The 60,948-nt window shown below is 47.0% G+C and overlaps 2 protein-coding genes across 2 annotated transcripts; both read right to left on the bottom strand.

The window, feature by feature from the left end:
* Nucleotides 1-788: 788 nt before the first annotated feature.
* Pigr (polymeric immunoglobulin receptor) lies at nt 789-29,937 on the bottom strand. Its single transcript, XM_041648459.1, has 11 exons — nt 29,782-29,937; nt 20,800-20,894; nt 11,529-11,873; nt 8,177-8,833; nt 6,461-6,793; nt 5,633-5,944; nt 4,254-4,446; nt 3,740-3,864; nt 3,247-3,378; nt 3,081-3,139; nt 789-2,078 (listed from the first exon to the last, which is right to left on the bottom strand). Exons 2-11 carry the CDS (start codon nt 20,870-20,872, stop codon nt 1,983-1,985), a joined length of 2,325 nt encoding a protein of 774 aa, XP_041504393.1. The 5' UTR covers nt 20,873-20,894; nt 29,782-29,937; the 3' UTR covers nt 789-1,982.
* A 12,015-nt stretch (nt 29,938-41,952) lies between these two features.
* On the bottom strand, nt 41,953-54,978 carry Fcamr (Fc fragment of IgA and IgM receptor). Its single transcript, XM_041649178.1, has 9 exons — nt 54,850-54,978; nt 54,643-54,754; nt 52,418-52,475; nt 50,985-51,125; nt 45,462-45,800; nt 44,560-44,688; nt 43,545-44,169; nt 42,897-43,009; nt 41,953-42,297 (listed from the first exon to the last, which is right to left on the bottom strand). Exons 2-9 carry the CDS (start codon nt 54,679-54,681, stop codon nt 42,143-42,145), a joined length of 1,599 nt encoding a protein of 532 aa, XP_041505112.1. The 5' UTR covers nt 54,682-54,754; nt 54,850-54,978; the 3' UTR covers nt 41,953-42,142.
* Between the last annotated feature and the right edge of the window lie 5,970 nt (nt 54,979-60,948).

The following is a 60,948-nucleotide window of genomic DNA, read 5'->3' as shown; positions in this document are numbered from 1 at the left end:
TGAGTGGTTGATGGTCATTGCTGATCTGTTTATCATCATCAAGCTCACAATTGATTTTATTCTTTTGTACGGGTTGAATGCCATCCTAACAAAGTTCAGGTCCGCCTGTGACACAGCTTCCTTCCTGTAAGAATCTTCCTCAGGACAGAGTGTGTGGTGCACTTGCTGTCACCTATTGATAACACAATTCATTGCCTGTGGTTTTAGTGTCTTCTCTTGGCCTTTGAGAGCAGGGAATGGGGTAGGCTATGTAATAAGCCCAGGCTTGAACGTTTGGTTATTGACATTAATGCAGACAGTGAATCTCAGTCTCCTGGTGCGGCAGAGCCCTTCAGTGATACCACAAGCAGAGTGGAGAAGCATATGGGATGAAGATATGTAATGTCTACTAACAAGGGGCACAGTATACAGTGAGTTATTCCTCTGCTGGGGTGACTTCCTATCATTACCAGGGAAGTAGGACTGCACCCACATTACAAAGAAAAGGACCTACCATTCCTTGTCTTTTCCTCTGCCTCCTTTTGCCTGGGAAGGAGTCAAAGACTCTGATCTAAGCCAGGGCCATGGAATTAAGACCAAGTCCTGCAGTTGGTAGCCCAAGAGGAGGGCAGAGGAGGATTGTGCTCAAGGAAGAAGCAGGTTGCTTAATATCTGTTCCTGTCCCCAAGACATCATGCTCAAGACCTCTTCAGCTCAGCCTCCGTAGGGACTGAGTTTGTAAGGACACATATTCTGGGGCACCTGAAGTAGGAGCTGAGGTGTGGGGGACAAACACAGTCTGAGCCTCCTTGGTAGCAATCATAGACTTTAATTATTAATTGACATTTCTGATTTGTTGGTTTCAGCCTGTAGGTGCTGGTTGAAGTGCAGAGAAAAATAGTCTTTTAATTTGACTCTTAGAAGAACAGCTGCTCCCAGGCTCAATCTTCTTCCTGTCTGCTCAAAACTCTCCAAATACAAGACGGCGAGAGCATTTGTTCCTTTATCTGAGGTCCACGTGAGTGACAGGAAGGGGAAAGGTGACACCGGGGAAAGATCCATTTGCATTTCTTCTCCTCCTCCTCCTCCTTCTGCTTCGAAACAAGGTCTTCATTGTATCCCAGGCTGGCCTCAAACTCCCTACTTAGCTAAGGATGACCTTGAACTTCTGATCCTATTTCTATATCTCTTGAGTGCTGGGATTGTGCGTCTACACCGCCATGCCCATTTTACTCATTTCGTCTTACTTCCTCATGCCAAAGTTCACCCTCTAATAAGGGAAGAGGTCTTGAAGGCAGATCCAAGGTCAACAGCCAGGAGTTGCCAGATCTGGTCGGACACTGGTTTACCCCCACGGATGCCATAGAGCAAGTCTCTTCCATCTGAAAACCATGGTGCCCTTATGACTTACGTACGCCTCAGACTACAGGGATTTCTTATGTTGCCCTAACAGGTGCCGGGGCAGGAGGTGTGCCTGGTACTGATGCCATGTCTTAGTGAAAAGTCAGACTCTGGAGGAGATGGGGCCTCTTCCAGTGGTGTGCGTAGAAAGGCTGTGGTCTGAAGCTCAGCATTTAGTAGGCGCCTGAATTCTAATAAGCTCTCAGATGTGTCTTATCAAATGGAGAAGAGGTAAAGGGAGGGGTGGAGAGAGAAGAGTTACACTGACCCCCATCATATGGTATAAGAAACTTCAAATGGCTCTCCCACCTAAGGTGCGCCCTACCTAACTCTGAACCCTCTTCTCTCAGAAATGTCTCTCAGGTTTGACTCCTCCTTATTTCCACCTTAATTACTCCCTTAGCCGAGAAAAGCTGCAGGTCGGAACTCCTCACACCTCCCAGACAGGCACAGCGAGGCCGGGCTTTGATAACCAAGGAAGGGACCACCACACCTCTGAGGACAGGAGGGAAAGGTCAGGAGACGAGTGAGTTCAGGCTGTGAGTGGATCAGGGTGATTCTCGGGTTGATTGTCACAGGCAGGGGTAGGTGGTCAGCACTGCCTAGACGTCCCTGGGACCATCGTGGACCTGTGCAGCTATGTTGCTGGTCTGGAGCAGAAAGGCTGAGTAGGCCAGGTCAGCTTCCTCCTTGGATGACTGGGGAGCAATAAGGGAGGCATTAGTAGATGGCAAGAAGAGGGACGTCCTTGTGAAGTTTGTCCTCTCTGCTGGAGCAATACCCACTTCTGAGACCCTGCTTTCATTTCAGTCCAGCCCCCACGCTCAGCAGGAAGAGCGACATTTTGAGAAATGGAAAGTTGCAGCCTCTAAAAATATCTCCCACTGTCTCACTAGCCCCTTATGCAAAGTGGAGTGGAACACCCTCTGTCGGTGGGGACTGTCCCCAAAAGCTATGCCCTTGTAGTCCACAGGTGATGTGGCTTAGGTTGTTGTCAGTCGAGGTGTCCTGTGTTTTCTCCCCCTACCACCCTAGAGAGGTAGGTTTTTTTTTTTTTTTTTTAGCAGCACTGGCCAGGGCATGGCAGGGACTCATGTCTAGGACTAACTCCACACCCTGACCCTGCTAAATGCAGGGGTCTCCTACGGTATGAGGGGGAGCAGATACAGTAAAAAGTGTCAGTACCCCATGATTAGAAAAACAAATGGCATCATAAGGAACCTTAGGAAGACAAGAAAGGATAACTTGCAACCCAACGGCAGGAGTTGCTTCTTCTGGGGTTTCTTAATACTGATTGAGGTGGACAAGGGCTTCTAGTGATGATCAAGGTGCCCACCATGAAGAAATGTCTTCCACTCTCAGGCCAAAGGATAGTCCCAAGGAAGCTTTCAAAGGGGGCTGTGTGGCCCATGGAAAGGCACTGAGGCCCCCATAACTCAGGAAGACCGCCCACTCAATTGTTACTGTTAACATGTGACCCTCCTCCTGTGACCACATTTTCTGCAGGTTTACAGCCTACAACTGAGTTCCTGAAGTGTCAGAACCCAAAGGTCTGTCTCCTTCTCAGAAAGTCCTCTCAAATACGGTATTTATATGGTCTTCCCTGTTTGGGGGTTAGTCTCCATATGGGAGTGATTTGTCCTGATGTCCAACTGCAGTCTGAACTCCCTGACATGCAGTGAGAGATCCTTCTCCCTTACCCGTTTTGCCTTCTTGGATTCTTCTGGCTCTATGGCAACCTCAGTGGTAGTCACGACTTCTGCATGGAGAGAGAATGTCCTTAGCCCTAGCCATCACCTTTCCTTCCCAGATGGAGACAGGCCCAGTTCTGCTCTCCAAAGGGCTGGGTATTCTCAAAACACATACCATCTTTTCCTTCGAGGACTGTCTCGTGAGTATCTGGAGAGATCCCCATGTTGTCATTGCCTCCCAAATCCCTGGAGTTCTTGAAGTCTCCCATGCTAATGTCTGTCCTGTAGCTGTTGAGTGACATCCGGTCTGTTGGGCAGAGGAGTCGGTGAGGGGGTAAGGCCATGGGTAGGGAGAGCAGTGTGTGCTGCTCTTCCTGAGACCTGCCACATGCCATAGCCCAAGGGACCCCAAGGAGTGGTACTTTTTGATGCTTACCTCCAAATCAAAATGAAAATAGTCTGACTCCCTTTCTTGGGTAGTCAAGACTCTAGGACCCTTGCCAATCTGTGGCTCAGTTCACAGCACTCCATTCTAGCTTAAAGCAGCCCTGTGAAAGGTGGTTGCCCTGCCTCCATGAGGAAATGGAGGGATAGAATGGGCTATACCAGAGTCGCATTGACCAATTCGCTGAACTGGAGGTGGTGTGGGGAGCATCCTGGGTACTCACCTACATTCTTCCGGTGTCGGACTCTTGCCACCCACACAGCCACAGCACCCACTGCCAGCACGAGACCCAGGGGCACCAGGGTGGAAAACAGCACTTTGGAGCTCCCGCTGCTTTGTCCATCAGTACTGCAAGAGGGATGAAGTCAGCCCACCACCGAGAGGGAGGTCCTCAGAGTGTGCTGGAAGGCTGCCCCAGCTAGAGGTTCCCCTACCCCCAATCTATCTGCTCTGTCTTTTTGATGCAGTTCTCAACTCTCTTTTGCTTAGGACCACTCTGAGCCCCGAATCAGTAATACAAGGACCTGGCCTTCTCTATATTCCAGGCTTGAGATATTGAAGTGGCCTGCGCTGGCTGTGGGGAAGGGATCTGCAGCCTCCCCTCCCCTAGCAAGCAGAAGCCCAGGCTGTGAGAACCGACTGTCTACTAGTCTCCTTCACACTCTACTGCTTGGTTCTAGTGGCTCAGACTTGGGGTTTGGCCTCTGCGTTGTTCTCCGAGTAGGGAATCTACTCACCTGCCAGTGTCCACCGACGCTCTGCTGTCCTGAACTTGGTCTCCCACACTCTCTCTCCCTGTCTCCTCTGCCAGAAGTCTGGAGTCTGGAACGGCTTTGTTCTCTATCTCGCTGGCGCTGAATTCACCTACCTCCTCTTCTGGAGCAGCGTTCGCCCGTGCGTTGGCATCTGCTGCGCTGACTTGGCGTGACCCTGAAGCAGAGCAAAACAAAGCTGGTTATGGCTTTTCCTCTGTGTTCTTAGGCCTGTGGGTTAGGGAGAAATCACAAAGCGAGACTTCAAAGCTACTGGGGTGGGCTCTGGACTGGCTCTGGACTTGGCAGTGAAGACCTGTTCTAGATCGCAGACACTATTTCTGCTCTTGCTGCCCCCCCCCCCCCACACACAGTTACCTCTGTCCAACTCTATACCCCGTTCTTACCAAGCCTGTTTCCATCACCAAGGATCTAGGTAGCAGATCCACCTGTGACAGCAGGCTGACAGGGGAGTTTCCATAGCATCAAAGCCTGCCCTGGGGCTGCCTCCAGGCAGTAGCACAGCGATGGCTTCCAGTGAGTCATTCTATGCTGAACTCAGCCTTCCTGAGATATCCAGGAACTGAAAGGCCCTCACCATACAAGACATCTTATATGACTTCTTCCTTCCTTCCTTCCTTCCTTCCTTCCTTCCTTCCTTCCTCCCTCCCTCCTTCCCTCCCTCCCTCCCTCCCTCCCTCCCTCCCTTCCTTCCTTTTTTCTTTGGGGGTTCATGACAGGATTTCTCTGTGCAACAGCTCTGACTATCCTGGAATTCTGTAGACCAGGCTGGCCTCAAACTGACAGAGATCCACCTGCCTCTGCCTCCAGAGTGCTGGGATTAAAGGCATGCACCACTACCACCTGGCTTCATGACATTTTAAACAGAGGCTGGGAATAAGAACTTACTAGATGAGCTTGCATTAATTGTTCCCCACCCCCTTTTGTTCTTTTGGTGTCAGGAATTGAACCCAGGGCATTGAGCATGCTGAGCATCTGCCCTAACCCAAGCTCTCAACTCTCAGTGTTGTGCCTTAGTGTTCTCGATCAAGACGTAGGTCCCTGACCATCTTTGGAGAACAGACTTACATGGATGGGACTCTGAAATTGTCGTGTAGGATTCTGGATGGGGAGGGGGCTTCCCTCTGCTGTGAGAGGCTCCTGTGAGGATTGTCTTGCTACTGAGATTAAACAGAAAAGCTCTTACTGTCTGCTTCGCTAATCCTTCCCTCTTATGGCAAAACCCGGGGGTTATTCCTGATGGAGAAGCTTCTAGTCAGGGACGTTTGGTAAGTCCTGGCATGGGGGGGGGGGGCTGTGGGTGCAGGCACTGGCTGCCCTTGGAGACTCACCCCCTGTCTTACCTTCAACTGCTATGTAGATGGCTGTAGTCTCTCCATAGGTCTGGCCTTGCTTCACCCCACACCAGTACCAGCCTTCATCTTCCTTCTCAACTGGATTCAGGGTCAGGGCGACGAGCTGGTTGTTCGGGTCACAGCTCACAGAGGACTGGCGAGCTTGGCTAGACAGGGTGTGGCAGCCCCCATTGCTCCACTTGCACCAATATTTATCGTGGGAGTAGAGTTTGCAGGGATAGTGGCAGTCCAGCGTGAGGGTCTCTCCTAGCACGGCTTCCACTTTCTGTGGCGTCACCTCGAGGTTTGGCTTCCCCGTAGCTGGCAAACAGACAGGGACATTGAGACTTGGAGATGCTACAGGGGAGTGAAAGCGGCAGTTTCGGTGTGTCACGTGCATTGCCCCTGAAGACAGCACTGTGACGCACTTTTCTGAATACATAGGAAGCAGATGAAATGCGAATAGAATGACTATTGATGTCACCGTATCAGCCCAGAGTTTGATATAGAAATACAGCTTTGTTCGCTCACTTCTCTTGGCTTCCCTTACTTTCCTTTACTTCTTTTTTTTCTAGGCTTAGCACCAAGAGCATGCGCAATAGCTCACTTCAGGGGACATCTGTCTCCAGCAAAGGAGGTCAATATTTGTTATCAGGAAGTGTTGCAAGTGCTGATTGAAAGAATATGGGTTGCTGGTCGTGGGTATGGAAATGGGACCTCTGGACAAGTAGGTCCTTTCTACACCAGCGTGGAAGGAGGTGGCATAGCGGGAAAGATATCTAGGGGATGCTGCTGCTGGAATGGTCTTTGGCCTCCCACCTCCACGTCATCTCTCACCTTCAGAAACCTGGAGTTCTACCGTGGTTCTCCAACGAGAGTCGCCATCCGTGAGACACCAATAGAAGCCGGCATCCTGGGTGGTGAGCTGGTTGAGGATGATAGTGTAGGTGCCATCTCCTGGCTGATCAAACAGCGCCAGTCGGCCCTCGTACCCTTCATTCACCGTCCCGTGGCTCTCCACGAGCACCGGGCAACGCCCGTTTCCATCTGCTTCCCAGCGACACCAGGCCTTGAGGCTGCCACTGTCCTTGGGGTTGTAGGGACAGGTAATGGCCACGGAGCCTCCTGTGACACCCTTCACCACAGTGCGAGTAGTGGGCATTGTAGACTCTGGAAGGACAGGTGGAACAGTGTGAATGGACAGAAGCACCCAAATAACCTTGGATGTTCCAGGCAACTTTTTTTCCCATGACATCCACCATGGAGAGAGGAAAGTTTAGATAAATCACTTCCTTCTCCTCAGAGAATGAAAAAACATTGTGTTTATGCCTGAGTCTGTAGCCAGAGTCTGGGGGCCAGACTCCAGTGACTTCAGTGTGGGTATCTCATCCCTCTCTTTCCACCTCATTCTCAGGAGGGAATGAATGGCATTTAAGAGAGAATATTGGCCTCTTTCCTTTGGCTTCTTCTAAAATCTCCCTCTAGATAATCTTTAAATTGTTTCTTAGCATACTCTATAAAATAGCTAGATATATTGTACCTAAATTAAGAAAATTCATTTGGAGCCGGGCGGTGGTGGCGCACGCCTTTAATTCCAGCACTCGGGAGGCAGAGGCAGGCGGATTTCTGTGAGTTCGAGGCCAGCCTGGTCTACAAGAGTTAGTGCCAGAAGAGGCTCCAAAGCTACAGAGAAACCCTGTCTCGAAAAACTAAAAAAAAAAAAAAAAAAATTCATTTGGAATAGGTATACTTTAAAATAGAAATCAAAACAATATGGTATGATTTAATAAAGACCCCAAGAGTCCTCTTCAAGAACTAATGCAGAGGTCTAGGGGAACCCTTGGTGACTGACTATGTCAGGGATGTTGATGAAGACCCAGAGTTGGGAACAGGAAAATGGTACATAGTCCCCTTAAAGAAAGGCCATAAGGACAGGTACTTTGAATGCCCAGTACTGGCTTGTTGTTTCTCATGAGGGTCAGTCTGTGCACTGTGATCCAGGGTGAGAGGAAGCATGGGTTGAATCATTCTGCCTTGTTGACAGCTCATGGAGGTATAGCTGCTGAGGCAGATTGTGCCAAATAACAAACATCTCCTTGAGCTGTGGGAGTAGAACATTTAGATGCTGGGGTATTGCCTTTCCTTGAAGCGTTAAGGTCATGGTACGCCAGTGTTCTCTTATCTGAGTATGAGGGTTTTGGTGCCCAACTTGTTCTGGGGTTGGGTGGGCTGGGAAGGGGACATGGGGGTATTATGGTACTGAATCCCATCTACCAGTCAAGCCTCCAGCAGGGCCTCTACTTTCCTTATTCTTGTTACCCAGGGATAACCATCACCAGGCCCTTGATAATGCAGAATAATATTTGGGAACTTGCTTAAGGCAGAGGTTGCATATTCTAACTCTCCTGAACTGTCTCCCACTTAGTTCAAGACTCTCCAGTGAGGAGATACCATGACTTATGTGAACATCAGTGAGTATATCAGATAATTAAGCTACTCTCTAATCTACCATCCCATGCCACCCCATCTTGCTTGCCTTTTGGAGGCTCTTACCTTTATTGACAAAGACTTGCCAGGCCTGGATGGGCCAGCCTTCTTGAGGCAGGCCAGAGTCACTGGCTCCACACAGGTAGTGGCCTTCATCTTCCTTCCTCAGGCCTGTGATCAACACACTGAAATGGCCATTGTCGTCCTTGGGGGTTAGCAGGATCCTGCCCTCAAAGGCTGAATCCCTCTGCCCCTTGGTGTTGATGATGACATCACAAGTTTCCTTGTTCATCCGGCACAGATATTTGGGCAAGTCTGCCACCTCCCTGCCCAACGCACAGTCAAAAGTCGCAGAGGCTCTCAGATCTCTATAAACCAGCTCTGGCTCAGGCTCTAGCACCTGGAGGTCAGCGTTCTTTATGTCAGCATTAGAACCTTCCCCAGCTTGGCAGACATACAGCCCAGTATCACTGCGTCTTAGGTTAGTAATGGTGACAATGAATTTTGACGCGCCAGTCCCGCCGGCCATCTTAAGGTCTACTCTGCCCTTATAGTTGAGGTTCACATTCTTATTAGAGTCAATGACAAGTTCACAGGTCTGCCCTGTCTTCTTACACAAGGATTTCTTCTTAGGAGAGTTCACCATTTTGAAAGGACACTCGATCTTCACAGTTCTGCCCAGGTCCTCTGTGTAGACATGAGTGTCCTCTGGGAACTCAGGAACTGAGGAATGAAGGACAGGGGTAAATTATAACTTTTGCTTTGTAACATAGGGCCATTTTTTATTCCTAGCGAGGTTTCTGGGTGGGCCAATGACCTAGAATGGCCTCCTCCCTAGAGGAACACTGTCAGAATTTTTTCTGTTGGAGTTTCTACAATGATGCCAAAACAAAGGCCTCTGAAGCAAAGGTTTTACTTTGATTTTTCTCCTGCCCATTTGTTTTGCATGCCATGATTCCCAAAAGTAAACCATAGAAACTAGAACCTCTTTTCCAGGGCAGACCATAGAAACCATAACCCCTTTATCCTAGCCACCCACAAATCCTAAACATATTACTTTAACCTCCCATTTTTCTTTGTAACAACTGAGCACCAAGGAAGCACCATAGTTGAGGGGCCAAGGAGAATTTTAACAGATGAGCCTTGCTGGGGTTGTCACTCAGTCTACTACCAGTAGTTCATACCTGTCTTGTCCTGTCTCATCTTTGTATGGCCACCCCTGCTTCATGGCACTCGACATAAAGGTTGCATAGGAACAAGATCTTTGCATGGTCTTTGTAAAGACCATGGTGATTGTAAAACTTCAATAAATGGGGACTGGAGAGATGGATCAGCAATTAAGAACACTGGCTGCTCTTCCAGAGGACCAGAGTTCAACTCCTAGCATCCACATTCCTAGTGACTCATAACCATCTGCAACTCCAGTCCCACAGGATCAGACACCTCTTCTGGCCTCTGAGGCACCAGGAACACATGTGGTGCACAGAAAATGTATGCAGACAAAACACTCATACACATAACATAAATAGATAAAACTTAAAAACCAACTTGGTTAAATGAAATTATGTGTTCTCTCATTACCCTATCTTTTGTAGTAGAAGTGTTGGCTATGACTCATAAGCAAAGTCAGCAATCACCCATCCAGGTTCCCTCTTCCAGGGCCCTGCTTGATTTCCATCTCCTCGGGAAGGGTTTCTCTAAGCTTGAACTAATTTCTCCCTTCTCTATGTCCTCCCGGACATCTTTATCAGTCATCATATCCAGTCTAGGCTCTACCTCTATAGATTGGAGGGTGGTGGTGTGGAAGGTCATTCTGTCTATGGTTGCTTTTATTGGTTAATGAATAAAGAAACTGGCTTGGCCTATAGCATAGGAGGAGGAAGGCAGAGTTAGAGAGAAGCCATGGAGCCTCCAGAGAAAGATGCTGGGAACTTTACCCAGTAAGCCACAGCCATGTGGTGATATACAGATTAATAGAAATGGGTTAAATTAATAAAAGAGTTAGCCAGTAAGAAGCTAGAGCTAATGGGCCAAGCAGTGATTTAATTAATACAGTATCTGTGTGATTATTTCTGGTCTAAGATAGCTAAGCAGCCAGGAACCAACAAGTGGCCTTCTCCAACAGGGTAGAGACATTTTTTTTTTTTTTACATTTTCCCTCTTTGCTGTGATTGACCATAACATCTGTTTCTGGTAGGTGCTAAATTAACATGTGTAGAAACAATCAGACTTGAACATGAATTGCCCAAAAATAATAGCCCAAATATTCTGAGTTGCCTTAAGGAGCAGTGTCTGCTATTGGTCATATTTATGGGAGCCTGCTGTGCATGCTCCTCATCTCTTAGGGATGTGGTATTGTGACTCTCCAGGAACAACCTTCTTGTTTAGGATAGAGTTAATGGCACATACATTCCAAAGAGTAAGGCATACCCTCAGAGCCCCTGTGAATTTCCTCCCTTGAGTTTTCTCTTTTGACTCTCCTTGGACAATCAGAGGTGCCTTCACTGATGGACCAACTCTTATCAGAAAACCTTTTTTCTTCCTCTCTTTCAGTTACAGTGAGTTTGTTTAGTGGCCAGTCTCTTCAGGGGCCAAGACTTCAGTTAAAAAAATAATCTAATTCATCATGATAATTCTACTGGAACTATCTACAGTTAAGCAGAAGGTTTTAATTGTGAACAGGAGGGAGAGTACAGCCAGAGGCATCAGAGAGAGTCCAGAGGATGGAGAGAAAGTGGTAGTCTAAACATGGCCATCAGACTAGGAGAGAAGGGGGAGTATGGTAAGGGGTGGGGGTGGGAGCAAAGAAAGTGTGGGCCAAAGGTGGGAGCATAGTCCAGACAGCAGGGTATAAGGAGAAATGAGGAGCTGTGGTAGGGAGGCCCCCGAGCTGTAGAAGTTTAGGGTAGGGGAACATCAGGAAGAATAAATGAATAGCAGGTACTCCTGATGCTGAGGGAGCCTGGAGGCCAGCATGGGTTTTAGTATGCTAATAGGCACCTCAGATAGCCAGTTGTCCCTTCTGTCAGCTGTAAGGGAAATAGCTCCTTTAGCAGAAGGGAACTGGCTTCACAAGTTCCTGAGGAAAGAGGGCTTTTGTCTATCCTCCAGAATTTGGGGAAAGGGAGTTTCCTTTGAACCTGGCATCATGTCTCAACTCTATCAAATACAACAAAAGCTGTTCTCCTGGCACCCATCTAAGCCTAAGATGTTTGTTAGAGATCCGGAAGAAAGTTTCACCCATCTCCCCAGATATGCCCCACGTGTCTTGATGTTGTACTATGAAAAAAGAGGCCTTTGCCTCAGGAGGGAGGAGACTTTTGACTTCGTGTCAGGAGGTATCTTCCTTGGGTAAACTCCGTCATTGTACCTGAATTGATTTAAACTATTTTCCTCCCAGGGAGCCTGGGATTCTTACCTTGGCTGACCTCCAGGCTGACATCGAAGAACAGGGGTTGGTTACTTGTGCCCAGGCCACATTTGTAGCTCCCAGTGTCATCCTGGGTGAGCTGCGCAATGTTGATCACAAATGTATTATTCTCTGGGAAGTTGATGAGCTGGGCTCTGCCTGCATACTCCGCGGAGATGAAGCCGTTTGAAGAAATGAGGGTTGTGCAGAGCCCGCTGGCTCCTTTCCGGCACCAGTACTTCCGGGTGTGTCGGTTGACAGAGGTGGCTGGGTAGTAGCATGTGATGGACACCGAGTTACCTACCACGCTGCTCACATCCTGGGGACCAAATATGGGGCTTTTTGTGATGACCGCTGTGGGAACAGAAGACAAGAGTTTTAAGAATGGAGAGAGGTCAAGCGGGCTGAAACGATTCTCATCTGGAGGAATGCAATTTTCTAATTAATGTGTACTCCCTGGCTATTTACATGATACGACAGCCACACAACATTGTATGAAATAAAATGGTTGCTTAATCATAATTTGGCTCCATTTTAATTGTAATGTGGTGGGTAAGTAAATTTCATTTTGTACCAGTCATCCACTTTAGGGTTGTTAGCCTCTGACCTAAATTCCTAATAGCTCTGACCCCTTATCTCCTCCCTTAAATTGTGTAATTGTTATGAAATGATTAACAGTTTGCTCTGGCTTCTTTAAACATGCTTATTGCTATGGGATGGGGAATGGCAGTTTCTCGTGTAGCTATAAATTCTGCAGAAGTGGATAATTGTGGTGTTCACCCTTAAAATCCTTCCCCCATATGTTCATGTATGGCACACTTCTGATTTGGCTTAGAGATACCTGCCCTGCTAGCAGAAATAATAATTTTGGCTAATTATTTCTGCAATTGAGTCTGTGGTATTTCCCAGGGGCCTCAAACTCCATGACATTCTTGGAGGCCCCAGCGAGATTCTGAAATACCCCAGACTCAGGGCCAGGGATCCAGGATAGGCTCCAAGTGGGGGCAAGTCTGAGGTAGACTTGGAGACTCAGGCACATCAAGAGCCCATGGCTGCCACAAATTAAGTAGTCATTAGTCAGGGTCAGGCCCTAGTTGGGGGCAAGTACCACAACTGGGAGGCCTGGCGACATATAGCCTTAGATGGGGCAAGGACTTCTGTGGACTCGGAGGTCCAGGGGTGTCCCAGACTGTGATCACTGCAAATTTGCACATTGAAACAAAAGTAAGGGTTACTGGGTAGTGTATACTCAAGACAGTATTGATGAGTGAACTGTTCTGGGAGGTCCTGACATCTTGGGAGACATAGAGGAGAAGATTTAATGTGATTGTAGATTCAGTCTCCAGGGACAGAGGAGATGTCCTCCTGTACCCTTGGGGCTTTGGCGTATGAATTAAGGTGACCAGCGTACTTCTGTGTCTGACTCCTGGGACTATGTGGATGTTTTGTCTTTTTACATTGTTTGCATTGTTTTCTGGTGTGCTTATGAGTTTTGTTACAGAAAGGAGAAGCTGAGAGCACAGCCAAGTCTCCCCTGAGCTGCATGCGCAGTACTTCTCGGATGTCCATGAGGCGGATATGGAGTTAAGATGTCATCTCGAGAGCTCTGCATTCTGTGTGAACTTGAATGCCCATCTTTGCATGTGGGGTGGCCAAAGGTAGGGTCTGTCAACCCCCTAATTTCCTAGAGAGAACCCTAGCCACCCAGACCAGTTTTCTTATATTGATTGCTGGTTCTTCCTCTTCCTTCTCAAACCCCTTCTATGGCTGGAATGTTGTGCCCTTAAACAAAGTTCTTCTGTTTTAGTTTCCAGGTCAATAAATCAAAGGCTGTGAAGAAACCTAAGTAAAATGCCTGGACTCTCTGGACTGGCCTGTGTGAAGGAGGAGAATCTTCCCCATACATCCAGCCAGTTCAGGATCCGACTGTATCTGAGAGGGCCAGGCCACACTGTCTCAATGATCTACTTGGACCTGCCATTCCCTTCACACACTTTGGGTGGGCTGAGTTAGTCTCCACCTCAGCTAAACAAGACCCCAGCTGCGTTCCCTCTTAGGAAGGCACCCCCTAGTCGGTTCCAGCCTCCACTGGCACAAAGAGTTTTTGGGGAGGAGAGACCCAGACCTCCTTCTCTAGTTTTTGTTCCTCTCTTGACCAGTCACCTGTATAACAGGAGGACTTAGAACTCTCCCTTCTCCGAGGTGCCTCAGCCCCTCATTGGTCTGTTGGAAACTCTTTTCTTTACCCATCAGCTCATCTGGGATGATTGCAGGCAACTTCAAGGTCTCTTTTTTACTATTAAGGAGAGGGATATAATCATGACTGTGCCTAGCAAGGCTGTGATTGGTCCATAGTAACCAGGGCAAATGCTGAAGAAAGGGTTGAGTGAATAATGCCCTCAACTTTGCCAAACTGGGATCCCAACATTGACCAATGTCAAGGCAGCACTAGACACCTATTACCAGGCCCTAGTGAATGTAACGAGAGTAGGAGCCCCAACTTATCTCTCAAAGGTATCTGGGGTAATTGGGGGAAATTATGAATCTCCTGGTTCTTGGAACACCTCTGAGAGGCTTACTGGGAATTTACCTTCATAGATCTAGATGTCCTAGAAAACCAGCAGGTTAGTAATGTTGCTTTTTGTCACCAACCATCCCCTAATATTCACAGGAAGTTACAGAAATTAGAAGGGTTTGAAAGAATGACTAGGTCACAGTGGTTAGGAATAGCTCAGAAAACTTAACAATAGAGATCCAGATGAGAAGAAAAAGAGAAGACTGGCCAGATAATAAAATGGCCATGGTAGAGCAGAGACTGATAAAACCAAAAGCACCCCAGGGGGCCAAATCAGCTTCGATCCACGGTAGAGAAGGACCAATGTGCAATTGTAAAGAAAAGAGACATTGGGGAAAGATGAATGCCCTCATTGCAGACAGAGAGGAGGGGGCAAATCCTCAATATAACAGGATGAGATTGATGGGGTTAGGACTCCATACCATTGAGCCCCCAGGAACCCATGAGCACAGGAAAAGCATGGGGCAGAGCTCTCTGGTTCCTAGTGGATACCAACCGCTACCCACCCCCACTGAGAAGGAATCACCATCCGAGGGACCACAGGACTAGCACCTACATTTGAGCCACCACCCGAGAAGTGGACCTTGGGCAAGGTACTGTGACTCATTCTCTCCTTGGTAAACCAGATTTTCTGCACCTCCTGATTGGTAGAGACTTGTCGAGCAAAGTTGGTACCATCATGGTCAATGAGAATAAAGCCACTTTAGACCTCAGGAGTCCATACACAGTAATTCTGGTGACTTGCTCATTATCAGAAGGATATAAAATGACAGAAAAGAGTAATGAGAATCTGGGAAGAAGTGAGATACTCCTAATGGGATTGATGGATGCTAATATTTCCCCAGAGTGTGGGTGGAAACCTGCTGCCCTGGACTGGCCTCACACTGGCCATGAGCTGCTGCTCAGCTCTTGAGCTCAGCCTTGTCTATAAGTAAAAGCAGTACCCTATTTTGAGAGACGCTAAGGCAGGCACCAGAAATCACATCAGTTGCCTTAGAGATGCAGGGATTTCCCTGAAACACGCTTCAGAACACTACTCTGTCATTAAGGCAGGCATCAAAGACTGCCATTCTGTTTAGATCTTAAAGGGAGACCGGAAATCATCCCCAGAGGACACCCATTCTGTATACTTTGCTTTGTCTGTTGTCTCAAGGATGAACTGTGCACACTGTCTTAGACCTGAAGGGTGTCTTTTTTCTCTGCTTTCAGCACCTGTGAGCCACCTACATTTGCCTTTGAGTGGAGAGACCCTGAGTCAGGGTTCAGCAGCCAGTTGCCCTGGACTAGACTATCCACAGGGGTTTAAGAACTCCCCTGATCTCTGATGAAGCTCTTAGCATGGACTTGCTTGGGCACCTGCAAGGACACCTGAATGTCCTAGCCTCTTGCAGTATGCAGATAAGGTCACTGAAGCACATACCGTGGAGGAGTACCAAAAAGCCGCAGAGGGACATCTCAAAACGCTTCAGCTGCTGGGCTACTACGTGTCTGCAAAAAGGCCCAATTGTGCTCCCATAAAGTAATTTATCTGGGTAATGTATTGCTTTGGGGGCGGCAACAGGAGAACCTTGTCATCAACTAGGATCCAAGCTATCCTGAATATCTCAAAGCCACAGAACAAGAGGTAGGTGAGAGAATTCCTGGGTACAGTTGGATACTGCAGACTGGGTGTTAGGTTGGGAGCTTAGGTCCCAGTCCCTCGCATCTATCCCAGCCCCCAGGCCTGGTCTGGACTTCAAATCCCAGCAGGCCAGGTCCCGACCCCTCCCTGGTGATGGGGTACTTAAGTGATCCCCCAAAATAAAAACAGGTGGTCTCCTTTTCTTCCTCCCGGGGTTCGCATTCCTGCGGCTTCCTGGTTTCCTCCTCGGGGCCACCCGAGAGCACAGATCTCCCATTAAACCTGGATATTTCTTAATTTGGCTTGTTTTGATTTGGCTTGATTGGGAATTTTTGCATTGTCAGGGAGCTCGTATTAGGAAATATTGCTAACACTGGGGACACCCAACTTTGCTGAAATAGCACAATGGTTATGTCAGAGCCTAGGAGGAAGCAGCCCTGTGAGCTGGGAGAGCAAAGAAAAGGAGAAATTCCAAACACTCAAGGAAGACTGGTGTCAGTCCCTACACTCAGACTATCTGACACTGACAACCCCTTCCACTTGTGGGTGGGTGACATGGGGTGGCAAAAGGAGTATGACTCAACCCTTGGGGCCCTAGGGACGGCGTGTTGGTCTGAATGCCTAGACCCTGTGACCGCCGGATAGCCAGCTGGCATCTGGGCCACTGCTGCCCCAGTGCTATTGTTAAAGGAAACTGATGAACTAACCATGGGACAGGAAGGGGTTGGTTGTCCCCACTCCATCGAGATGCTCCTTCTAGGCGCCTCTGACACAGGATGTCAAACATACACCTCCCTTCTTAGCAGGCACTCCAAAAATGCACCCAGCCTCAAAATCTCACGTCTGCTGTGCTAAACCCAGAATCCCTCCTGCTGGACCCTGAAGAACAGCTGGTCCTTGCCTGTGCCCAGGTCACTGACCACCTGCAGTGTGGACAACTAGATCCCCGAGACCAGCCCCTTGGGAAGGCAGATGCGACCTTATTCACCAATGGGAGCAGCTATCTACAAGACAGGTTCAGGTGAGCAGGAGGGGCTTTAGTGACACTCCCAAAAGCGTCACTATCTGGGCACAATCTCTGCCCCAAAGGTCATCAGCCCAAAAAGCAGAACGGATAGCCTTGACTCAGGCACTAAGATGGGGAAATAGCCGAGCTGTCGATATCTGTGCCGAAAGCTGATACGCCTTTGCCACTGCACACGTCGGTGGTGCCTTGTCCAGGAACACGGCCTGCTGACCTGTACAGAGAAGATCAAAAACCAGGGGGAGATTTCTGCTCTCCTAGCAGCTTCTTGGCTGTCAGAGAAGCTTGCTGTTATCCATTGCCCGGAACACCAAACGGGATTTGGTAGAAACCAGAGGCAACAGATTTGCCAATGCCACAGCAAGAACGGGAGCCACAAAGTCAGCGGGGCCACCGCAGCCATTCGTCCCCCCCCCATATGCATACACCTGCGAGGAAGAAAACTGGGCCAGACAGTAGGGGCCAACTGAGACAGAGGCCTGGTGGATGCTTCCAGACAGATGTCCCCTCCTACCAGAAGCCTTGGAATTCATCCCTTCTCTCACAAAACCTCCTTTCCTCTTTGGGGTCTACCAATGAGCAGGCCTTCATGGCCAAAGTCTTTCAGCAAGCAGTTAAAACACTAGGAATACATTGGAGATTATGTTTCCACTACAGGTCCCAGAGCTCAGGACAGGGAGAAAGAGCTAATGGGACTATTACTAAATAGTTCTGGGCAGAAACTGGCAAGAAGCTGGTGACTAGCGCTGCCTCCAGCCCTTCTCTTTAGGATCAGGTGCGCCCCTTACCGGGACAAGCTACAGCATTTGAAATAATGTTTAACGGCAGCCTCAGCTTATTCCTGCAAAGGGAAGCTTACAGACCATTGAAATATCTAAAGATTCCTTCCTCAGTCCTAACAGGGATGGCTGCCAAGCACCTGAGGACCCAGAGTCGTCTATCACCCTCACCGCCGACACTGCTTTTGACTGAACAGAAGCACAGGTGCCACCGCTTGCCCAGCAGAACCCTGGAACTTTCCTGGAAAGGGCTGTACCCAGAGATCTTGACAACAGCCATGGTCATCAAGGTAGCAGGGACTGAGGTTTGGAGCCATCACTCCTACTTTAAGGTGAACATGACTAGCCAACGGAAGGTGACAAGCGGAGAGTTAAGGGGAGATCACTAGGTCCCCCTTAAGGTGCGGTTCATCGGCATCTCGGAATCAGACTGACACTAATGCCGGGAATCATGACAAGTATCTTCTATGCTTGGACTACTGAAAATGTTAAGGTTTGGGACTGGGAGTTGTCCTGAGAACCATGCAAATTAAATCCATGGTCAGATTGAAGAAAAATAATGTATGTTCTACAAAATGCTGCCTCCCAGCCTGTGTTTAGAGTTGATCTCTGTGACCTGTTTGCCGACTATCTATCCAGTCTGATAAAAAGTATCGGGACTACTCACTCCTAAGATGCCGTATGTTGAAGGCAACATCATGGTCATTCCAGGACGTGATAAAAATATAATATATGAAATCCTTTTCCATATATGTCCAGCTGATGGGTCAACAGACTGACGTCAGCAAAAAGGAGATTATCATTGTACTGATCCAAAGTGTGAGGCTGAGTTTGCCCGAGAAAGGGTATTAAGCACCTAGACCTGTAATCCTTTTTGAGTGAGAAATCCCTCCCCAAGGGTTCACCCATAGGAAGTAAAGATCCTCTGGTGGGAAAGCCGTGACCTGGAAAGAACTGAGCACACAGCCCTGGCTTAAGAGTCCATCCGGGGGTTTCCAGCTTGACATCAAGAGTTTCAGTGGGCTGTGGAGTTCTTTCTATGAGAAAGAGTTAGGGTTAACACCCCTCCAAGTTAGCCCTCCAAGTCTTCCCGTCTTCCTCTCCCCTTGAACCACTCCACCCATGGAAATAAACCAGCCTTCAGTCTCAACCGGGAGGGGTATATGGTAATAGACTCAACCTAAGCCTGGATACAAAAATACACAAAACAACTTCATCTCCCAAAGGTAACCCTGAGCTTGAGACCGTAAGGTTACTACACAGCTTGATTAAACCAAACCCTCTCTAACCTGGGAAATGAATATTGGCCTTGCCTTGACTCTAGGCCTCCTTTTTATGTGGGGACAGGGGTCAATCTCTCTATTGTCTCCACTACTACCCGATCTGAGAATTTAAACTGTGACCCAGAGGAAGTAAGCGCTCCCTAGGAGACCTCCAAGGAGCCTCCAAATTGTTTAATCTCTTCAACTTATAGCGACTCAGCTTCCCTTTATGGCCAATCCTGTAGTTAGTATTCACGTGTACACCAAGAAGTCTGAATATATGAGAATGCACTTTCTGGCTCCTTTCGGGACATGGTGGGCCTGCACATTTGGCCTCGCTAGAGGTGTAACAGTGGAACATCCAGAATTCGGAACATGGGAAGGGAATCTCTGTATTCTAACCTATAACCTTCCCGAGAAAGGTGTGTTGACTAGAGAGGAGAGTAGAAAACAATTGCTTGTGGATGAAGGACACTCCCGCCATGAGGGCCAGGGTCTTGTTAGAAGAAAAAGAATAGTAACTCGGCTATAGTTATACCCCTCCTAGTGACAGAAGGGATCGGCAGCTTTAATTCCTCAAGATCAGGCTTTCAAAGCCCTAAATAATAGAAGTGACCAGGGCGTACAACATCTCGATGATACTGTAGGACAACTTGAAAAACAAGTAGATTCCCTAACAGAAATGGTTTTGACAAAACTGTCGGGGATGAGATTCGTGCCGTCGGATGTGAAACATGCTGATTTGATGCCAACAGCTAGGGAGTTATCTCAGAAACATTAAACATGATCCAGGAAAACTTAGATGCAAGATCAGAACATGATGAGGCCTCTAATCGGTATCCATCCATTTTCTCTTCCCATGGCTTACCACCCTTGACCGCCTTAGCTGAACCTTTTTACTGCTCCTTGGAGTTATGATCAGCCTTTGAACTTTAAATTGGTTGCTAACATACATTAAATAAAGAACTAACTCTATTTAAAAAAATTGATTCAGCAAGGGTCAATGGTTTGATTCTATGATCTAAAGCCAGTGGGGAATATGGTGGCTAAGAAAATTTCATTTTGTACCAGGAACCCACTTTTGTAGCTCTTGGCCTCTGACCTAAATTCCTAAAAGCTCTGACCCCTTGTCCCCTCCCCTAAGCTGTGTAACTGTTGTGCAATGATTAACAACTTGTTCTTGCTTCTGTAAACATACTTATCACTGTGGGCATGGGGAAGGGCAGTTTCTCATGTAGCTGTGGGGGAGGGGAGGGCAACAGTTCCTCATGTGAGGGGGTGGGGAGTGGGGGGGAGGGGCAATCTTTACGCAGTTGTAAATTCTGCAGAAATGGAGTAATTGTGGCCTGGCCTTTAAAACTTGTTCCCCCATCTGCTCAGGTGTATCCCATTTCTGATTTGCTTAGAGAGAGCTGCCCTGCCAGCAGAAACAATAAATTTGGCTAATTATAGTCTGAATTGAGTCTTTAGTCTTTCCTGGTGGTCTTGAATTCCACTACGGTAACTCATTAACAAAAATCTTTTTTTAAGGACTGTGAATGACAAACTAATAGCGTCTTACACTACTTTTCAGGATATTGTGGTTTTGCATTTACTATATAATTTCCCTTGGTAGACTATTTCCTTCTTTTTTTATACTAAAAACATTAAGGGCCGGGAAAATTAGTTAATTTAGTTGATTTTTCCCAAATCATACAATTCAGAAAAGATGTTTGGTTTGGAGTTCAAAGTCTTTCTTATTTTTATTTTTTAGTCTCCAGAGAGGACTCTCTATCAGATTCCTTGTCTTAAAATCAGAAATTCTCATTCCTGTCTTTGATTTCCAATGCTATCAAAACCCATTTTTAGACATGTCTTTTCTGCATTGCTGTGTGTGACTGTGTCTCATAGGGATACACACCCTGTGAGGGACATCGCTGGGGATGACTCTGATGTCAGGGTCTCCATGGAGCTGGATCATAGGAACAAGGAGTCTAGGGGAAAAGAGTGTGATCTGGGGAGCTGGGACAGCAGACCCACCTGGGAGGACAGCGAGCAGGATGGCGAACACGAAGAGTTTCATTGCTGGTGGCTTCCAGGGGGGCTGTGCCATTCAGGTTGACTTCTATGAGATGCTGAAAGAGAAGAACCAAGTGAGATGAAGTTCTTCTGTAGCACCTGGCTGCTTCCCGTCTGCAGAAACCATTGCAAATTCTGTTGAATTAATGAATAAATGCATGAATGGTGCTTCCTCGTTGCTAAGAACTCCCGGGTTCCCATCCCCATCTGTGTACCTTCTCTGTCTCTGTCTCTGTCTCTCTCGTATCTACAATAAAAAAACTTCCTCTTAACCAACCCATGGAGCAGCCACATTGTCAGTTTATACAAAAAAAAAAAATCAAAAGACAGTCTTGGACAAACAATTGGCTCTTAATTCCTCTTCAACAATCATGAGTACCTTTGTCTTCCTACCTAAACTTCGCGTTTCTTTGGGATAGCAATATTGATGACATTTCTTAGTCATCTTCCAAGACACAGTATTGGGCACACAACATGGCCCTGTCTCTCTGATATTGATGACATTTCTTTGTCATCATTTAGAACACAGCATTGGGCACACCATAACATGGCCCTTTCTGTCCGTGACAGTTACCTTCCCTATATCCCAGAGAGTGGAGGAGGCTGACATGCTGTGGGTGGGTGGTCAGTAAACTGACAGGAAGAGGCAGACTAGCGATTCTTGTGTTTGGAAAGGCAGACAAAGGCTCCCGCATGCCCCACAAGGGTTAACTGTGGGATGGACAGAGTGAGCTTGGGAAATCTGAACCCTGACTTGTCTATGCTCTCAACCTCCCCAATGATAGTATGCTTACACTGGATGCTAGAATGCCTATTGTTTGTCAACGACTGTCTTTGCTATCATTTGTATAAACTGACAACATGACCACTCCGTGGTATGGCTAAGAAGAAGGTGTTTTTATTAGTTTGTTTGATTTTTGTTTTTATTGTTTGTTTGTTTGTTTGAGTCACAGGGTTTCTCTGTGTAACCCTGGCTATCCTGGAACTCACTCTGTAGACCAGGCTGGCCTCAAACTCACAGAGATCTGTCAGCTTCTGTCTCCCAAGTGCTGGGATTAAAGGCATGCACCACCATTGCCTGACTAATAAGAAGATTTTTTATTGTAGATATGAAGTGATAATTGGGGAGGGGGGTTGCAGAGAGAGGCATCTGGAAAAGTCTAGATCAGAAAAAGAAAAGAATAGACCAGACACGGCCAGCGGTCTGGACATGGTCAGGCCTATCTATGAGAGAGGAGAGAGTAGCAGAGGAGGGAGAACAAAAAATCATGAGGAGAGAAGCAGGAGCAGAGAGCTGCAGAAAGATAGAAAATTAAAAACATAGTAAGAATAGCAGGGTTATAAGGAGAAAGAGTCGCTGGGGAAAGGACGCCTGTGAGCTGGAGGGATTTTAGGGTAGGGGAGGAAATGAGAAGGGCGAGGGCTAGCTAGCATGGACTTTGGAATGTGTAACAGGTACTTGTGATACTGAGGGAGCCTGGAGGCCAGCATATGCTATGACATGCTAATAGCCACCACAAACCGTATATCCCTTCTGCCAGAGAGGTAGAGGGGAACCAGCTTCACAAACTCCTAAGGAACGCTGGCTTTTATTTAACCACCAGAAATCCTTCTATAGTCCAGTTTGAGTTCATTCCTAGACATTTGGACTGCTTCTTGCAGTTTAAGGAACTGGAGGCCAGCATATGCTATGACATGCTAATAGGCACCACAAACCGTATATCCCTTCTGCCAGAGAGGTAGAGGGGAACCAGCTTCACAAACTCCTAAGGAACGCTGGCTTTTATTTAACCACCAGAAATCCTTCTATAGTCCAGTTTGAGTTCATTCCTAGACATTTGGACTGCTTCTTGCAGTTTAAGGAACTGGAGGCCAGCATATGCTATGACATGCTAATAGGCACCACAAACCGTATATCCCTTCTGCCAGAGAGGTAGAGGGGAACCAGCTTCACAAACTCCTAAGGAACGCTGGCTTTTATTTAACCACCAGAAATCCTTCTATAGTCCAGTTTGAGTTCATTCCTAGACATTTGGACTGCTTCTTGCAGTTTAAGGAACTGGAGTTTCCTTTGGACCTGGCAGTATTCATTGGAGTTGTACAAGTAGCCTTGAAATAAGACAGAAAGGCAGACACAGCAGCAGCGGCCGAGAGTGAACTGGAGATGATGAGCTGTACCCAAGGTTTCCTATGACTCTACTTTGGGGTCGGAGACAAAAATATAGATGTTATCTTGTTTCCTACCTGGTGAATTCCGGCAGACAAAGAGCGAGAATACAAGCCATCATGTGGACTTCTGCATAGTCCAGACCTACAGAGGACTGAGGCTTGGGCCATGCTAGGCTGAACTATCTCAAGGGTCCAAATGATATCCTAGACTCTAGGGCCAAGAGGAAGAGAGGAGAAAGGAGAGGGGAGTCCCCACTTTCCAACAGAATTTGAGGACTTTGTTTGGCTATAATCTTTGGAATGGATTTAAAGGAGCTTTATAAGGAGAAAAACAATGATAATAGGCCCTACACAATAATGAGTGCCCATAAAGATAAGAGAAAGCTGTAAGCAGGAGGCAGCCTGGGCAGTATCTCTTCTCCCTGCTTGTCCCTAACTCTGCTTCTCAGAGACTTCCTTTACTAGCTGAGCCAAAGGCAATAGACTTGTTTATCTTGGTTATTTCTTTTCCGTGGGGGAATTTCCCAGTAAGAAACCCTTTTATTTCCTTGTGGAGATAAAGGTATTCTGTTCCTCCGGTTCTTTGGAAGAGTGAGGGCAGGGGGTGGGGACAGAGAAGGGTGTCAGATGGCAACTAAGGGTTTTTTTTTTCCTGGGGTTAGTGGCCTGCACCTTCTTACCAAGTCAATGATAAACTCCTGGAGTGGAGTCTTAGCCAAACTCAGCTTAATTTGGGTGTGATTGATCAGGTGCCTACGGGTCATCTGAGAGGCAAGCAGCTCCTAAACAAGAGCAGCTGTGAGGCCTAGCTTTTCTGTAACAGTTGGGATGGGTGATGCCAAGTCCCCAGGGACAGAACACATGCCCCTTGTGCCAGTCCTGGGTGCAGTCACAGGTGGGAAGGCCAAATATTTTCTTTTTTCTTTTTTTTTTTTTTTTTTTTTTTTTTTTTTTTTTTGGTTTTTCGAGACAGGGTTTCTCTGTGGTTTTGGAGCCTGTCCTGGAACTAGCTCTTGTAGACCAGGCTGGTCTCGAACTCACAGAGATCCGCCTGCCTCTGCCTCCCGAGTGCTGGGATTAAAGGCGTGCGCCACCACCGCCCGGCAAGGCCAAATATTTTCATCTTAAGGGCTTAGTTTAAGAGCCCAAACTAGCGGTGGCTGTGTTTAATTCTCAATCTTGTCCTTAGCTCTAGAAAAGCAAGCTTCTAATACTCATGAGGCAGGACCTGGTCTTCTTCTGATAGGCTCAGCTGGGGTGCTACCCTCCTCTGGCCAGGCAAAGTGACACTCCTTTTGTTACGGAGAACCAGGTGCCAGGCTTTCCTTGGTGGGGGACCTGACTTCTAACCCAGGCCGCCAGTCATTTTGTGATGCATTTTGGCTGACTAGGTCAGTCAACTTGAAAGCGGGAAGAGATGTGTGTATACCTTCAACTTTGTGTATAGCTCAAAGTCAGGTGTGACAGCATCAGGCACACATATCTGGAAGGAAAAACCTGCGAGAGGGTCACCTTGGCAACCTGGGAGAGGGTCACCTTGGCAAGGAAGTCATCAGTCTACTACTCCCAGGGAAGATGGTGGCAGGAGACATTTTCAAACACAGGAATTCTTCTTCGTCTAGAGCTAAAATTTGGAGCTGTTTCTCTGGTAGCTGTTAAAAGGATCCTGTATATAAGACATCTTCCTCTCAGTCAGACTTTTTCTAAAGCTCAGCGAGGTCCCAATGGCAGGGTGACTAAAAAGGGATTTAAGAAGGGAAAGAAAGAGTAAAGCTCTTTCCCCAGGTGCTTTGCTAGGATTCTCTTCCATGATCTTATGTATTGCCGCAGAAAACCCTGGCAGAGATGCTATTACCTTATTGCCGTGGATGGGAGACCTAATGGTCAGGGATTCCTGACCCCAACACCTATATCAGAATTGGAACCGGGACCATGAGTCCAGCATCACTTCTTGCACAAGTCCAGAGATCGGTTCTATGGGGTCGTAAATCTATTAGTGACTAGCTGAAGAAAGGTCAGGTTGGCCTGACTCCTCACCTCCCCCACTTGGAAGTCACACTTGCCTGTCAATAGAAGAGTGCTTCTCTCTCCATCTATGCCGAGAAAGGGTCCTGGCAGGTAAAAACAGTTTGGTGCCTCGACCTTCCTAATGCTGCAACCCTTTAGCAGAGTTCCTCATGGTTTGGTGACCATATTTTTGATGCCATGTCAAAACTGTAATTTTGCTACTGTTATGAATCGCAATGTAAATATCTGTGTTTTCTGAGGGTCTTAAGTGACACCTGTGAAAGGGCCACTTGACGCCCAAAGGGTCTCACCCCCGCCATGTAGAGAACTGCTGCTCTAGATGGATGCCTTGTGTGATGGTTGACAAGATCAAAGGTGACATTGTGAAGACCCATAGCCTACACCAGGTATGATGTGATTACAGCCTTTTGACTTTAAAAACCCTACCCTCGGCCGGGCGGTGGTGACACACGCCTTTAATCCCAGCACTTGAGAGGCAGAGGCAGGTGGATCTCTGTGAGTTCGGGGCCAGCTTGGTCTATATAGAGAGTTCCAGGATAGGTTCCAAAGCTACAGAGAAACCCTCTCTTGAAAACAAACAAAACAAAAGAGAGAGAGAGAAGAGAAGAGAAGAGAAGAGAAAAAGGAAGGAAGGAAAGAAGGAAAAGAAAAAAAACCTACTCTCCTTGGGGTACCAAGTGTCTTTCCCCAGGCAAGGTTCTACTCTTGCTCAGTACACTAGAGGACTCACTACACTCTTAGTTGGCTTAATAAAGCAAAAGTGTGGGGATCTACACCCTCTTGCATGGGTTATTCACTAGTACACTTGCACTTAATCTAGGGTCGAGCTGTTTTCCACTAATGAGGCAGAGATGTTCCACATCGTTTGAGGTTTACTGTTGATTTCCCATTGTGTTTATAACCTAAGATCCCAAGCTTGTAGATTGGGGCACGAGTATGGGCCACTCAGTAAGAAGACTGAGTTTGTCTCCTTATAAACCTAATTTAGATAGTGCCCCTTTGATTAAAGTGACAGCTTTTCAGTTTTGGGGACAAACCTGTCTTCATCTAACCTCTGATGTTCCTTTTCTGAAGGAGAGACAGCTGGGCCCGGAGCTTAGCTTGGCTAGTAAGCCATCTATTCTTACATCTCTGAAGCAACCTAAAGCTTTCACCTCCCAGGAGAAGGTAAGGTGGGGTTCTCAAAGCTCCAGGGCCTTCAGTGGGGACAGAGAATGTGAGTTAAGAAGACCAGAAGCCAAACGACAGTTTCTGACAACCCAGGAGTATGAACTTGAAGGAGTAAGATGCTCTGGAGTTGAGGATAGGAAGAGGATGGCTTAGCTATGAAGGCTTTCTTCCCATTTCTTCCTTAGCCTGAGGAACAGCATCTTCTATTACAGGAGAGGCACTGCCTAAGTCCATTTGGGACTATCACGTTCGTCTCTCCCAGTCCAAGCATTGAGCACAGGGTAGCATGAGCCTGGAAACTGTCATGTGAAGGAGAATGTCGAGGATGGAAGAGAGTGTAGGGGTCTGCATCCCATACTATCGTGGGGTATAAGGAGCATCCTATCTCTTGGGTGGAATATACTGACTTAGTGCTTTCATTGATAAAATGAGTGTAAGAGTTCCTGACTCTTCTAACTTGGAAGGGAAATGCCTTGGGATGAGAGAACACGGGGAAAGATGGAAGAATAATATATATGAACACATTTTTAATGACATTAAGGGCTCCTCAACGGAAAGCAGCTACGACTGCTCTAAAGGGCAGAAGGGTTGGGTAGTGTCTGATCTTCATGGGAACTATGCACTGGGCTGAGTGGTAAAACCACTTATTCTTCTACTTGGCTTTCTACTCTCATCTAGGGGCTGTGTGGATTTTCAAGCTGAGCCCATAGGTCCCCCTCTGTAAACTGGAGATGATTCTGCATCATAGGAAATTATTATACAGACCAAATGACAAAGTCCTTAGCAGAGCGATGGGATTGGAAGTGTTAATTCGTCCACATCTCCTCTCTGAAGTCATTGTAGTCTTCTCTTTCTTTTGGTCAAAGAGTGAAAGAAACTAGAAGGCTTCCGGCTGAGCATCCTATCAAGACTAAGAGAGAGCTGTAGGTTGAGCCCTGTGACTCCAGAAGCAAGCACTGTGACCTGGGTTAGAAGAACACACACAGAATTCTTTCCAAGACCTTTACTGATGTCAGCTTTTTAGTTTGCACAGCTACCCCAGGAAGCAGGGCATAAAGCCCAAACGTGTAAGAAAGCTGCCCAAGGTAGGTGCCTAAGTGAGATGGATAGAGGACCACAACCAGCCTAGATTCTCTGGCCTGCGTGTGCACAGGCACAGGCTGTGCACTTGCACACACACATGTGTATATACCAGGCACACATGTATACCACACACACACACACACACACACACACACACACACACACAAACACCACACACATGCCAAAATAGTAAAAATAATTTTTGCAAATGAGCATATGAGCTTAGTCACCCTTCTGTGCTGGGTCTTGCTGTTAGAGGAATCAGCAGAAAGAAGAAGGACTGGGAAGGCCAACTTCAGAGAGGGAGTAAAATGATTCTCTCCTCCCCCACTTTCATAGGAAAGGCAATTCTCACGAAGAGTCCCTTGGACGGAGAGGTGGTGCCAAGAGTTCTTCCTGCAAACACTAGCTGCTATTTATTTAGCATGGGGCATGGATGGGGAGTGTTGCCTTTGTTTCCTGAATCTGGGTGCAGCCATGCCAAAGCTCTGTTACCCCTGCCATGCTGTGTCGATGCCAGCAACCCTGGAACCCAAACTCCCTTGTACCCATAGTCAGAGAGAAAAGGAGAACATAGATAATCTCCCAATGCACCGATTTTATAAGCTGAGTGTCCCGGATCAGAAGTGGCCTCCATTTTAATTTTGGAATATTTTCAGATTTGTGGTAAGAGATCTTGGGAAGGACCCAAGTCTAAACATATCCTGAAAGTAATTTTCTATATTTCTACTGTGCCTATGTTTTTGATTGATGCCTGCTACCTGAGGTCTGGTGTGGAACTTCTGCTTGTGTCGTGTTGGCTCTTAAAATTCAAAGCATTTCAGATTTTAAAATAATAGATTCAGGAATACTCAACCATAATTTCATTTATTTGTTTGTTTGTTTGTTATTTTTTGAGGCAGCGTCTCTCTATGTAGCTGACCTCAAACTCACAATCCATCTATCTTCACACCTTAGCCCCACAAGTGCTAGAATTATAGATGTGTTCTAGTTGTAAACATTTTTTTTAGGTTAAGTGATTTGTTCTGATAGGTGATAAAGTCATATCAGAAAGGATGCACTCACGTATTGTTCAGGTGCGCCTGGGAACTTGACATCATTCACGTTAACTCATGAAGTCTTAGCTGCCTCAACTGTAAGATGGAAGGGGGTGTCTACCCTTCCCAACTCCCTGGTATTTGGGGGTGGGAATGAGGTGAAGTTATGAAGTCCCAGGGCAAGTGGACTTACTAAATGGAAGCTGAAGTGATGGGTTTTTTTGTGAATGAACCCCACAGAAGCAGAAGTGTGCTAAGAAGTGGGCCACGGTCATAGAGCTGGGTGTTCTCCTGACCCCAGTTCATTGGCTATAACACGGCATCCATTCTCCCCGTTTAGGCAGAAGCACGACTGGAAAGTTCTGAATCTGACTCACAGCTGAGCCTCTACTTTCAGCCACTGAATAGATGCCTTCTACCCAAACCCCCAAAACTGGCACACCCCTATTTATATATTAAGAAATCTCTAAATCCCTTAGCAGCAGGGGAAAGTGAGCAGAAACAAAATGTGTATGTCCTGTCCTAGGTGGCTCCCAGTCTGCAGGCAGTTGTACAGGTGTAGCTGGCAGAAGACGAAGCTGAGCTGTCACACTGTCCTCCATCACTAACTTCTGTGCTGGCTAAGGAACAGTTCAGGATAGACAGGACTGAGGAGGCTGTCTGATTGTGGCTGGTTGTGTGTTAGGGGGTGCATCGGGGCTTAGGGCTGATGTCTGTACCTAGAAGGTGGCTCTGCACCCCCCCCCAGCTTATCACCCCACAAAAACATCATTCTCCCCATTTAAAGTAGCGCCAAGTGACAACATAAAACATGCTTGTTTCTAGTGACACAAATATGTGGGTGCAAGTCTGGACTGCGAATAGAAATGATTTCAGAACCTCGCAGAAGCCCAGAAAAAGTGGCTGAGGGTGGCCCGCTTCGAAAGGTAGCTGAGGTGCTTTACTGCATAATCTGATTCCAGACCTGCCTGCCACTCAATTCGTTCTCGAGTAATTGAACTAAATTGAGATGCACCAAGCCATTGTTATATTGCTACACTTTGCACTTATTTTCTCATTTGAACCCCCCTGGACCAGCAGTGATAGCTGTTAGTTTTAAATCTCCATCTTACAGATTGAGACTGACGTTCAGAAAGATTAGGTCCTGTATAACGGTAGGTGGTTAGTAGCAGTAGGAGGATTAGGGAATTTGGAAACGAAGGGTAATGGGTGTGCTGGCAACAGACGATTCTTCCTTCTCACCCAGACTATTTTGCAGAAAAGGCATGCCCATACGCATGTCTGCCTTTCTTCGTACCACTGGAATATGCCCCTGCAATCCCCTGTGACATATAGGCACGCAGTCTGCCCTGTCCACCTCCCCCTCTCTGGGAGGTTGGTAGTTGAGAGTCAGGGGATCATCTGAACCACGATCCCAAGGAGCATCCTAGCCGAGAAGCCCAGGCAGCACACTTACTTTTAGCCACTTCCTTCTCCAGCTGCTCCAGTTTCGGGGCACAGCCTGCCAGCCAGTGTGTACCCCTGCTTTTCTAGAAGCTTCCAGTCAGGCACTGGTTACTGCTGCCAAAACCGAAACTGTGCTCTGTGCTTGACCCACACCTGGCTCTTAAAGGGCCTGCTGTCCCATTAGGCAAAGTAGCCAGTCTGAGCACGTGACTCCCACAGATTCCAGCTTCCCTGGTTGGCTCCATTTGTCCTCCCCTGTACTTGGGGAGACTATGTCACTTCTGGATCCTCCATGGCTGCAGCTTCAAGATACGGGACAGAAGGTCCCTTGGTGTTTGGCCTCACATCCCTAGTCCCTATGGATTGCCCTGTTCCCATGACCCCAGCACATGGAGCCTGAAATACCACCGTTTAAGCACCATCTGCAAAGAGATCCTTCTCAGCCCAGAGCCTTCAGGATCTTTTCCACCCTAACTCTGCTTACACTCCCTGATGCGGGGCTGGACGGAAGCTGTGTTAGGGCTACACAAGGACTCCCACCAGCTGAGTTGAGACAGCTACCTCCTTCCTCACCACAGTTAGTTAGTCCATGGAACCTTCCCAGATCATGATCTGTTTGGGTCTCCTAGATATCCTCCAGATATCATAGACTTCCCGTGCCACACAAAGAAACCCATTGTTCCATACACCCCATACCCCCACGAGCTCCCCTTCCCCTTGAAGGGCTACGCACTGTACCTGCGCAGGGCTCACCGGCTCACTGGCTCTTCCTCAAGAGTCCTAATGCAAATGCCAGAAGGGGAAGGGGAAACAAGGGCTACAGAAACAGGAGGACCATCTGTGCATCTGGGCTCACTTGTGTGGGCTAACCCACAACACAATCGCAGATTTTGACGACAAGAAAAGAAACTGTATTTTTTTTTTTTTATTATGGAACTCAACTGCAGACGGTAAATCCATAATCTGATCGATGAAAGAACAAAGAAAACCATAGGCACTTCCAGGAAATCTCGGTCCAATTCAGTGGTGTTTCGGATCGGGTTTCTTCCCTTTTGGTGTCCCTTTTCCTCCTCTGAATGGCAACATAACTCCTGGGGCAGCGAGGGGACACCTGCGATTTTGTGGTTGGCCTGGTGTGCTGCTGGGTCGTGTCGGTCTTGTTCCTCCAAACGAAAAAGTGATTCTGTGAACCAAGATAGAACTCGACCCCCGTGGTCGGTGGGACTTCTTATCCTTGCTCATTCCAAGGGCTCTCTTGTCGCTACCTCTCAGTTCCTTTGGTGGAACTGCAAGGCTGCTCAGCCCTCCTTTGCCCTTCTTGTGCCTGCAGAGTGGATTGACTGAGCTTCCTGGGGTCTCTTGGAGAACCGTGCTCCCATAATGCCTATGTATCCTTTCAACTCATGTATTTGGAGGGGCAATGGGTGATGTTGAGATTGTGGACCACTGTCAGTTTAGAGAGGACAGGCAGTGCTGCAGTCTCTTGACTCTGGACTTTCCAAACTCTCTAGATATCATTGTTAACCTTTTCTCTTCTACCGGAGCTCAGGCTTGGAGCCATGGTGGCAGCGGGAGGTCACAGAGACACACTAGTGACCAACTTCTTTTTCTTCCTCGTTAGCAATTTCCTCCTCCCCGTTCCAGGGTGGATGGTTAATACGAGGTGTGCTGGGAGAGGGAGATGCATGGGGACAGAGGTGGCACAAGCCTGTTTCTGCCATCTGAGAGCTCCTTGGACAGTTTCTGCTCTATGCCTTTGTCTATTTAAACGCAATAGTCAAGACACTTGTAGGATGTGTTTGCTTCCCTCAAAGCAAGGAATAACTTGTGTCTAGTTGTCTGAGATGCAGGAGGTGCAGAGAGAGGCCCCTGGATACTAGCACAGACACTTGATGAAGGAAGATTTGAGAGGCGGGAAGGAAGTGTATCAACTAAACCACTGCTTTGTTTGCTGCCTGGAGGTGAGGACTGTTCTCTTTGCCTTCTCTGTAACTCCAAGATGGTGGGTGGCTCTCTAGATCATGTACTGGTAGCACACGCTCCCAGTGGTACCCGGAAGTGTATTAGCAGACCCATATTAAATGCATGCATCCACAGAGAAACGTGTTAGGTACATTCCCCACATACCCATAGCCCACCTCTCCCGCTTCAGGATCTGGCTTTGGGAAAGAGGAAATGTAAGAGTAGAACCCAATGATTAATCAGGAAGTTAAATTCTTGAGGCCAGTTTTGAGTTCAGCCACACACTGGTGGATGGGTACAGTGGTTAGCTCCCCCTCCCACTGCCGTTTCTCTTTCTAGAACCCAGTGAGTGACCCCGGTGTCCAGCTCTGAGGGAGGAGGGACTGGCCCATGGCTGAAGAATGTGTCTAGTGTTCAACTTAGTAACAACGGTGACAACGATGCGTGCCAAAACGTTTTTCTCTTACTCAAGCCAACTGTATCGAAATATTAAGAAAATATGACCTAGATTTCATCCAGTGTGGGGAGGATCGGAACCACTTGGCCCAAGTCGACACACCTGTATGCTAGCTTTGGCTCTGCCTCTGCCAAATCACTTCCTCTTTTGGTCTGTGGACTTTTCATCTATAAAATGAAAGAGCGGGGCCAACAGGTTTGCAAGGCTTTCCAGTTTTGGGCCTGTGTGTGTCGGTTGAGCGCTGTGTGAGTTTGTTGTGGCGATTGTGACAGCTGACCACAATCTTAGCACCATTAAGCAACAGAAATACGCTCCTCTTCGGGTCTGAAGAACAGAAATCCAAGACCAAGGTGGCAGCAGGGCAACCCTCCTTATGGAGTCTCAGAGGAGGAGTCGATTCTTGCCTTTCAATTTCTCGCTTCTGCTGCCGTTCGTTGACGTTCTTTGATGTGCCGCGGAACCTCCCAGGCTCTCTGCCTCTGTAGTCACTCTGTGTTGAGTGGCTGCTTCCATTGTCTGTTGTTCTTATGATGACCCTTGTGGTAGCATTTAAGGGCCAGTCTCATAATCTGGCATGATATCATCATCTGCTCATCCTGAATTTAATCCTGTCTGCCTACAAAAACCCATTTCCTAACTAAGGCCATGTTTACCGGCTTCTGGGGTTAGGACGTAGATATAGCCTGGAGACTGTGTCCACCTCAGGCATCTACTCTGACTACAATCAGCTGGCCACCCAGGGAAACTGGAGAACTGCAGACGTGTGTGCCGTTGTTTCCTCGGGGTGTATAACCATCACTCACGCACGACAGTGTCTTGCACAAGCTGGGAGGAAGCAAGCATGCTGAGACAGTGCAGCCTGTGAGAAGGGACAGGCTCTGTCCCAGACTGTCCTGGATTCATACCCAGGCCTTTCCATCTGCTAACCAGGAAGGCTTGGACAAGAGACATAATGTCTTCGGACCTGCTTATCCTAAATCCGCAAAGGTGTTACAAAGTTACCATGTGTGATAGCTGGAAGGTAGCAGATACTTGTCATTCATGTTTGATTAAACATGGGACAGAACAGGAACTCAGAACTAAGGAATTCTGCACCGAACACTGAAGATCCATGGGCACAGATGTGAAATGATGCCCAAGTGTATTGGAAAAGGAGGTGGCAGAGATAGGCCCTATAACCAAGATCTTCCTGCACTGGGTACCTGCCACCCCACCCCACCCCACCCCACCAAAGCGTTCACAGTGAGGATGACTACTTTGTGTTACATTTCCATGGACAGCAGGGGTTTCCACTTGCCCCCTTGGTTGACCCAGTGGATTATAGAAGGTCAAGGCCCCACACAGATCCAACCTCGGCTTGTCTTAGCTTGATGCTCTAGATTTGCTAGAGAAGTTCCTCAAACCATACATCCGTCCTCACTTTGCTCTGCCCATCTGCTCCTGGCCGGGAGTCTTGTTCAGGTTCACTTTTCTCTGCCAGTTAAGAATTAGAAGGCAGGGGAAAGTCTCAGATGCAGCGGACAGAGTCAACTAGTGAAGACAGGTTTTCATTAGGGGCCAGGAGACACATAGAGAGAAAGACACCCTGCAAAGTGGAGAGGGGACTAGGCAGCCGAAGTCTCTGAGAACTCTGGGTTCTAAGGGTCTTCCTCCCCTAATTTAGGGTTGATCAGTCTGAACAAAGACAGGTAGGGTGCTAGGCTCACAGCTTTGGGGATAAATATGTCCTAACGTAGCCTTGAACTTGTTGGGGCCATGCAAAGGCAGATGGCCCTGCTGATGGTAGAAAAAGCCCACTAGGCCCTTTAGGAATCAGAAGTGTAAGGGAGAAACTAGACGTTTGCTGTCTTTGTTATCCACACTGTTCCTTCTTTCTCTGTGTCTGCCTCTGATGAATCTGTTTACCTTCTAGTCCTCCACATCTGGCAGGGGATGGGGCCTGTGACTGTTGCTTTGCAAGGTGAATGGCAGAAGACTGAACAGATGAAGTGCTGTTTACCACCAGCTCTGCTCCCAACCGTAGCTCTTTGGCTAAGTCAATGTTTAACCCTTGTCCTGGAGTCAATGTTTAATCCCAGGACGGCCAGTTGTATAATCCAGCATTCCCTATCAAGTTGAGAGTATAGTCCGTGTACCATTAATCACTGAACAAGAGCATTGAGGCTGTGACTCTGCCAAGGCTAACTTTCATCCTCTTCACATTTGAAAGGGGCATCAGCTGTTTAGAATCGTTCCCTCCACAGTAGCCCATCAGCAGGTAGTGGCACAGCTTTCTGACCCCAGCTGCTTGATGCAGTGGGAACACAGTGCTCCTTCTTGTTCTAGTTCTGCCTGCAGTCAGCGGGAAAGAGCGTGAATGGGCCTCTTGCCTCTGTTTGTCCAGCTGGCAACCAGAGAGAGCTGCTAGCTAGCCGTAAACTGAGTGTGTTCCTTGTTTTCAACCACACAAAGGGAGTTGGAAGTGAAAAAGTCCACTTGGCTAGTACTGGGCAAGTTTGCTGAAACTTGTTGAGCCTAGACTGAGGCCTATTTTTTTTTCTCTCCACAGGCAAATCTTCCTTTTAAAGGGCAAGTAAAGAGAAGCAAGATTGATTATAAGCATCCCCTATTTTCCTGAATATTGGGTGATCTATAAACTGGGGACATGACCACTCCAGGTTTGGTTGAGGAGGTTTTTTTTTATTTTTTATTTGAGGGAGAGTACTATCAGAGGCTTCTGGAGGAATCCAGAGCAGAGAGAGAAAGTACTGGACTGACAAGCCCCAAAGACTGAACCGGAGCCATGGGGGGGAGGAGGGTGTGGATAAGATAGGCTGGAAGAGGAGAGAGAGAAAGAGAGAGAGAGAGCACAAAGAGGGCCAAGAGAGAGAAGACCAAGAGCCAAGAGAGCACATAGACAAAATGGCAGGGTTATATAGGAATGAGAAGTTAGAGGAGGGAAGCCCATGAGCTGGAGAGGTTTAGGGTAAAGGTCAGGCTGAGAAGAGCTGAGAGGAGCGGGGATGAGAGCGTGGATCCTGTAACATATTTTCAATGCTGAGAGAGTCTGAAGGCCAGCAGGTGCACTGATATACTCATATATACCACAGTTAACCATCTGTCCCCAGTTTCGTCTGGGCCTGACAGGTAATTCTTTAGCAGCTCTGTGAGAACTTGCCCAAAGGTCTCAAGGCATGTAGTCTGCCATCTGGCAGTATGGCGCCAAGGAGGAAAACGAGGCTGGCAAGTGAAGAAGCAAGGGTAGGAGAGTTGAGGAAGGAAGAGGGATACTGGCATCCACTAATCTTAGTGGCTCTCAGAAGAGTCACTTACGGGCCAAAGCTACATTCCCGCCTTAGCATTCTCCCGCCCAGATGAACACCTGGAGTTACCTCTTCCATGACCTGCTGTGTCGTTACCTGACATACGGTCCTTCACTGTTTGCCCAGCGTTGTTGACTCCTGACAGCCAATCAGAGAGCGAACATAACTTCTGGGGCCCCTAGGATGGCAGCATTGTGGAACCCTTTATCAGTTTGACTGAGGGAGAGATAAATGAAAAAGACTGTGGCAAAGCCCCTGAGGCTGGTTGTTGAGGGAAAGACAGGACAAAGCAAAGCTGAATGCAAGAATGCAGATGGAGCTGGGCAGAGCTCGCACCTACTTTAAACCCAGCACTCCGAGTCAGAGGCAGGTGAATCTCTGTGAGTTCAAGGCCGTTCTTGTCTATGGTGTGAGTTCCAGGACAGCCAGAGCTACATAGAGAAACCTTGTCTCAAATAAAAAAAGAAAAGAAAAGAAAAGCAAAAGAAAAAAAGAGAAGAAAGAAAGAAAGAAAGAAAGAAAGGGAAAGTTGGCTGTGACCCAGCAATTCCCCTTTAGGGATCTCTCAGCCTCTGAGGAGTTTCCAGTTGTCAGGGACAGACGAACAAGTCTTTTCTGAGGTTACAAAACCACTCTCCTTCCCCCTCACCTCTACACTTGGCTAGGGAGAAGGAGGAAGAAGTTTTGAGTAGACATCCAAAGTCAACAGGTGAGTGCCAGGTGACAGGGCCCAGCCCCTCTCATAAGCAACTGGGGTCCCCCTGAAGATTTGCTGTTTCCTTGTTCCTGGTCTGTGACGTCCCTGTAGCCCAAGGTGTGCCAGGTAGGCAGACGCTGGAAAATTAGCCTCTGTAAGACTCTGCAGTCTCTGTAATACCCTGCAGCCTAGGTGATATCCTGCAACCTGTGTACCCTGCAGCCTGTGGGATACCCTGCAGTCTCTGTAATACCCTGCAGTCTGTGGGATACCCTGCAGCCTGTGGGATACCCTGCAGCTTGTGTCCATCTTAGTTGCAGGGCTCCCAGCTATAAAAGGAGAGTCTTTCTGGTGTTGAATATTTTCAATTGTCTACACTACGCTGCCGTGGTTGGGAGCTGGTTGCATGTTCTAACCAATCTGCCTTTCTTGTGCCACCCTCTAAAGAAGCAATTTTTCCATTCATTGCCTTCTGTTTTGTTTTGTTGTTTTTATATCCTTTGAGGCAGGGTGTTACTGCGTAGCCCAGAGTTTTCTCTGTGACACAAACTGACTTTGAACTTGCTCCATCTCTCTAGCCTCTGCCTCCCATAACCTAGGATTATGTCCATCCACCTTTGTCCGAATTCTTACCAAACTGAATTGCCACATCTTCCCTAAAGCGTCTTGGCAAGTGTTCAGTGCCTCAGGGCGTAGTCTCCTGACTCTCTGCTCCTCTCTAAAATACTCTGAGTTGGGTGGCAGGAATTTGCAGCTCGGAGAAAGAAGTGACCCTAATTGAGAAGTGTGTGTCGACTTCAGAATTACAATTCTCAAGAGCCTCTGGGGTGTGTGTGTGTGGGGGGAGTCCTCATGTGGCTGCCACCTCTCTGCTAGGTTTCAGCAGAAGCTCCCGTCCAAGTGGGCAGTTGAGTTGGGCTTACTTTCCTGCTGACAGCGAGGGGAGCAGGAGGCCATTATGAAGAATGGAGAGAATGGTGCCCCTGGGTGCCACGCACAGGTGTTACAGAGTCCACTTCCAGGGCCGAGTGTCCAGAGCATGTCTGTGCCAGCAGCTATTAAATTGTTTCTCAGAGCCTCCTGTCTGAGGCAAAGAAACCACCTCCACCATGTGAGCAGTGGTCCAGTCTAGGGGTCTTGCGATCATACCATCTAAAGGTCCTGACCAGGTTGGTTTTTCTCTGCCAGTTACGAAACTAAAAAGCAGGAAAAACCTGGAACGCAAACAGGCAGGCGCAGAGAAACCTCAAGCACCACAGACAAAAATTGGCAGTTGGTGTTTATTGGCAGTGAGGAAACACACGCGTGCAGCAGACACCCAGAAAAGGACCCTCAGCAAAGCCGAGGGGGATCTGGGAAAGCTGACAGCTCCAATCTCTTCTGAGGGATTGGGGTTTAAAACCCTGTGGAGATTTTTCCTCCCTTAATGTAGGGTTGGTCAGTTTGACAAAAGAAGGACTGTTGATTGGCCTACAACTATTGTGACAGGTCCTGAGTAGGCCAGTCTGCCAGCAAGTGGCCTGCTGCTGGGAGACAAAAGCTCACAAAGCCTTTGTTTGAAGTCGCTAGGCTTTTGTCTCAAGTCAGGAGTGTGAGGAAGAAGCTTGGAGATTTGCCACCTTTATTACCCAGTCATGGCCCCTCTCCTTTTCTGCCCACCAGAGAATCTGTTTTACTCCTAGTCTCTCAGTAGGGTGCGGCGAGAAGCACCTGGGATACATGTACCTACACTCTTACACGCCTTACACACTTACACTTTGGCATCTGAGCTCCATTTGTCCAAATGCCAGCAAGTACCTCAGGGCTGAAGTTTCAGCTCTCAGTCTGGCTTCGTGAACTCCCCCACCCCACATCCCACTAAGCTTAGACAAAAATAAACCAGTTAGTGATTAAAGAGAACCAGTGACTGGAAGTGATTGTGTAACTTGCCACACAGAAGTCTCAAGGAGAGAAACAAGCAACCCCCTGAAACTCTAAGTAGGGAAAAGCCTGGCTAGAAGACAAGGTTATTGTCAGATAAAGGAAACCTCAATTCCCCAAACTCCAAAGGGTAGTGCAGGTGTCCAGAAATGACAGTCTTGGTGCAGCTAAAGAATACTGTCAGAATTCCTCAGGAACCCCTGAAAGGGTTTCTGTCAACCAGAAAAGAGGTACATCCCTATCTTCCTTTCCACTGGTAGCTGAGGCATCTGGCTTCCTACTGACACACACCTATGGTGCATCCCAAAGCCCAAGCTGACTCTTCATATAAATGCTATACATTTCAAAGTCATTGCTAGCCTCCTGTCCCTTCTCACTTCCCTCACTCTTCCTCCACTATGCTAGCCCAAGGCTGTGTGTTCACAATCTTCTCTCTTCCCCATACCGGTTTGTCCTGTATATAACAGCAAGGATTTCCCCTCCCTGACCCCAAGTGTGCTATAGTCACCATTCTCTCTCACTCTTCTCTGCTGTTCCTGCTTCCCTAGCCTTGCTCATGTTCTGTCTGCTTCTTTCTGTCTGCTCTGAAGTCTTCCAGGTGCCTCGGGACGTTCTCTCTCATCACAATAAAAACCTTGTCCCTAACCTTGAAGCAGTCATATTAGTGTTTTTTTTTTTAACGGCATCGTCGATTTATAGCTCTTAATAAATATAATCAAGATGGGGAACAAAATAGTAGTGATCAAGGACGGAGACTATTGGCAGGCCACATGTCCCAGCTTACTTTTTCCTTGCAAGTATGAGATGTTTCCTCTGAATGTCAGCTTTCCTCATCCATAAAATGAGAAGGGCCATAATTACCTTTCGGAAATATTGCATCTAGTGCACACAGAATGAGCTGTGTGGTAACATGTGAATGAAAAGTTAACTACATTAATTAATAAGTAGAAAGAGAAAGAACATTCGAGGGCTGTGCCCTGCTGTTTCACTTTGTAAAAATCAGTGGCAACCCTGAACACTGGATTGGACGTGCCTCTGATTCTAGCATGGTAAGGAAGTACTGCCTGACCTCACTTCAGCGGCAGGAACATGGTGCTGGTGGAGCTGACCTGCTCTGTGTGGTTTGTCGCTGGCCCTTTAAGCACAGCCTGCCCCATTTGTGGAATCCGTTGGGCCATAAAGGAGAGCTATAAACCGGTGCTATCCCACTTCCTTCTCTGAGGCTTCTGCCCAGATCTTCTCCCTCCTCTCTTCAAACACTAGGGCCCAGTCTGACTCCGGCAGCTCCTCCTGGTGGATCTCAGGTTCCTCTGGAACACCAGTACTCCTGGAAGCTTCCCCGGCCTCAGCACCTGACTGCAGGGGCTCCTTCCCTCTCATTCTCTGTCTTCTACTAAGATGGGTAGGATACCATAGCTACCCAGTTCAGGACAAAGAGTATCAGAGCAGTTCAGAGGAAAGAGAAGGTCTAGCAAGGGGTGGCAGGAAGCTCCTGAGAAGATAGATCTGATCATTCAGGTCATTTATGTATCTAAAAGTCTTGTGTAGTCTTACGACTTAATGCAGGCATTGAAAATTAGTTGACACGGTTAAAAGCCAAATGCAGCTTCCTGTTTCTCTGAGAGTTCTGTTGGAACAAAGGCTAGCCAGTGGTTTGTGTACCCTTTGTGGCTACAGAGGTGGAGCTGAGTGACTGCCTCAGAGGCTGCCGCGTTGCCAAATCTAAGGTGTTTGCCTTTGGAGGAGAAGTTGGCCATGTCTGGGTTTAATATATTGGCTTCCATAATGAAGGATGTAAGGAGATCCAGTACAGTGAGATTGCTTGGCCAAACACAATAGTCCAGGCATGTGATGTGTCCACTCCCAGTTATTTACCATGTTCTGTTGGGTAGTTAAGGCTCTTAGAAGTCCTGCATATAAGAATCTGTTGATTAGCCTAGCATTCCCCAGACTTCTTTGAGCCACGACTTAATTTCCTCCAACTGTCTCTTAAAATCCCAAGAAGCAGATGGCCTATGGATATTCCTGGCAAAAACTGACAGGTTAGACCAGACACCCTGCATTTTTGACACACGGCAGCCATCAACAAACTAGGTGGTCTTGGGCTGAGCTGTGTTCCTGTGAAGAACTGCTTGCTCATTGGTGAGGTGGGACAGTAGTGACTTTTCTGCCTCTCTTACTGGTTTCTCAGACAGGCTGAGATAGCAGGCAGAACACAGTCTGGAGTGACGGTTGCAATGGCTTTTGGCAAGTTCTTAGTTAACACCAAAGAGATGATGTGCAAAGACACTGGGCCAGGGCCACGCACGCTCTAATCTTGGCTCTCATTTTACTAGCATGGGTTACCTGGTGACTTGGTGACTTCGAACAAGAGACTTCTTTCACTGGGCCTCAGATTCCCTCTAAATCAGTGGTTCGCAACCTTCCTGATGTTTGTGACCCTGTAATACAGTTAATCATGTTGTGGAGACCCCCCAACTATAAAATTATTGTCTCTGCTACTTCATAACTGTGATTTTGCTACTGTTATGAATCATGATGTAGATATCTGATATGCAGGTTATCTGATAGGTGACACCTATGAAAAGCTTGTTCCACCTTCAAAGGGGTCGTGACCCACAGGTTGAGAACTGCTGCTCTATTTAAGTCTCTGTAACTCTGAAGTTCTGTGTTTCTAATTGGCTAGCTGCACTCAACCTGCCTCCTTACCTAGGACAAGTCTCTCATAAGCCCTGAGGGTATCTCTTTGGGCTTTCTTGGTTCAGTATCTGGGGTCATGACCAGATATGAAGATGTATTTCTAAAGGACTTCCATGTCACTGACAGCTTAGAAGGCAAGGCCGAAACTTCTGAAACTATCAACGCCACAGCTCTTAAATTGGTGTTGGCACTTTCTTTCCCCAAAGCTTCTGTTGCTCAATGCCTGTTCTGCCCAAATACAGAATACAGACCCCTGCTAACACGCCTGGCAAAGAAAAAAGAGCAGATATGATTCCTGAAAAGATAGTGGGGTCAACAGTGGGCCAAAATTTCCCCGACAGATATGGTTAGAAGGCAGAATCCACATAAAATTCCTCTCATCTGTCCCTCTGTCTTCTTTCCCAAATCATTTCCAGCTTTGCCCATAGCCTTTGATATCAAAGATTCATAAACAGGGCAACAAGAGGGGATTGATAATGAGGGTGAAAACCTATTGAAAAGTACCCTCTTCTCCCATCGTTTAGGAAAATCCCGGAAAATCTTGACCTGACCAAAGATTGACAGCGTGATGAGGACAGTGTCAAATGGGGATATGCGGTGAAACAGACGAGTGTCCTTTCCTCCCGTCTCATATAGAAACCACCCACTGTCGTGGTCATCCAAATCACTCCCAACCAAAAGTGGTAGAGGCCGTTGGGGATTCATACCTCTTACCCAAGTAGATCCCCAGGGCCCACCAAACCCACGCCATCCCCGGCCAAACAGGCATGGGCCTTTTAACTGGCTAGGGTCCCATCGAGTGGCAAGTTCTCTGGAGATGTAGTGAAATGGATAAGATAAAATCACTGTGCTTAAGGAGCAACGGCTGTGCTTGCTCAGGGCAGCCTGGCACGTGAGAATGCTGTTGAGTGTGAGCTGCAGGCCTAGTGCTAACAGGCATAGGGAAAGAAGGGCACCCAGAGGGGCAGCAGCAATGGAATGGAGCTTCTCCTTTTCCACACTGCCAGGAATGAAGAGATTCTGTATACATGCATCCCCCCCACCCCTTGCCTCCCTCTTTCTCTGGAAAAAAAAAAAAATAGGCAGTTGAAAAACAGCCAGACCACAAAGCCCTTTCTTGAAGCCTTCTTTGAGTCAATGTACTGTCTGTCACCTTTGGCTGCTCAGAGTGCCTGACCCTCTGAGGCCCGAGCTGGCATCCTCGGTGAAGGCTGAGCTTAGTTAGCTTAGCTAGTATTCGTGTGGCTGAAGGAGAGAAAGAGGTAAAGAAGCCGTGGAGATAGCTCGTCTTGGTTCTCCTTCCGTGGTGACTGAGCTGTTTATCTTTCTGTCCTCAGGGTCCTGAGTCCTTCTTTAGGACAGTCAGGCTGGCTTGGGCAGAAGGAGGGTCACCTTGCTGCAAGCTCTTTCCCACATCGGAGAGCTTGTCTGGTAGGAAATGTGTCATCTGAATCAGAGTGATCCTTGGTGACCTTTCTGTCTTCTGAGCTGTAGAGACACAAGAGAAGGCTGTGAGTGTCCTGGGGCACACAGACAGATTTGCCTTCCTAAGAGTGGGAGGCACGGTTCTGAGAATTTCCCAAGACAGAAGTCTGGTAGCTGGGCCATTACAACAATAATGATGGGTCCAGATGACTTGATTTCTGGCCCTGGGAGCCTCAGCCTCTCTCACTGCCTCCTCCCCCCCTCCCCCCCCCCCCCCCCCCCCCGAGAAAGCCTCAATCTCTTTTGAGCAAGATGTGCCCTGTGGAGCACTCGCGTTAGCAGCCTGCATCTCTGGGATGGTACTAGGAGAGTCATTAGCGCAGGCTGCACAGAAAGTGTGCCAGTGTGGCCCCACACATACGGCTAATAGTTCTTGTCATCCTCCATGTCTCCTTAAGCCGAGGAATGACGCTGAGGCATGAGAGGAGGAGAAGGGATTTGATGAAGCCACGACCAAGCAGAGTTCAATGGTTCAGAGTAGAATCTACCTTTTCTACATCCAAATGTCTAGACACTCAATCTAACCTAACCCAGCCCTGAGGGTATCAGGAGGAAACGGTCGTTCCTCTCTCTAGTTTTGGGGCTATGTAAGCTCAACTCACAGGTCCTCCAGGGTCTCCTTTTCAAGAGGACCAGAGCCGCAAGCAGAACCAGTGCCAGCACACTGGAGACTGGAGTCAGGATCCAAGTGTTGCTTTCTCCTTCTGTAAAAACACTGCAGAGGGAGGCGTCACGGTAAGGGTGAGAGGAGCCCGGAGCAGGGAGCCTGTCTCTCTCATTTCACAGGTGGACAAGATGAGCTCCGGGCCAATTGGGCACCCTTGTCCCTGTAACTGGCTCCCAGCAGGGCTGCTCTGTTCAGCTCCCCAAGCCCCAGTCCTTTTGTGGCGTATTGAGGAAGAGGATGAGTGAGGGTCAGGAGGTCGGCTTTGGCATTTGGCTCTGTCACAAGTTTTCCTTGTGTCTTCAGCAAATTGTTTCCCTTTCCTGGAGTTCTGGCCCTCACATTAAATAGAGTTCCAAGGGTATCAGCCTAAACATTATTTCATCATATCATTGAGATTTTTGCTCGCAAACTACCAGAAAGCATTCAGACAGCCTATCACCGCAGGGGCCCTAAGTTTGGAGGGTGGTAGCTGACGCTTATGTACCCCGTCCCACTCTTTACTGATCTGTAAATACAAGGGGAAAGAGGTCCACAGGAGGAAGGGCTGGCCTGGAAGCAAGACCAACAGGGACCTAAGGCTTACCTCTTCATTGATGATCTCTTGCCAGGGGTCCACATTGGGCCCCAGGATGAAAGTTGGCTTGGTGTTGGGGGGCTACTTTCTCCACCAGTGTTTTCTAGGCTCCTACCAATGCTTTCAGATGCCACTTGTATGTGTGTAGCATTCAATGTCCATGCACTTGGATCTGGGGATGCCTCTTCTGCGGAGTACAACAATCGTTGCTTAGAATCATCTGTTGCTTCTTGGAGAGTTTCCCAAGTCACAGGCTCTGAGATCAGGACTGATGGCTGGGTGGTTCCTGTGGTCTTTCCCAGTGCTCCGGGAGATGCGCTGACCTTTGTTTCCCACTGTGGTTCTTCAGCCTCTGGAACTGTACCTGTCCTCCCAACCTCACTGGTGCTGGCACTGGATGTTACTGAGTTTTGAGCACCCAATACCCAAGCACCCTGTGTTGTACTGAACATGCTTCTTGATTTTGAAGCTGGACTCTCTGGAGTGGGGACTGTTGTCTTGATATAGCCCTCCTCTCTGCTGCTTTTCCCTGGAGCTGTTGTCCTGGCTATTATTCTTAGGGTTGATCTTCCATTGGTTGAAACTGTAGTTTTGCTTATTCTTGTAGTTGGTGCTGTTCTGTCCCATGCTGATCCTCGACCTTTTAAAATCTGAGTGGCTCCTGGGGTCCTTCTGTTGGCTGTGGTTGGGGCTGTTCTGCCCCATTCTGAGCCTTGGCCCTCTAGAATCTGGGTGACCCCTGGGGTTTTTCTGTTGACTGTAGTTGGGGCTGTTATGTCTGGTTCTGAGCCTTGGCCTTCTAGAATCTGGGTGACCCCTGGGGTCCATTTGTTGACTGTACTTGGGGCTGTTCTATCTGGTTCTGGGCCTTGGCCTTCTAGAATCTGGGTGACTCCTGGAGTGCTTCTGTTGGCTGTGGTTGGGACTGTTCTGCCCCATTCTGAGCCTTGGCCCTCTAGAATCTGGGTGACCCCTGGGGTTCTTCTGTTGGCTGTGGTTGGGGCTGTTATGTCTGGTTCTGAGCCTTGGCCTTCTAGACTCTGAGTGACTCCTGGGGTGCTTCTGTTGGCTGCTATGGATCCTATCCCAGAAGATGCTGTGATGAGTTCACCAGAAGCTGGAACTGCTGCTGCATAGGTGGTGTTGGGAGAACCTGTGTAGACAAGCCCAGAGAGAGGCCGTGAGGGAATGCTCTCTATGCTACCTACTAGATCCAGCAAAGGACATTTGATCAAAGTGCTTATTAAGTAGGATGCAGCTCACTAAGAGATGAAATCCTCTGCAATAAGTCAGATAAAATTAGAAGGTGACAATCTCAATGTGCTTCTATAGTTTTGCAGATATTCACATTTTACATTCCTACTTCTGTCCCTCAGGTCTACTGCTCTGCAGAGTAATCTTTTTGGAGTGTGGACACATAGACACACACACACACACACACACACACACACACACACACACACCCTGCTTTAGACCTCTGTGCCTGAACCTGAAACCAGCCTTTGGAACAGAGCCTTGGAGCTACAGATGTCTGCAGAGGGACTCAGCAAGGTGCTACTGTAGGAAAGCCTAGCTCCAAACCTTCTGTCCTCTCCTGTCGGCTGCACCAGCGCTACCTCTACTCTGCACGTCTGAACATCAAGTTTTCTGGAATCAGAGAAGTCTACCTCACAGTGCTTTTGAAACATAGTTCAAGCATTCCTTCTGCAGCATTCAGGATAGAAAGAACCAGGTGGATGACCTTGTATGTCCTCCACTGGGCACTCTTCCTGAGTATTTGCTTTCTCAAAGATGACGTCTATCTAAGCCGAAAGCACACCTCTCAGAGCCAAGTCATCCTTGGGTTTCGGAGCCTTCCCTTGTGCCCGTTTCTTCTCAATCTCAGCCTTACAAAAACTGGCCCGTCAGCCGTCAATCGGCTCTTACCTGGAGACACAATCAGATTCATCCTGAAGAATAGCTTGTCGTTTCGGTCCCCGATACCACAGCGGTAAAGTCCCGTGTCATTCGGGGACAGTTGGAACAGCTTCACCATGAACAGAGCACTCTGTGGAAAATCAGTGAGAGCCACACGCCCCCTGTAGTCACGGTGGGTGTAGTGGTTGGTGGACACGACAGTGTAGCAGGTCCACAACGGAGGCGCCAGGCGGCACCAGTATTTTCTTTGATGCCTGTTGACCGAGGAGGGGGCATAATGACAACGGATGGTGACAGCTCCTCCAGGCTCCCCGGATACCAGCCTTGGGCCTCTCAGTGCGTTTGCACCTGCAGGCAGAGAAATTGTCAAAGGAAGGGATAGTGATCTTCACCACTGTCAGGTAGGTAGCTATGAACTCTGCTCATCAGAAAATAGCAGCTGTGAAGGCGGCGTGTAGAACGGAAGAGCTCAGCCACTGAGGAAGCAGACCTTGCCCAAAGTACAGAAGGGAGCCGGACTCAAGGCCTCATCTCAAAGACTCTTACCCAGCATTTAGCTAGCACTTGTGTGCTAGGTGTCCTCCTGCAAATCTGTCTGGAGCCTGCATTCCAGCCACTAAACTCCATCTACAAGCTTGTAAGGAGAAGGCAAGCCCAGGCAGAGGGCTCTGGTTTGCAGAGCCGGTAAAAGAGAAGGGTTACTAGTGTGGATGTATCAGTGTGCTTTCCTCTGAAGAGAAGCCCATTCTGCTCTGCTGAGTTGATACGTCCTTCAGATCAATGGCTGGCATTTTCCCACAGTAGCCTTTTCTCTATAGAACAGAACATTGCACACACGTAGTACACAGATGCTACAAGATCACAGGCAAGAAGTATCACTAATACACCTGCTTTAGCAATATTAGCTGAGCTGGGTATATATAAGCCAGCATGTAGGAAGCCTTTAACTTGATTAGGTTTAAGCATGAACAAGGTTTATTCTTTCACTGACTTTTCCCACCATCTCTGGACTCTCTGCTCCTTCATGAGATATCCGGCATAATCTGTGTACAGTAGATTCTCTGCCTCTTCTGGCACACAGAGTCTAGTCTAGCCTAAAATTCTACATCCAGACCAATGTGAAAGCAGACAGTGTCTCATCTAGCTAAAGGTTTTTTCTTTGTTTCCACTAGGCTCAGAGACTGCCAGGGAAGAGATGGACGGGTTGGATCTCTTGCTTTCTTTGGCTCCTCAGAGCTGAGGCTCGGGGACCTTCCAGGACGAGCACAGAGAAGGAAGTAGTGCTGCATAAGACAGCCTTTCTTTACCTGGCTAGTGTCCAGAGTAGTCTCTTTTTTATTTGCTGTCCAGATATCTATTTGGCGGCTTTTGTTTCTAGTTTTCTCATTGCACAGATGGTTTCTCATTTTGCTGGCCTTCTATGAACACCATAACAGCCCTGTGACTTCTGGCTATTTGTACCTCTTTTGTGGTCACAATCCCCTGTGACTGGTTCTCCTTGTTGAGGACCCTAAACTGGGTCAAAGGAAGCACACTTTGCCCTTCTGTCAGAGAAAACCTGAAGTATAATGGCAAATTTATTTGGTCTCTCTCTCTAGACATTCTTTCCCTCAGATTAGAGCGAGAGGAAGTGGCCCATCTTTGTCCAGAGTAGTTCTTACAGGGAGCTCCTCAGCCTTCCTAGGAGGGTTCTTTGCCCTTCCTTAGGAGCCAGGATGGCTGCCAGCTGGGCTATTGTTGAAATCAGCTTCATAATTTCTTCCTACAGAAAGGCCACCAAACATTTCGGCTTGGGACATGAGTATGTGGTAATTTGTAGTGTGTTTAGGGCTTCTGACCCCGAGAAACTTTGGATCAGTATTCCCCTGCTGGGAACAGTTAATGAACTTGTGGATCCTGGCACAAGGAAAAAATGCAAGACTCCTTGTCCGAATTATCTCGATTCAAGGTGAGGTTGCATATGACAGCGCATGCTGCAATCTCATCAAGAAACAGGAGCAGGAAAAGCTTTGAATTTAGTGCCGGCCTAAGCTACAGAGTGAGGCCTGCCTCAAAAACAACACTACCCAGCTCATGAGGATGCCAACAGACACATCTGGAAATCAGCCCCTGGATGATCCGAGCTACCTGGGCAGTGGCCGTGGAAACCATCAGAGACGTGATTTCCTCACATCCCCCTGGCTAGCCAACAGCCGAGTGAATAAGAACTGGCTGTTTAATTGGGCAAAAGGAGTTGGCTAAGGTCCCTGTGAACCTTTACATTTTCAAGAAATTTTGAAAGGGATGCCAATCCAGATACAGGAGATACTTAGAACACCAAACAGATGAGACCCAGAAGAGAACCCCTCTTATCATATAATTTAACTGCTAAATATAGAGGACAAAGGGAATGCATAGGAAACACCCAACAAACATCCAGGCCCATATATATGCAGGCCCATCAGAGTAATAGAAGATTTCCCCATAGGAACTCTGAAAGCCAGGAGAGCTTATAATACTATATTTCAAGTCTTGAAAGGTAACAATTGCCAACACAGACTGTGATCTCCATCAAAGTTATCTGTCATTGAAGGAGAAAAAAATTTCCACAATTAAAATGTGCTAAAGGAATGTATAACTCCTAGCTCAGCTTAGTGGAAGATACTCCAAGAAATCCTTCTGACTGAAGAGAAAGCCATAGGAAAGGATAAACCAGTCTTGAATATTAATAGTTAAGCAAGAGAAGAATAAGAAAACCCCAAACAGAACAAAATTTGACAGGAATTAGTACACACGTTTCAATTTCTCATAAAAGATGGATTAACACTATCTTAGGGCAACACCATGGGGAAAGGTGTTCTAAGCAAATTGATCTTGGAAACAAACAAGCATCATTTTTCCAATACCATCCAAATAGATACATTTCATGATGATTGAGGGAGCAGTTCTCAAGAGGATATTTCAATTCCAAACACACACAGAACACAAGGACATCCAAATATGCGAAATATAATGACATAGATTAATCCTAACACAGTAAGACTGGGTGACATCACTATCCTGCTCGACAGACAGTCATTAACACAAACAAACAGCAACATCTGAGAAAGATGACATCATAGGTCAAATGGACCAGCGGATCCGGCAGAGAGCTACAGAACATTCTGACCAAATCTGGCATAAAACACGTTCTCCTCAGCAGCCCAATGGGTCATATGTTAGGACACAAAGCAAATCTTAATAAATATAGGAAAATTGAAAAAATCCATTGTATTCTAAATGGATACAATAGAATAAAATTAATATTCAATAATAACTAAAGAAACTACAGAACACTCCAGGCAGTGGTGGTGCATGCTTTTAATCCCAGCACTCAGAGAGGCAGAGGCAGGAGGATCTCTGTGAGTTTGAGGGCAGCCTGGTCTACAGAGTGAGTTCCAGAACAGCCAGAGATACACAGAGAAATACTGTCTCGAAAAACCAAAAATCTTAGAATTCAAATGAAGACACAACATAGCAAAACCTATGGAATACAACAAAAACTGTTCTAATAGGAAAATTTCTATACGTGGGTATTTCAAATGTCTTGACGATATGCCTTAGGTTTTTGGAAAAAAACAAACTAAATCCCAAATCAGTAGATGGGAAGAAATAATTAAGATTATGGCATAAATTAGTATAATAGAAATACAGAAGATTTTCATTATAATAAATTTTTGTTATAGTAATAAGAATTTTGTAAACAGGGAGCTCGCTTTTTGATAAGATAAATAAGATTGACCAACTCCTAGGCAAAGTAACAAAAAACAAGAGGAGAGCAAATCAATCAAGTTAGAGATGAAAGGGATGTGTTATCAAAAAACACTAATGAGATGCAGAAAGTTATTAGTACATACCTTAAAAACATGTCCCACTAAACTGGAATCCAAAAGAAATAAATACATCCAGTTGTATGTTAAATTAAACCAAAAAGAACTAAACAATCTAATGTGTCTGTGAAAGGCAGTGAGATTGAAGGAGGAATAAGCAATTTCCTGGCCCCAGTGGATTCACAGGCGGATTCTCCCAGACCTCCAGAGAATTAACACCAATGCTCCCCAAACCATTGCATGATATAGGAAAATAAGGAGCACCTCTAAACTCTCTCCTAAACCATTGATATCAGATATCAAATCCAGTTGGAGACCCAGTAGAAAGGAAAACTCTCAGCCAGTCTTCCTGATGAACACAGACACATGAATTCCTAGTCACTGTAAACAAGACTGACACCAGAACCCGTCTGCCGATATTCTAATATGGAGATGAGAGGGGCTCAGGAGGCCCCACCCTCTGTGAGGACTTATGGTAGTTAATGCCTGCTGGGGGAGGGCCTCGTGAGGTACACTTCTCTGAGGATCTATTGGTAGTTAATGGTTGGTGATATAGACAACAGTAAGCTGACCGTATTCCTGTAAACAAGCCTTCATGCTCCTGCAAGCCACCCTAATTAAAGTAATTGGGATGACACACACACACACACACACACACACACACACACACACACACACACGACATGAAAGCTAAAGGTGACTAGTTAGGAAGAGGAAGGGAATCTGCTAGAATGGAAGAGGGGCCAGAGAGGGTGGTAGGGTGGAGATGATCAAAATACATAGACATATATAAAACATAATGAAGACCACTGTTATATATAACTAATATATACTAATATAAATAAAACTAAAAAAATAGACTAAAAAGACAAAGACAAACCAGCAATAGCAACAAAAGATTTTACAATAGCAAGAGCAGAGCATAAAGTCAGCCACCTTCTGAGTACAGATGCATTTGTAAGTGGCTTGTCTCTTATGTGTGACCTAAGGTCTAATTACAGGAGAGTAGCAATCAGCAATCATGACCATTTTGGTTGTAGCAATACCACTGAAGGCTTAACTTAACAACATGCTCCAAACCACACCACTCACGATCAAGGTTTCTGGTATTACTGGTATTGCATTTTATATTGAAAAAGCAAGAATATTATTCTGCATTAAAATTACTAAAATTACTATTATTGCAATGTTCACACCCTAGATTCTAGGGGTTCTTGTGTTCTAGAGTTGGCACATTTAAAAGGAGCACTGCACCATTAGTTGGGGGGTGAGCCAGTCTAGCTCTGCTGATTGAGAATCTTTGACTCTTGTACACATAAGTTTTCATTATTACCAGAATTAAGAACCAATACCTCAAGTACCCAAGTGGTGAGTGACTAACCAGTTGTTCTTGGCCTTTATAACAATGAAGAGATTTGAATTCTGTACCAGTCAATTGTGAGAACTAAAGAATGAGCTGACATTTGGGATCAAGGTACCTGGAGAGCCTGCTGCTAATTCTCTGTTCCCTGGTGGATGTAGGGGACCTGGGATCTCACTCATCTCTATCATTACTGAACAGCAGTGTGTTGCTATGACTTCCCTTGGGGGTAGGGGTGGGGATGGAGACAGACCTTACACAGGACCAGGACTTGGTTTGACAAAGGAGATCTTTGGCCAGACCAAGGGAGAGGAGGGGCTGTACCTGTAAGGGAGTTTTTCCAGCAGCAAGGGGGTGTTGAAGCCCTGGGTGCTTCCATAGTGCAGAGAGGGGTCCTGGAAGGGGGAAAGCCAGCCTGTAGCTCTCCAGAATGGGGTCTTCTGTGTGGAGGGGTCATGGATGAACCTGGGCAAAGGGAGAAGCCAAGCTATCAGAGAACACTAAATGCCTACAAAGCCATTCTCTGGAAATAAATGTGGAGTCACCTCTAATTCCTGCCTTGGATCCCATGCACTAAGAGCATCACACTGACTCTCATCCTGCTGGGTGTCAAGTGGCGAAGCAGAGGTGGGGACAGCCAGAGACTACACGTCTTAATTCACAGTCCCTATGGGGATGCAGGGACGTGTCCCTGGATGAGTTTTAAAGTACTGACCAAAATAAGTAATGGAATACTTAGGAGAATTGAGTTTAGATTACACGAGACATAAAGAGGACTGTTACCTCTATGTGAACAGAGAGCTCCATGCCTTCCAGTGAGAGATTAGGAGTTCTACACCACACACTAGACAGCACCGACTGTTGGCTCACTCTGATTTGTTGATTAGCCACACATGGTTAATCCATTTTTAGTGTTATCGTAATGTTCTCACTCATTAATGAATTCAATAATGATTTGTAAAACACTTCCCTGGACTAGAGTCTAAGTAGCACACACACACACATATACAAACTACATACTTCAATGGCTCACCATTACCATCATAATAAAATTTACACAGCACTGCATTGGGAAAGAAAGGCTCATTCACCCCCTTGCCTGGTCTATTCCTGGCCTGCCTCAGCACAGCAGGCTGCGAACACTGTTAGGACTGGATTCTATCTCTCATCTCATTGTCCTCCACTCCTGGCACACACTAAGCCCTTCATAAACACACCTTAAGTGAGTGGCTAAATGCATTTGAACTGCTTATCATGTCATTTCTTTGCCTACTGACTTCTTTATGCATGTAGCACAAGGTCTCCATTTTTATATGGCAAATGCTGTGTCTGGCATGGAAGTGTCTGTAAAACGAACAGAAGCGAAGGCTGAAACATTTGTGTTTTGCATGCCTTGGGACCTTGGCACACCTTGTAAACAAACAGCTAATTTTCAAGTCATCCATTTCAATAAAAGAGAGCAGGTGTGGATGGGGGTAGAGGGATGGAGTTGGGGGCCTAGGTAGTGTGTGTGTATGTGTGTGTGTGTGTTGGAGTGGCTGTCTAAACAATGGCTATTTTAGATGTCATTGATTGAGCCAGGCATATGCAATCTCTGGTGATCTCTCACGTCTGCCATCCCCTGGTGCCCATAGCCACAGCAATTCAGTATTGAATCCCAGAAGAGAAGACAACCATCTGCCTGGTTGGGCTGATTTCCACTGCCAGGTTCCCAGCAGCCTCTGAAGCCTGACGCTGGGCTGTGTTTGTAGACTCACTGTGGAGCAGGCAGAGTATGAGCAGGAGTACTTTCCACCTTGTTCTTTGGCTGGAGACCTGCAACCAAAGACAAGAGGCCCAAGGGAGATGTATGAGAAGCTAGAGTGAGTGGCGGGAGTGGGGTAGGGGGTTCAGTGTTGGGCACTCTCGCTGTGGAATCTCAGTTTGCTCCAGTAGCTACGTGGGTCTACCTGAAGGGCAGAGTCAGAGAGCTGCCTGTGCTGGGAAGTGGGGCTCTGCAGAGCAGTATAGAGCTGGAAGAACTCATTCAACCCGGGAGCACTGGTAGAATCATGATGCTCAGAAAGGGTGTTCTCAGGGACCTGGCTCTTCTCTGAGTCACTAAGGGATACTATGTATGGGGTACCACATTCCTGGGATGCAGGGCATCCCTCTTTCACTTTTCATTCTTTCTTCTTGAAGAGAGGAGTTGTTTCTTCAGCGGGGAGCCTTGTGCTTCCCTGTACAAGTACAGCTGAGTTAAAACTAAACCTTCACCCTGTGGGCACTAGGGCACCATTCTGTTTCTCTCATAGACTCCCTTGGACCCTCCTGATCTCCATCCGACCTTTGGTTTTGCATCTTTTCGCTGGCCTTGGGAACTCACTGGAAGCAGAGCCTTGTGTCACAGACTTTCACTTTTAGGCTTCAAAACTAGACTGAGCATAGTGTGAGCCCCGTGGGCAGCTACTGGGAGCAGGAACCCAGTATTCTGTCAGGGAACCCCAAAGGGGTCACTTCTCAGTGATTAAAAGACCGAGATTGTACCTCAGCCACAACGTCTGTGTTCTTTGAGGATTTTCATCGGTGTTTGACTGTGGTTCTCTGGACTCTCGGGTGTCATTGTTTTTTCTTTCAATGTGAACATGTATTTTGTCACTCTTAAGAACGATCAGCGCATCAACTTTAAGTCAGTGGATAGCACACAGGCAAGGTACCCTCTTGACTCCCAACTATACCCAGTAGTGCGGGGGTTGGCTCAAAGGAGGAGAAAAGGGAATGGGAGTGGAAAGAGAGAAAGCAGGAGAAAGAGAGAGCAAAAGGGGAATAGAAGAGAAACGGAGAAGGGAAGAGAGAGGAGGAAAGGAAAAGACAAAGACTCTAGACCAGGCTCCTAGCAGCTACTTGTCACCTTGTTTGGCTCTAATCAGTCATGTCCTCTAGAGCCTTTGGCTGCCCTACTGACTAGGGACCCAGAGCAGTTAGTTTGAAAAGACCTAAATTTCTAACGCCTTCCAGCTCCCGCCACGCCACCCCATCCTTTAGCGAGTCCCCTCCCTTGGGCGCTCTCAAGGGCAGTCTGCCCTTCTCTGCCACACCCCGTCCTCTCCAGGTTTTCCCAGGGTGTGGCTGCACCTAGTTCCTAGTTTGATTAATATTCACCACATCCAAGCTCCTTCCACGCCTGATACTCTGACTGCCTCAGGCTACCGTTTCCAAAGTGCCAAGTCCTAATACAGTTCACATAAAGACCAGTATCACCATGCCGCCCAGTTCTTCTGAAGCTCAATGTATGACAGCTTCATGAGCAAAGCTGCCTCCACAGGGCAATGAGGAAGCACAGTACGCGATAAAATAAAATGTTCCTAGCTACTTATCAGTCTTGATTGGGGGCTGAAAGGATATCATTCAATGGAATGTGTCCAGTCACCTTCCCTGGCAATGACCTTCAGGAATCCTTTCTGCAGGAGACTGAGAGTCCCACTGCACCACAATTAGCTGTAGAGCCCTGTGCCCCCTGAGTCCTGCTGGAAACACAGCCACCCCCATTTTCACTACAGGCCAGTGTGTGACTTCCCTGCCCTCCCTTAGCCCCTCTGAATGCCACTTTTCTTCTACCTTCATCCCCACTCTGTGGGATGACCTGGCATGTGCAGAGGGAAGAGCAGTGTCACCAGGCTTGGCTTTGCTGGAGGCTGCTAAGTGGACCCTGATGCTTATTCCCTTCTACTGCAAAAGAAGAGCCTTGCCTGGGCAGCGATGTGCTCTGCATCTAATATGTGCTGGCTCTGCCTTCCCAGGGTTTCAGACTCAGAGTACTTGGCTGTAAGAAGAAGGTACAAAGGAGAAATGCTGGGGCCTGAACTCCTGAGTCTTTTCCAGCCTCTGGAGAGAGCCCATCTGCTCTGAGGCGAGACCCCTAGGGCAGAAGTCACAGTGGCTGCTGCAGACTGCTTCCCGCTCTTAGAGTAAGAACCAGACTGCCAAGAGAAAGTCATGTTACCTTTTGTTCTCTGGGCTTAGCAGTGGAATTTTGATCCATCTTGGTCCAGAACAAAATCAAGTTGGACTTTTTCTTTTATCCAAGGTGTTTCGGTGTTGGCCAGCTGCTTTCTCTAAATGTGGAGAGCGAGCAGTCAGGATGGCGTAGGGATGGTAACAGGAGCTGGAACTGGAAGACTGGGGCTAAGGAGGTAACCCTACCACTCACCTCTTGCTGTTTGTACCAGGGTCCCTTCTCTTGATCTTACTGCCGAGAGAAAGTCAGTTCTGGCCTCTTGTCCTCACTGTCACTTCTTTCTCTGGAATCTTTTCCAGGGCTGGTGACAGTAGCTTCAGGGAAGTATATCGGTCCCTACCTTCTCTTCTCTTATACCCTGTTAGAGGTCCAGACTTTTAGGGGGCCCCATCTCAGAAGCCTTCCTGGGAACCTCCAGAACCAGTGATGCAATGACCTGAGCAGGAGGGAAGGGGATTTCAGGGTTCAGGAGAGGAATTTCCCAAAAGCTGGCCATCAGTTGCTGCCCCACTGCTGACCTGAACTCCTGTGAAGAAGGCATTTGAGGGGGTTGCTTCAGTGACTTTAGTTTAAATGCACGCTCTGGTGCTCACCAACTTGCGTCCTGAACAAAGGACAATAAACTTAGTGCGATGGTCTTCAGAGAAAGAGAGTGTGGACAAGTCTGGCCTAAGCAGACGATGTGTTTGAAAACACCACAGGAATTCCCCTTGGGAAACTGTCTATAGAGGCTCTTTTCGTTGGGAAAGATACAGTGCTCCTACTCGGTCTCTTGGTCTGAAACTGATACAGCCTAAGCGCTCAAAACAAAGGTGCCCAAAGGAGGAAGGATGCTGTAACCTATGAGGGCCATTTCCAGCACCCCTCATAGATAATGGCACCCTTGGGTCAAATCAAAAGGCCCTTCTTCCTTAGAATGAATTCAGTTGTCACTTTGCTAGACTACATGAGCAACCGTGGGCAGCTGTGGATATTATCCAGTGCTTGCCCAGGCATGAAGACGTTGAAGTCGAAGTGGGATTCTTAGAGTATAGCTAGGACTCTCTCTCTCTCTCTCTCTCTCTCTCTCTCTCTCTCTCTCTCTCTCTCCTCTGTCTTTTCCTCCTTCCCCTAGTGTGTGTGCACACATGTGAGTGTGTGCACACGTGTTCTGGTGACTGTGACAATCATATCTATTGCTACGCCGGTACTTGGCCAGCATAAGTTCCCACTTGGTTCCCATTCCAGAGTTCCTGGTCTTCACACACCCACACCATAGCCTCTTGGATAATTTAGAATGCACCTGCATCATGAGAGACATTCTCTTGGAAGTGGCACCCTTGAGTAGTGAGGAACTGCATGAGGCGCTGCCCTCGGAGGCTCATTCCCTGAACTAATCCCTCTCATGTGGGTCACAGAGAGGTAGTTAAGCCCTGGTATTCCCCTCTCCGCTCCTTAGGACACAATATCACACTGTGTTCAATCACATTGGCTCTGAAGCCGGGCTTCCCATCCCTTCAAGTTTTTTGAGGGGAAAATAATATGGGCCAGATTATTTATTCTCTTTAAGCCTTGTTTTTCTAATGTTTAGGAAACCCTGTTTTCTTATGTTAATCAAGAAACAACAGCTGTTGCTTTAATCATAAAGGTAGTATGTAGAATAAAGGTTAAAAAATTTGCAATAAATTCCCAGGAAACATGAGCCAGTGCTGATATCCTTTCCTGAGGTCACAGCAAGAGGAAGCAGGCGTCTTACTCTAATCAAATGCTAAAACAGAAACCCCTTGCAAGTTTTCATCTGTCCATGAAATTCTCCCTTGATTCCTTCCTTCCCCCTCTTTTCCTTCCCTCCCCCCTCTCATTTTGGTATTTGAAAGACTAAAATTAAAGCGGTTTCAGGATGATAGTGAATTAAATTCACATTGTAAAGTCAGCATCACACTTTCACCTTATAAATGGTGCATGTTAAAGTGTGCCTTCAGAATGTAATTAACTTAGCAACGGTTTGGAGACTTTGAGGCCACTGCAGGCACACATAGTTGCATAACCCTGGGCTACTTCTCAAAGCACAGCCCCAGAGCCAAGATGTTCTGGCTCTGACATTTTATGAGGAGAAAACTTTGTCCTGGCTTCTACTCTCCTGGCTCCCACCTGAATGAGGGTGTAACTGGATTTCCTTGCCCAGAACAAAGTCTGGGCTGGCTCTTTTACATTGGCTTTTGCCGTGTCATATACCGTGGTCCCCTAAGTTCAGAATCAGGCTAGATAATCTTGTGGCATCTTTCTACCTGTGCCCGCATCCCCTAAGCTCCCAGTCCTAGGTTCAGTACATGGCTGTGTTTGCTGAACATGTCCACAAACCTAAAAACAGCAAACAGTGAACTCAACTCCGAAACCCATAATGGAGGCGCTTTGGACAGAACTTTTCTCTTCCTTACCAGTCAAGACTTCTACTCCTGCTGTGCCATTGCAGTTTTTCTACCTCTGACACTTGGTGCTTTGAAGTGCTCTCCCCTCCCTTGTTATCTGCTGGAAAGATACCCTTTCCCTTCTGGTCAGCATATCCAGGACTGGAAAAAAACCAACCCCATCACTACATGTCCTGATCACTGACTCAAACTCATAAGAGAGGTTGAACTATGAGACTTGTCACCGCTCCAAATAACAACGAAGAAAACTGTTTGGATAGCGCAAGTAATCATTTTATAATGGCATTTGGCAGATTTTTACAACTGCAACCATCATTTAGCTGATAGTAGAGCCTGTGATCCAGCAGTGTCCAACCCTGAAATGCATACGGCAAGCTAAAGGCAGTTAGGAGACAGAGGTGGAGCAAAGGATCCTAGGAGAGCCGTTCAGGAGTAGAAGCAAGTTGCTTGAGACCTTCCTCTGTGGTTCACACCAAGAATGTTTGGTGTGGATTCCTGTGATAAACAGTCCCCAGCTCCTACTGCCCTCTTTCCAGAGGGACTTGAATCTGGGAAGTGAGAGTGATGTGTATACTGGTTGGGAGAATTTGGTTAAGAGCACCGATTTTGCCCTGTGGTAATGAACCATCATCCTGGCAAGATGGAAGGGGCGCTAAGTAGTTGAGCTGCTATTGAAGAAGCTGATGGCTTCATGGAGGAATGGAGCTGTATTGTCGATTCGATGTTCAGCTCTGTTGAGGGCAGACATTTGATAGCAAAGTAAACACTATAGGACTGGGCTTGAAATAGGTATTCAAGCAATTGCCTAACATACACAAGGCCCTGTTCCATTCTCAATACTCACAAACTGATGGACAAACAGCAACAAAACAGTAACTCACTCAGCTTACCTTAGTTGAGCCGTTTGCTAGGGCCATGCACAAACACCAACAGAGGGCTCTATCCCCCGTGCCAACGCCAAGTTGTTAGTAGCTTAAGATGGCTGATGTCATATGGCCAAGTCCCTGTGTCCACTTGGGGGCTCATTGTGTCTTTCTCTGTGGGTTCTATGCTGTTGGCACTGGCCTGCACACATTTAGCCTACTCCCTATACACCTACATGCCTCTACCTTGTTTCCCACTCTATGCATGTAGGCTCCCGTAGATTTCTTAATATGAAGCAGTGGCCAGAGGAGGACACCGGATCCTCCGGAACGGGAGCCACCTGGTGGAATAGCCTAGAACTAAATCCAGTCCTCTCCAAAACAGCTGAGTATTCTTAACTGCAGAGCCATCTCTCTAACTCTTATCAGGCTATCCTTTGTTTCACGTAAAATAGATAACTGCCCACTCTATCTAGAGCTTGATCCATTGGACGGACTTACTCTGTCATTGTCCTCAAAGCCTACTTGCATATGTCTCTTGTTCCTTTTCATCTTGACCCCAGATAACAAACTAGCTCATCTCTGCACCAAGTCTAGGACCTCTGTCTCTTCTATCATCTTTGTTAAAAATGTGTGCTCCAGATGTGTTAGGAAAATAGAGAGGAGGAACACTGGGGGTGGAAAAGCTGAAGTGGGGAGTGACAGGTGGAAGATTGTTATGGAATATTCCTTTACACAGTATGAAGATGTGTCACTGTGATTGGTTAAATAAAGAGCTGAATGGTCACTAGCTAGGCAGGAAGATGTTAGGTGGTACTTCTGGAGACAGAGAAGTAAAGGAAGAGTTGCTAGCCAGATGTTGAGGAAGCAGAATGGGTGATACAGAGTAAAGGTAACCAAGTCACGTTAAAGAACATAAATTAAAAGATATAGGTTAATTTAGGTTATAAAAGCAAATAGGACAAGCCTAAGATAAGGTAATCTTTCATAATTAATAATAAGTCCCCATGTCATATTTTATGAGCTGGTAGCCTAAAGAAAAATCCATCTACAGAAGATGGAGAAGAGAAGAATGTAGAGAGAGGAGTCAAGAGTAGGAGATGATTAGTCAAGAGTAGGGATGGATGAAGAAGTCATATGGAAATCTACTTGTCTGTAAGATAATTAAACTATGTGATGATAAGGAGGGGTTTGAATGGAGGTGCTGTGAGTGGGTGAACAATGTGGCTCCAAGAAGTCACAGGTTATTATATAAAGATAATATATCAGGTAATATATATGAAAATATCAGTGCCAGGTGAGATATTTCCCTATGCACTTTTGGTCAGGGAGACTCCAGCGTAGTTTCTTCACACACACCCCCATTCAGGTTATTTTCCATTGTTCTTGGTTGTGTAACAGAAATAGATGACATGACTGTTGCTGAACACACTACATGCTTTGGTCATAGCTTATAAAGCAAACAAGTAGTAAATGAACTGGATTTTCCTCCCTGATCACTAGCTTTGATGATGCCAGAAGATGCTATGCAGGCTGTTGGAGGAGAAAAGTCATCAATGGCCATGTCTAGCAATGGGCCTGTATGCTACAGTATTGACCTGTCAGGCAAGATGTGCCTACTGTGCATTAGTGACACAAGTGTTATGGGAGTTACCACCTACTTTCAGCTTGGATTTGAGGCCAATTCCATAGTAATTCATGTCTGGTACTGTAAATCTGGTCAAAAGACCATGTCTTTGGGGGTGGGTGGATCTTAGGCCCTAGAGGAGGTAACTACTAATGTTGTTTTGTTAAATGGATATATTGTCAGTCTGCTTTCTAAATATTTGTATTTATACCTAAAGATCAGTGTTACTTTCAACCTTAGTCAGAGAACCTTTTCTGCATTGTGCAGTGGTCAATACGTAGACTTATAATTGGTCAAAGTGCTGAGAATGAGTGACTGTTGAGAGTTCTCCTTAAACAGGACATCATAGAAGAGAGGACAAAATGGGAAAGAGTGCTGTGGAGTACTGTCTTCTGGATATGGTATGGAGAAAAACTTGTTGGAAAGAAAAAAGGGGTGCAGTAGAAGTGGGAAGGGGATGAAAGGGTGTATGTGTGTTGTTGGACCATCAGCTCCAAAATAAGGACATGGAGATTTCTTATTAATCATGAAAGCCTGGCCTTATATTAGGCTTATTTCTAACTAGCTCTTAAAGCTTAAATTAATCCATATATATTAATCTACGTTCAACCACATGGCTCATTGTCTCTCCTCCACACTGTCTAACTTGCTCCACATCTTGCTGCCAAATACTATGTACTTTATGTTCTTCCCAGAGTTCCTATCTCTGCCTGGAAGCACTGCCTATCCCCTCCTTCCTAGTTATTGGCTGTTCAGCTCTTTATTAAACCAAATAGAAGATGCCTTGGCAGAGACACATCTTCACAGTGTTAAAAAAAATATTATCCCACAACATTTCCCCTTTTTGTCTAAATAAAAAGGAAAGTTTTTAACTTTAACACAGCAACATTATAAAAAATAAGAACAATTACATTCACAATGTCCAGTTCATTTGTATTTGGCAAGTTTGGAGAAAGTACTTTGTTATCTATTTGATTGTAGTGAGTCCAAAGTTTTATATCTGAAATACTTTCTATCATAACTTTTACTACCAGTCTAAAAATATCCTTAGACTTTAAATTTTTTAGATAAACAACTAAAGCTTTTTTGTCTCTTAACTTTTATAAAATTTACACCTCTTTTTTCCATTTCTTCTTTTAATTTAGTAACAAGAAAAACTGTAAGACTGTAACTATCTAGTCTTCCACACCATTAGAGACCTGAGAAGAAAAACAATATTACATGAGTAAACAGGCAGTGCAGAACAAGCAATGTCCAAAGTTATAGAAATGACAGAGACAGCTGTCTCCCTGAACAGTCACACAAGGTTCCTCTGGAGTGTTTGAAAATCCATATTTGGCCTATAGGCATGGAATATCTAACAGATTTTTCTTTTCTGTGAAGCAGAAAATTT

The sequence above is a fragment of the Microtus oregoni genome, unplaced genomic scaffold (assembly GCF_018167655.1).
Source record: "Microtus oregoni isolate MIOR12 unplaced genomic scaffold, Mior012 000003F_ref0000135, whole genome shotgun sequence".
In the NCBI taxonomy this organism is placed as follows: domain Eukaryota; kingdom Metazoa; phylum Chordata; class Mammalia; order Rodentia; family Cricetidae; genus Microtus; species Microtus oregoni.
This window is presented reverse-complemented; position numbering and strand designations above follow the sequence as displayed.

Coding starts and splice junctions, on each gene's coding strand:
- Fcamr (XM_041649178.1), bottom strand. CDS start 54,681: ATGGATCAAAATTCCACTGCTAAGCCCAGAGAACAAAAG. Junction 51,126..52,417: donor CATACTCTGCCTGCTCCACA/GTGAGTCTACAA, acceptor CCCTTTGCCCAG/GTTCATCCATGACCCCTCCA. Junction 43,010..43,544: donor AAGAGATCATCAATGAAGAG/GTAAGCCTTAGG, acceptor CTCCCTCTGCAG/TGTTTTTACAGAAGGAGAAA.
- Pigr (XM_041648459.1), bottom strand. CDS start 20,872: ATGGCACAGCCCCCCTGGAAGCCACCAGCAATGAAACTCTTCGTGTTC. Junction 3,379..3,739: donor CCGACACCGGAAGAATGTAG/GTGAGTACCCAG, acceptor TCTGCCCAACAG/ACCGGATGTCACTCAACAGC. Junction 3,140..3,246: donor AGTCCTCGAAGGAAAAGATG/GTATGTGTTTTG, acceptor CTCTCCATGCAG/AAGTCGTGACTACCACTGAG.